Source organism: Coregonus clupeaformis, chromosome 31, assembly GCF_020615455.1.
Source record: "Coregonus clupeaformis isolate EN_2021a chromosome 31, ASM2061545v1, whole genome shotgun sequence".
Lineage (NCBI taxonomy): Eukaryota > Metazoa > Chordata > Actinopteri > Salmoniformes > Salmonidae > Coregonus > Coregonus clupeaformis.
Window position 1 is genome coordinate 19,748,826 of NC_059222.1, and position 64,728 is coordinate 19,813,553.

The 64,728-nt window shown below is 43.5% G+C and overlaps 3 protein-coding genes across 3 annotated transcripts; 1 reads left to right on the forward strand and 2 right to left on the reverse strand.

Annotated features, from left to right (window-relative positions):
- Positions 1-4,354: 4,354 nt before the first annotated feature.
- Positions 4,355-24,972, reverse strand: LOC121547199 (succinate--CoA ligase [ADP/GDP-forming] subunit alpha, mitochondrial). The gene is made up of 9 exons (XM_041858344.2): positions 24,883-24,972; positions 22,154-22,254; positions 20,147-20,263; positions 19,786-19,998; positions 19,561-19,618; positions 18,536-18,619; positions 17,334-17,485; positions 7,698-7,886; positions 4,355-4,767 (listed from the first exon to the last, which is right to left on the reverse strand). Exons 1-9 carry the CDS (start codon positions 24,914-24,916, stop codon positions 4,741-4,743), a joined length of 975 nt encoding a protein of 324 aa, XP_041714278.1. The 5' UTR covers positions 24,917-24,972; the 3' UTR covers positions 4,355-4,740.
- A 1,787-nt stretch (positions 24,973-26,759) lies between these two features.
- On the forward strand, positions 26,760-31,595 carry LOC121547200 (CDGSH iron-sulfur domain-containing protein 2A). The gene is made up of 3 exons (XM_041858345.2): positions 26,760-27,022; positions 29,728-29,942; positions 30,439-31,595. The coding sequence occupies exons 1-3, from the start codon at positions 26,920-26,922 to the stop codon at positions 30,526-30,528; spliced, it is 408 nt and encodes a 135-aa protein (XP_041714279.1). The 5' UTR covers positions 26,760-26,919; the 3' UTR covers positions 30,529-31,595.
- Positions 31,596-35,218: 3,623 nt separating this feature from the next.
- On the reverse strand, positions 35,219-54,238 carry LOC123482383 (sodium/hydrogen exchanger 9B2-like). Its single transcript, XM_045209799.1, has 12 exons — positions 53,962-54,238; positions 52,468-52,666; positions 51,574-51,744; positions 49,450-49,592; positions 48,962-49,089; positions 40,275-40,450; positions 39,626-39,732; positions 39,253-39,402; positions 37,067-37,175; positions 36,758-36,894; positions 36,118-36,301; positions 35,219-35,402 (listed from the first exon to the last, which is right to left on the reverse strand). The coding sequence occupies exons 1-12, from the start codon at positions 54,067-54,069 to the stop codon at positions 35,344-35,346; spliced, it is 1,671 nt and encodes a 556-aa protein (XP_045065734.1). The 5' UTR covers positions 54,070-54,238; the 3' UTR covers positions 35,219-35,343.
- Positions 54,239-64,728: the final 10,490 nt, after the last annotated feature.

The window sequence follows — 64,728 nt, forward strand, 5'->3', positions numbered from 1 at the left end:
CAACTTTTCCAAGCCAAAATCTACTTTTAGCCTCAGAGAAAGACATGCTAAGCCCTGCACTACCTCCACTTCAAACTCGGTCAGCCAATCTACCTCGGTGCCTGGTCGAGACCAGTCTGACATGCACTTCTTATACGGTGGAGTTTAATGGCGGTTGGCATTACCACCCCCAACTAAACTAGAGTATAAATCCGTTACACTTATACAAAATGGGAAAAATAAACAAACCCTACATTCATTAAAAACACAATACCCCATTCCACTACTTTGACCCTATCTGTTCCTGCACCATGCCATCGGCCTGGGAGAACGGGACACTACCACTCAACACACCCTGTAACTATTCTGAAGTCAAATCTTATATAGCCAAATACTTCTCTACAGCTGCCACCACAACATCTATTTTCTGTGATTTACATTCCATTTCTGCAGTTCAGTTGATAACCATTGCTAAGAAGCCAACCTTACTGAAGCATATATCATTCATTGGCCTATCCTTCTATGCTGGCAGAGATCTACTACTCACAGGATCCCTCACCCTTGACCCATCCTCCTCTACTTTCTTCACTGCCTCAGCATATGACACCTGCACTACTCTGACCACTTCAACCTGCCTCTCTCACACCGGACACTTCCGATCCCCAGCAACATGTGCACCCCTACAGTTGACACAACTTTAGCCACAGAAACTACACAATCCTCTATCCCATGCCCTCCTGCACACTTCCCACATCTTGGAATCTCCTTCCTACACACTGCTGCGACATGACCATAAACGTTGCACCTGAAACAGCGCAGCGGATTCGACACAAAATCTCTAACAGGATAACTGATCAATCCTAACATGACCTTGTCAGGTAAAGACTGACTCAAATCTCAAAAAGGACTGACAGTGACTGTTTCACCACGCTCACCACCGGATCTGCGTCACACCAAACTGCAGGCATCGCAAACACCAGGAATCTTCAACTTCAATTGCTCCAGCTCCACACTTAACGCTACCCCAGAAATCACTCCTTTCAATGGTGCCTGCTTCCTAAGAGCAAAGCAAGAAACAGATCTTGACCCAAGTTGTGTGACACGGAGTGCCTGCTTTGGTCAGAAGAAACACAAACAAATATCACAAGTCCACTACAGATTACCTTCACTGATTCAACTGCACCCAACTCCTTTCTCGCCCACCTAGACAATAAATGGATACACTTTCTCCAAAAATGTCACTCCTACTGGACCAGATTGTTATTTATCATGTCCATTGATGCCAGGCTCCAGTTCCGAGCTCTTCACCACACCTTCCTCCTCACTTAATGCACTTAATCGCCATCTTTCTCAAATTCAACCTCTGCTTTTCTCATTCTCTTCCTCCTCTTTGACCCCCTCCATTCCTCCTCAGAAATCCACCTTTCTGTGTCCCTGCCCCAATATTCCTCTTCTCCGGACTTTGATGTAACTCCATCTCTTAATCATCCTGCCCACCTCCGAAACATGTCTTCTCGGGCGCCGACATTTTGAGAGCATCTTCCCAATATGGCTACAGTCCTCTCCATTCGCTTTCCTTCTCATGTGACTGCAACACATGCACTGGGTTTCGGGCTGAATTGGCCACAGGTGGACGCCAATCAAGTTGTAGTGACATCTTAAGGATTATCAAAATAAATTGGTTGCACCTGTGCTCAATTTGAAGTGTCATAGCAAAGGGGTGTGAATACTTTTGTATATGACTAAAATGTAAATGACATATTTCTGTATTTAATTTTCAATACATTTGCAAAAGTTTCTAAAAACATGTTTTCACTTTGTCATCATGGGATATTGTATGTAGATGGGTGATTTAAAAAAAATATATTTAATCCATTTTGAATTCAGGCCGTAACACAAAATGTGGAATAAGTCAAGAGTTTTCTCTACAAAACTCGAGCGTGCCGTCTCTAGCCAACTCTCTTGCTATCTCTCTCAGAATGACCTTCTTGATCCAAACCAGTCAGGTTTCAAGACTGGTCATTCAACTGAGACTGCTCTTCTCGGTGTCATGGAGGCTCTCCGTACTGCTAAATCTAACTCTCTCTCCTCTGCTCTTATCCTTCTAGACCGATCCGCTGCCTTTGATACTGTGAACCATCAGAGCCTCCTCTCCACCCTCTCCGAGTTGGGCATCTCCGGCGCTGCTCACTCTTGGATTGCGTCCTACCTGACAGGTCGCTCCTACCAGGTGGCATGGCGAGAATCTGTCTCCGCACCACATGTTCTCACCACTGGTGTCCCCCAGGGCTCAGTTCTAGGCCCTCTCCTATTCTCTCTATACACCAAGTCACTTGGCTCTGTCATATCCTCACATGGTCTCTCCTATCATTGCTACGCAGACGACACACAATTCATTTTCTCCTTTCCCCCTTCTGATAACCAGGTGGCGAATCGCATCTCTGGCAGACATATCAGTGTGGATGTCAGATCACCACCTAAAGCTGAACCTCGGCAAGACGGAGCTGCTCTTCCTCCCGGGGAAGGACTGCCCGCTCTATGATCTCGCCATCACGGTTGACAACTCCCTTGTGTCCTCCTCCCAGAGTGCAAAGAACCTTGGCGTGACCCTGGACAATACACTGTCGTTCTCCGCTAACATCAAAGCGGTGACCGATCCTGCAGGTTCATGCTCTACAACATTCGCAGAGTACGACCCTACCTTACACAGAAAGCGGCACAGGTCCTAATCCAGGCACTTGTCATCTCCCGTCTGGATTACTGCAACTCGCTGTTGGCTGGGCTCCCTGCCTGTGCCATTAAACCCCTTCAACCTATCCAGAACGCTGCAGCCCGTCTGGTGTTCAACCTTCCAAAGTTCTCTCATGTCATCCCGCTCCTCCGCACACTCCACTGGCTTCCAGTTGAGGCTCGCATCTACTACAAGACCATGGTGCTTGCCTACGGAGCTGTGAGGGGAAAGGCACCTCCTTACCTTCAGGCTCTGATCAGACCCTACCCCCAAACGAGGGCACGTAGTTCATCCACCTCTGGCCTGCTAGCTCCCCTACCTCTACGGAAGCACAGTTCCCGCTCAGTCCAGTCAAAGCTATTCGCTGCTCTGGCACCCCAATGGTGGAACAAGCTCCCCCACGACAGCGGAGTCACTTACCACCTTCTGGAGACACTTGAAACCCTACCTCTTTAAGGAATACCTGGAATAGTATAAAGTAATCCTTCTTCCCCCACCCCCCATTATTTTTTAAATTTATTTTTTTAAAGGTGTTTGTCCCATAAGTTGAATGCACCAATTTGTAAGTTGCTCTGGAAAAGAGTGTATGCTAAATGATGTAAATGTATGAATACTTTCTGAAGGCACTGTATGCTCTCTACTAGCCTGGACAAGGTACACAATTATTTAATTAAATGTAGCCTACAAATTGGGCCAATTGACTGAGGCTGTGATGATCAAAATGTAAAGCCTGATTCACACTATGCTACTATGGCGAATGCTTAACCAGGCGAGATCAGTACCCTACAGCTCAGTTTGGGCCTATATTGTGAGTAAATGGTGACCGACTGTCTGATCTACAAATAATAATTAGTAGCTATGATGCAAGGGGATTTGTAGTTGGCAGTCACCTGCACTGTCAGCTGCAGTGTCGAACAAGCCCATAAACCCCTCCACTGATTGGTCGTTTGACCAATCACATCACATCTTTTTCAGAGCTGATCTGATTAGTCAAAAGACCAATTAGTGGGGGTGGAAAAAGATCAGAATTGTGCTGCTTCTGTAAACGCAGCATTAGTGTTCATCCCTTAAACCACAGCTTCAAGAGCAGTTATGAAAAGAGTAGTGTGAATTGAGAAGGAATTAGCATTTTCATCTGGTGTAGTTTCAACATGTGTCATTATGTAATGAAGCAATGCAATTATACTGTAGGACCAAGAAAAGCCCTCCTACACAGCTTCCCTTTCCAATGAGGTGAAGAGAGAATGAGTGTGTGCGTGCAAATGCAAATCCCATAATGGGTGACATGTTAGCTCTACTATAGCACCTGAAATCCCTGGATTGTATATACACTGCCTCCTAATTGGCCTCGCCAGGGAGTGACACTGCATGATGGGGGATTGTGATTGGATGAATTCAGTTCAGTGGAGACCTTTTCAAATTGGAACAAAAGAACACATCTTCCAAATAAAGTTTAGTATTACATACCATTTCCAAACAGACATTGTTTTTAATGCTACTACACTGTAAAGCTTAGCAGAACCATACCTCATATGTACCCAATAATACCACTGCGTGATTACACTTTCACACTGTCATGCCAACCTGTGTGTGTGCGCAAAAGAGAGAGCGAGAAACATAAAAATGAGCCTACAACCCAAAAAGTGTTTGAGAAATATTTTCTTATTCAGGTGTATAGCCAGTGAGAACAGACAGTTTGATGGAATACTTGGTTACAGTAGGAGAGTGAAGTAGTAGGAAGACAACACAGACACCAGATCACCTCAGTAACCATGGCATCCCTCTGTAGTCGAACTAAGCTAGACACGTCAGAAGCTACCATAACAGATGGCAATAACTGTCCTCTAAAATACACTTTTACTTAAGTCTATAACAAGCATGTTATCACTTATTTAAAAGAAACCATCAAGACATACTGATATAATTACTCTCTTGTGTAAAGGTATGAATTCATAGCTGAAATCAAAAACATCTTAAAAACACTGCGTAGTAGGGGGGGGTTGTTGTTGAGGGGTGTTTCCTTTCCCCATTTACAACATCTTCCTCTTCTCAAACTCCTGCGGAGAGATGGACAGAACAAACAGAGGAGGGTGAAAAAGGGGGAAGGAGAGGAGAGGGTGATTTATTCATGTGGATTCACACAGTTTGTTTACTGCTACAGGGGGTGGGGGATGGAGGGGTGTTAGTAGACCCTGACAAGGCACTTTCCTTTCTTCCTGGGGGGGGGGAATGTCATCGCCCCAAATGGCACCCCCATTCCCTACATAGTGCACTACTTTTGACCAGAGCCCTATGGCTGCCATTTGGGATGTAGACAATATATTTCTCTCAGAGATTATTGAAGAGTTTATAAAAGACAAATAACATTCAAAATCGTTATTTCGGATGCAAAGATAAATACCTTACAAACCGAATAAGGCTATGGAAGGCTCATATACAGTGTGGAATAGTCCAAACACAGAAAACATGTATATTCACACCAACGCATCAAGATCCATAGTCATATTATACGACAGTGAAAAAATAAGAAGCACATAACCAAAAGGATGACGGAGAACATTAAGCATCGGATGTCGCCATTTACATAGACCATTTACTAAATATCAGCAGAGGAAGGATGACAGAATAAATACTCTCCTTCCCTTCGTCCTAGAATTTCCCATTTCAGAGGAAAAAGCTTCCTTTATGCAAATGTCATTTATCAGGTCTGCAGCAACACACATGCATGATGTTGCCCATTGGAAAATGCCTTCCTTCCAAAATGCCTGGAAGTCTACTGCCTCCAAGTGGTTGAAAACAGCTACTTCGGCTCAACGCCACAACTTTGACAGTGCTAGAGCAACTCGGCGGGGTGTGTGTGTTATCTGTAATGTAATACTCAGGAGTGTTAAGGGAAGACGCCCTTCAGTCTCACACGGGGCAGATTAAGTGTATCTGTACGCGCCAATCAAGGTCGGGCCCTTGACTTTCTGAGAAAGGGACAGATAGAAAGAGAGAGAGAAGAGGGGGGGAGGAGAAAGAGACTGGGGGATGAGCGGGGCTGTGTTAGGGCTGACATGGTGGCCCCGAGGCTTCAGGCCCTCTCTGATGGATGAAAGGAGGGAGAAGGGTGGAAGGTGGCACAAGGTCCACTCAGAGTCCAAAGGGAGAATGCTAGAAACTGTTCTCTCTGCTACCGCACGGCAAGCAGTACCGATGCACCAAGTCTGGAACCAACAGGACCCTGATCAGCTTCTACCCCCAACCAATAAGACTGCTAAATAGTTAGTTAAATAGATTACCAATAGCTACCCGGACTATCTGTATTAACCTTTTTTGCACTAATGCTTTTGACTTATCACATACGCTGCTATTGTTTATTACCTATACTGTTGCCTAGTCACTTTATCCCTACCTATATGTACATATCTACCTCAATTACCTCGTACCCCTTCACATCGACTCGGTACTGGTACAGTACCTTGTGTATACAGCCAAGTTATCGTTACTCATTGTGTATTTATTCCTCGTGTTATAATTTTTATATTATTCTATCTATTTGAATGCATTGTTGGGAGGGGCCCGTAAGTAAGCATGTGACATAAAATGTGATTTGAAGAAGGAAAGACAGAGGAGAGAGGGGGAGAAATAGTGCTTGCTTGAGATATGTATTTAGGCAAAGGGGAAACTGTAAACGAAAGGTGTTGCAGAGTAAGAGGAACAGGAGAGAGAGAGAGAGAGAGAGAGAGAGAGAGAAGAGAGAGAGAGAGAGAGAGAGAGAGAAGCGAGAGGGATCGTCCTTGTGTGTGACAAACAGTCAGGAGGGAGAGTGTCAAAGGTGCTCAAGACAGAAAGAAGGGGAGAGGCAGAGCAAGATGAAGGAGAGGAGAGAGGGAGGGATGAAGAGTGCTGTGTGTGACATTTTGTGAAGGGAGGCCATGAGAAAGAGTGAGAAATGGAGAGCACAGCACACATGAATGGAGGTTTATGTGGGCCTGACAGTCTGCCTGGAATGCTAGGTGGGTGGAGTTTGCACCTTTGGGACTATTCTATCAGTGACAGGAAAGCTTAAATCTAGCGCAGTTACAATATTTGAAAGAAAACAAATACTTGAATCTAGGTGTGGACAGAAGGGGAGCTTCACTGACCAAGCAAAAACAAACACTAGAGGGTTAGGCATTGTACTGTACTGAGAGCAGAGCATGTTATACCAAACCAAACTACCCCCAGCGGGCACTACTTTGTTTGTTTGCTCTGGTGTGTATTATTACGCCAATTACAGCAGCCGCCAATGAGATTAACAGAGACGTATGAACACAATGGGCTGGGAAATTAACACGCCGGGAAAGAGTTTTATCATTACGCGCAATGATTATGAATTAAACCAAAACAGTGCCACCACCGCACAAATCCATATCTGTGTGTTGGGGTTTGCCACCCTGCGCTCGCTCGTAATGAAAGAATAAGATGATGAATGGGTGTAATACACGCTGTAACTTTTTATACGTCTTGTTAAAACAGGCTTCCTCCGGTGATAAATTGAAATAAAGAGGCAGCAGCAGCGTAGCTAAGTTACCCGCCCTGGCATCAACAGCCATGCTTATTAATTTCCCCCCTTCACCTTGCTGTTGCCTTTTGTTTATTGCATATTAAAAATTCAATCCCAAGTCCCACAACCTTGCTTGTTAACGAACCCAAACACTGAAAACAACAACATACACTCAAGTAGAAAAAACAAAAAAATTTACTCAACATACAGTCAACTTGATTTAGTTCATGGTTTTTTTTCTACTTTTGTATGTAGATTGTTTTTAGTATATCTGAGGGAAGAGCCAAGGTTGGGATGTGGGACTAAAGCGACTAAAGTAACCCTTTTGCCGTCCTCCCCCAGCTGCTTTGGGAGAATGGTACGGTCTGTCGCGCCACTGGTCTCACCCATAGAGTTGGCTAGAGGGCTCGAGCCATGGCAAAGATAGATGAGCTCTTTAATACATCTCTATAGTCTCACCTTGAACATGGTGCTGCCCAGTTGGGCGGGGGACATGCTGACCACAACGCCCGCCTGCTGTAGGGCGGCAATCTTCTCTTTGGCACCGCCCTTGCCCCCTGCGATGATGGCACCTGCGTGGCCCATCCTACGGCCCGGTGGGGCAGTGAGCCCGGCGATGAAGGACACCACGGGCTTGGCATTCGCTCCCTGGGGGGGGGGGGATTGAAGGGAAAGGGATTGAGGGGGAAAGAGAGCCTCAGTCACACCTGTATTCTCAAACAAATGACAGACTAGACATTCCAAAACAAAGACAACACGTTTTCCTATTAACAGCCCCTCTTAAAATAGGTCATCTTTAGACCCCTCTTATTTTATTATTAAAACAAAGATGGTAGCGTAGAGTAAATCTTGAGTAATTCTATAGTAATTATATTCACATTCATGCCAATATTATATTACATGCTCTGTCCAGATGTGTGTGAAAGAGTCAATGAGACCATTTAATTGCATGGGTATGAGCGTGGATGGGCAGATACACTCCCTCCTCACACACACAGCCCCCTCCCCTCCATTTCATATGATCTCATTCTCGCAGAAGAAGGTAATTAGTCACACGGACACTGATTAGCTCTGGCGCTGTCCGCTCAGCTCGTCCTGATGGATGGCTAAATTCAACAGCAGAAATAATCTTCCAGCGCTGGCGGGAGGGGAGAGAGAGCTAATATTTCACACTCAGGAATAACATTGTATTGGGGATGAAAGACGTAAGGGTGGGGCTTGTTCATTAGGGCACGCGAAGGAAATCATTTTGAAATAGATAGTGAAAATTAGTGTTTAATATTAGACTAGGTACTGTAGTATCTACCCACTTGTGTCCATTTGGTGCTAAATGAACACAACCCAGGCCTCTCTTCAGACGCTCCTTCTAGGGGACATGCCTTGTGATAAGGATCTTCCTCCCTCTCTCCCCATCTTTCTCTTGCTCTCTCTTTCTTTCCCTCTCTCCGATAACACACGTCTGAGGGAGAGGGTAACACAGTGTGTCGAACAAACTGTCCGACAAGCCAGGAAAGGTGGTCCTCCTGCTTATGGCTTTACTTCACTTCTACCATTTCAGCACAGGCTTTACAAATGGAGCCCTCCTGAAACTGGCAGGTATGTACAGCAAGACAACCGCTATTAATTTCAAGACACTGGATACTTGTTTAAGCAGATCAGCCAAGAAAATCAAGGGAAAAAATGTTTGAAAAAAACCTGGCTAACGATGTACAGTATTAACAAGAAATGGCTCTGAAAGCAAATGTTCACTGAACAGGGGAACATGACTGCAATCAAGGGGGAAAAAAAGGTACAGAAAGGATACTAATTAGTAGAGGTGAATGTTTCCGCTTGTAAGGTGGCCCAACATTTTTTCCTCTAAATGTATTAGAACGAGGGTGGCCATGCCTTTTCCTAAAGACCGACCCACCTGCAAGGCTTTTGTTCCACACCTGATTGTACTACTCAGCTGCTTTTCAGGACCTTGACTAGCTGAAGCAGGGCTGGCGCAAAAGCCTGAACACCCAGTAGCTCTCCAGGAGAAGGGATGGCCACCTCTGTTTCAGAATCTTTATTCACAAAGTGTCCCTGTCCATACAATCTTATTCATTATGATCAACAAGGAAAAACTGATACTGGATCAGCACTCCTACTTACTCTGAGACGCTTTATGAATACAGGCCCAAAGCCGTTTCTCTAGCTAGGCCCTAAAAACCCCAGTTCCAGCTCTCGCTAGTCCCATCCTAATGAATTCACAGCTTTGACAAACGAACCACCCCTGTGTGAATCAACTCTTAAATCTACCTAAACATGTAAGGCTGTAATTAGTCAATTAATCTTCATCTTCACTCGGAGAGAAATCGGTGGATAATAAGAGAAGTCGAATTAGCATTTGAATGTTCCCACCGCCTTTGTCCTCCATTGTTAACCGTGGAGATGTATTACTTTAATAATGGAACTAGAGAGAAGAGGAGGAGAAGAGGGTTGTTTCCACAAATCTTCTTCAGTTCCTTCCCCCACTGGAGGAGGGGTGGAGTAGGAGGCAGGGGTTGTTTCAAAAGGGGGAAGCCTTGTTGTATGCTCGAGAGTAGAGCCTCAATCTTGTCAGATTAAGACGACAGACAATTACAAATTGAGGAGGCCCCCTATTCACACACTAGATGTGAATGGAGTGTGCTACACACTCCACAACTATTTCTCAAATCCTTCCCCTGGCCTCCTAGACGACAACTGGTGTGTGTTAGTGAATTACAGGGGCTTTGCGTCATGCGTAAAGCGAAAGAGAGAGTGAACAAGTGAGCGAGAGCAGGGGCTAAGAGTCAGAGGATAAAATGAAAAAGGATTAAAGGATACGTTTAGTGTTCACGGTGGGTTAGCTGCCAAATACTCTACCTGTCTCATTGGAAAGCCTGGGCTCACCGGTGTTAGGTCTTATGTAGCCCTTTAGTTTTACAATGCATGGAGAGGCTGAAGAATACTAGGTGAGCCTCTGCTGCTTTCTCCCTCCCTCAGATGAGACTAATGCCGTGTTCAAAATATCAACTGACTCAAAATCAATTTCTAAGACCAAGAGCACCGCTGTCGGTCCTGTCCTCCGTAATGGAATCAATACGCGGCCGTCGTTAACAGTGCGTACGTCTCAAATGGCACCCTAGTCCCTATATAGTCCTATGGGCCATGGTCAAAAGTGGTGCACTATGTAGTGAATAGGGTGTCATTTGGGACGCGAGCCAGGGGAGGAACGGTCCTGTTGCCCGACATCTACTACATCTCTTCCATGAAGATAAAGTTCAATACATGTAATGTTGCCTGACCGTTCATTGATCATGTCCTCCGCATATTTCACACCAAACCCTCATTTGTAATCTGTCCAGTGCAATGAAATTCATTAGGGATCTGTCCCAAATGGCACTCTACTCCCTAGCACACTACTTTTGACCAGGGCCCGGGCTTTGGTCAGAAGTAGTACACTATATAGGAAATAGGGTACCATTTGGGACGCACACTAGGATGATGTGATGCGTCTGCTGTAACTAATAGATTGAAGGGTTTGAAGGTTTTTCATCTGTGGAGAAAGAGAGATCATTTTGAAATATCTAGCTATGCTGGTAAGGGCATACCAATAGAGCATACCAATGTGATATTGTATTGCACTTTTCGGTCCCAAATGGCACCCTATTTGCTGTAGTGTCATTGTATTATACTTTCATATACGATTCCATTAAGTGTCTGAAAATATGCCAAGCTGATCTTATAATGACGAATTAGAGTAAAATAAATGACAATACAGTTAGTATCTGTTAGGGTTGGGTGGTATCCAGATTTTCATACCGTCATACTACACTGCTCAAAAAAACAAAGGGAACATTAAAATAACACATCCTAGATCTGAATGAATGAAATAATCTTATTAAATACTTTTTTCTTTACATAGTTGAATGTGCTGACAACAAAATCACACAAAAATGATCAATGGAAATCAAATTTATCAACCCATGAAGGTCTGGATTTGGAGTCACCCTCAAAATTAAAGTGGAAAACCACACTACAGGCTGATCCAACTTTGATGTAATGTCCTTAAAACAAGTCAAAATTAGGCTCAGTAGTGTGTGTGGCCTCCACGTGCCTGTATGACCTCCCTACAACGCCTGGGCATGCTCCTGATGAGGTGGCGGATGGTCTCCTGAGGGATCTCCTCCCAGACCTGGACAGTCTGTGGTGCAACGTGGCGTTGGTGGATGGAGCGAGACATGATGTCCCAGATGTGCTCAATTGGATTCACGTCTGGGGAACGGGCGGCCCGTCCATAGCATCAATGCCATCCTCTTGCAGGAACTGCTGACACACTCCAGCCACATGAGGTCTAGCATTGTCTTGCATTAGGAGGAACCCAGGGCCAACCGCACCAGCATATGGTCTCACAAGGGGTCTGAGGATCTCATCTCGGTACCTAATGGCAGTCAGGCTACCTCTGGCGAGCACATGGAGGGCTGTGCGGCCCCCCAAAGAAATGCCACCCCACACCATGACTGACCCACCGCCAAACCGGTCATGCTGGAGGATGTTGCAGGCAGCAGAACGTTCTCCACGGCGTCTCCAAACTCTGTCACGTCTGTCACGTGCTCAGTGTGAACCTGCTTTCATCTGTGAAGAGCACAGGGCGCCAGTGGCGAATTTGCCAATCTTGGTGTTCTCTGGCAAATGCCAAACGTCCTGCACGGTGTTGGGCTGTAAGCTCAACCCCCACCTGTGGACGTCGGGCCCTCATACCAACCTCATGGAGTCTGTTTCTGACCGTTTGAGCAGACACATGCACATTTGTGGACTGCTGGAGGTCATTTTGCAGGGCTCTGGCAGTGCTCCTCCTGCTCCTCCTTGCACAAAGGCGGAGGTAGCAGTCCTGCTGCTGGGTTGTTGCCCTCCTACGGCCTCCTCCACATCTCCTGATGTACTGGCCTGTCTCCTGGTAGCGCCTCCATGCTCTGGACACTACGCTGACAGACACAGCAAACCTTCTTGCCACAGCTCGCATTGATGTGCCATCCTGGATGAGCTGCACTACCTGAGCCACTTGTGTGGTTTGTAGATTCCATCTCATGCTACCACTAGAGTGAAAGCACCGCCAGCATTCAAAAGTGACCAAAACATCAGCCAGGAAGCATAGGAACTGAGAAGTGGTCTGTGGTCACCACCTGCAAAACCAGTCCTTATTGGGGGTGTCTTGCTAATTGCCTATAATTTCCACCTGTTGTCTATTCCATTTGCACAACAGCATGTGACATTTATTGTCAATCAGTGTTGCTTCCTAAGTGGACAGTTTGATTTCACAGAAGTGTGATTGACTTGGAGTTACATTGTGTTGTTTAAGTGATCCCTTTATTTTTTTGAGCAGTGTATTTCTAAATAAATATATTTTGTATTTATTTTTGATGCACAAAATAATTGTAGGCAACATGGATCTTGATCCAGGAGGGGATTGATTGTCTCTGTAACCAAGAATCTTGATCTTGCCACTTAGCTAGCAAGTTACCAAATGCATAGCTTGAGCCCTGAGCTGGACATCATATATTTGGCACATCTTACATACAGTGAGGGAAAAAAGTATTTGATCCCCTGCTGATTTTGTACGTTTGCCCACTGACAAAGAAGTGATCAGTCTATAATTTTAATGGTAGGTTTATTTTAACAGTGAGAGACAGAAAAACAACAAAAAAATCCAGAAAAACGCATGTCAAAAATGTTATAAATGTATTTGCATTTTAATGAGGGAAATATGTATTTGACCCCCTCTTAAATCAGAAAGATTTCTGGCTCCCAGGTGTCTTTTATACAGGTAAAAAGCTGAGATTAGGAGCACACTCTTAAAGGGAGTGCTCCTAATCTCAGTTTGTTACCTGTATAAAAGACACCTGTCCACAGAAGCAATCAATCAATCAGATTCCAAACTCTCCACCATGGCCAAGACCAAAGAGCTCTCCAAGGATGTCAGGGACAAGATTATAGACCTACACAAGGCTGGAATGGGCTACAAGACCATCGCCAAGCAGCTTGGTGAGAAGGTGACAACAGTTGGTGCGATTATTCGCAAATGGAAGAAACACAAAATAACTGTCAATCTCCCTCTGCCTGGGGCTCCATGCAAGATCACACCTCGTGGAGTTGCAATGATCCTGAGAACGGTGAGGAATCAGCCCAGAACTACACGGGAGGATCTTGTCAATGATCTCAAGGCAGCTGGGACCATAGTCACCAAGAAAACAATTGGTAACACACTACGCAGTGAAGGACTGAAATCCTGCAGCGCCCGCAAGGTCCCCCTGCTCAAGAAAGCACATATACATGCCCGTCTGAAGTTTGCCAATGAACATCTGAATGATTCAGAGGAGAACTGGGTGAAAGTGTTGTGGTCAGATGAGACCAAAATGGAGCTCTTTGGCATCAACTCAACTCGCCGTGTTTGGAGGAGGAATGCTGCCTATGACCCCAAGAACACCATCCCCACCGTCAAACATGGAGGTGGAAACATTATGCTTTGGGGGTGTTTTTCTGCTAAGGGGACAGGACATGTACCGTCAAATGTTGGGTGAGATCCTCCTTCCCTCAGCCAGGGCATTGAAAATGGGTCGTGGATGGGTATTCCAGCATGACAATGACCCAAAACACACAGCCAAGGCAACTGCAAAGGAGTGGCTAAAGAAGAAGCACATTAAGGTCCTGGAGTGGCCTAGCCAGTCTCCAGACCTTAATCCCATAGAAAATCTGTGGAGGGAGCTGAAGGTTCGAGTTGCCAAACGTCAGCCTCAAAACCTTAATGACTTGGAGAAGATCTGCAAAGAGGAGTGGGACAAAATCCCTCCTGAGATGTGTGCAAACCTGGTGGCCAACTACAAGAAACGTCTGACCTCTGTGATTGCCAACAAGGGTTTTGCCAACAAGGGTTTTGCCACCAAGTACTAAGTCATGTTTTGCAGAGGGGTCAAATACTTATTTCCCTCAATAAAATGCAAATCAATTTATAACATTTTTGACATGCGTTTTTCTGGATTTTTTTGTTGTTATTCTGTCTCTCACTGTTCAAATAAACCTACCATTAAAATTATAGACTGATCATTTCTTTGTCAGTGGGCAAACGTACAAAATCAGCAGGGGATCAAATACTTTTTTCCCTCACTGTAGTTAACTTATAGTTTTCTGGAAAACCTGGGAATTTTGGGAACGCTACCGACATCTTGCAACCTTAGAAAATAAAAATGTTTGACGCATGGAATTGTTCAAGGAGTCAAACTAAAGAGAGCAACATCATTTTAGGGCTGGCTTTGCATTCAGCATTTTCATTTCTCAGCGTTGACAAAACAGCAGCTCAGGTTAAACAATTTCAGGCTTTGGTTAAACTGCTGCCTCTGGTGTTCAACGCTCAACACACAATCGACTTTCAGAGAACTACCCGCCACTTACACACTCAAATTGGCTTTTCATGCATGTTGGTGTCGCGAGCCATTGGTATCGGTTTGTCAACACTTTGGATGATTGGGTGAGCCGGTTTGTACATGAGGGAGGGGGGGAGAGAGAGAGGTTGCGTCCCAAATGGCACCCTATTCCCAATGTAGTGCACTACTTTTGACCTGGGCCCATAGGGCTCTGGTCAAAAGTTGAGCACTATTAGAAAATAGGGTGCCATTTTGAACTCATCCAAAGAGTTGTTCTCCCGAGACAGAGGGTGGGGAGAGAGATTTGCATGCATTAGGACAGCCGAAAGCACATCAAATTAATTTTCAGCTGCTGAACACCTGACAGACAGACAAACCGCATAGTGTGTGTACACACATACACCTCACAAAAATCTCTTTGCTCAATCAAAATTATGTGTCTTGACAAATCTGGAGAGGGCAAAACACCCACTTGGCAATAACTGTCGCTGAAAGACACTTAACCACTTTTCAAGCCTTGCATAATTCACCATCCATGCTCCAAAGAGCAGTCTCTCCAACGCCTGCCTGGAACGAGTGTGTCAAAGGTGTGTGCCGTATTCTGCACCATGAACCCTAACACTCTCTGGAAGGACATGCACTCTAGCTCACACCCTCAGCCTGTGCAGAACCCAAGATCCATTAGCAGGTGGGAACACACACACACTATACTTACTATACTTGAGGACCAACAATTGATTCCCATTCAAAATCCTATTTTCCCTAACTCTAAATCCTAAACCTAAAATAACCTTTTTACAAATGAGGACCAGGAACATTTACAAATTTATCAGAATTTTATAGTTACAATGGGGAGAACAAGTATTTGATACACTGCCAATTTTGCAGGTTTTCCTACTTACAAAGTGTGAGGTCTGTACTTTTATCATAGGTACACTTCAACTGTGAGAGACGGAATCTAAAACAAAAATCCAGAAAAACACATTGTATGATTTTAAAGTAATTAATATGCATTTTATTGCATGACATAAGTATTTGATCACCTACCAACCAGTAAGAATTCCGTCTCTCACCGACCTGTTAGTTTCTTTAAGAAGCCCTCCTGTTCTCCACTCATTACTGCACCTGTTTGAACTCATTACCTGTATAAAAGACACCTGTCCACACACTCAATCAAACAGACTCCAACCTCTCCACAATGGCCAAGACCAGAGACCTGTGTAAGGACATCAGGGATAAAATTGTAGACCTGCACAAGGCTGGGATGGGCTACAGGACAATAGGCAAGCAGCTTGGTGAGAAGGCACAACTGTTGGCGCAATTATTAGAAAATGACGGAGTTCAAGATGCCGGTCAATCACCCTCGGTCTGGGGCTCCATGAAGATCTCACCTCGTGGGGTATCAATGATCATGAGGAAGGTGAGGGATCAGCCCAGAACTACACGGGCAGGACCTGGTCAATGACCTGAAGAGAGCTGGGACCACAGTCTCAAAGAAAACCATTAGTATCACACTACGCTGTCATGGATTAAAGGTCCCCCTGCTCAAGCCAGCGCATGTCCAGGCCCGTCTGGGGAAGTTTGCAATGACCATCTGGATGATCCAGAGGAGGAATGGGAGAAGGTCATGTGGTCTGATGAGACAAAAATAGAGCTTTTGGTCAAACTCCAATATCGCCGTGTTTGGAGGAAGAAGAAGGATGAGTACAACCCCAAGAACACCATCCCAACCGTGAAGCATGGAGGTGGAAACATCATTCTTTGGGGATGCTTTTTCTGCAAAGGGGACAGGACGACTGCACCGTATTGAGGGGAGGATGGATGGGGCCATGTATCGCGAGATCTTGGCCAACAACCTCCTTCCCTCAGTAAGACTCGCATTGAAGATGAGTCGTGGCTGGCTCTTCCAGCATGACAACGACCTGAAACACACAGCCAGGGCAACTAAAGAGTGGCTCCGTAAGAAGCATCTCAAGGTCCTGGAGTGGCCTAGCCAGTCTCCAGACCTGAACCCAATAGAAAATCTTTGGAGGGAGCTGAAAGTCCGTATTGTGCCCAGCGACAGCCCCGAAAACCTGAAGGATCTGGAGAAGGTCTGTATGGAGGAGTGGGCCAAAAATCCCTGCTGCAGTGTGTGCAAACCTGGTCAAGACCTACAGGAAACATATGATCTCTGTAATTGCAAACAAAGGTTTCTGTACCAAATATTAAGTTCTTCTTTTCTGATGTATCAAATAGTTATGTCATGCAATAAAATGCAAATTAATTACTTAAAAATCATACAATGTGATTTTCTGGATTTTTGTTTTAGATTCCGTCTCTCACAGTTGAAGTGTACCTATGATAAAAATTACAGACCTCTACATGCTTTGTAAGTAGGAAAACCTGCAAAATCGGCAGTGTATCAAATACTTGTTCTCCCCACTGTAGTTTACCATTCTTGTGAGGACTTCTGGTACTCACAAGTATAGTAAAACGTGTCCACACACACGTTTTGGATGTGGGGGCTCTGAGTGTGCACTCCTAAGGGGGTCGTCGGAATCAAAGCGATGAAAGCGATGAAAGCGAGTACCTGACAGAACTACAAATCTTTCCAAAAGGGTCTGGATGATTCACAAAAGTAATGGTGGACCATTGACAAAGTGTTAACAGTCTGGTAGCATGTTAATGTGTGTGGGTCTCCTCTTACAGAGTTGTGCTGTTTGAGGTAATTGGCAGCGTTCTCCTCAGCGTTGCCTCCGATCTCTCCGATCAGGATGATACCCTCCGTCTTGGGGTCCTGTAGGAACACCTCCAGGCAGTCGATGAAGTCTGTCCCGTTGAAGGGGTCCCCGCCGATGCCTGAACAAAAACCACACAAACCATTAGAAAACACTGTTACGCTGCTTATATCCATAAGATGGATGTCAGATGTGACCGTATTTATTTTTAATTGGTTTTATATGTCACTAGGAAAGTGTTATGTATGCATTAAAAATAACTACACTGAGTGTACAAAACATTAGGAGCGCCTTCCTAATATAGAGTTGCACCCCCTTTCGCCCTCAGAACAGCCTCAATTCATCGGGCATGGACGCTACAAGGTGTTGAAAGCATTCCACAGGGATGCTGGCCCATGTTAACTCCAATGCTCCCACAGCTGTGTCAAGTTGGCTGGATGTCCTTTGGGTGGTGGACCATTCCTGATACATACGGGAAACTGTTGAGCGTGAAAAACCCAGCAGCGTTGCAGTTCTTGACACAAACCGGTGTGCATGGCACTTACTACCACACCCCATTCAAAGGCACTTCAATATTTTGTCTTGCCCATTCACCCTCTGAATAATACACATACACAATCCATGTCTCAATTGTCTCAAGGCTTAAAAATCCTTCCTTAACCTGTCTCATCCCCATCTACACTAATTGAAGTGGATTTATCAAGTGACATCAATAAGGGATCATAACTTTCACCTGGATTCACCTGTTCAGTCTATGTCATGGAAAGAGCAGGCATTCCTAATGCTTTGTACACTCCGTGTATATTGTCTATACCAGGGATGTGCAACTGGCGTCCCTTTTTGTAGGCCCGCAGAAAAATCTTCTCTCTGCCCCATGGCAAAGTGTAGAATTGCATGAAATTACTCTAAAACTTCAGATTGTTCTCTCTGCTGTCAAGAGGGGAGAAAACAACTTCAGTTAGTGAAATTGTTGTTGTTTGAAATTTTCCTTAGGGCCCTCAAAAGGCTAGGGCCGGCTCTGACTGCATGGGCGGGTACGCAGACCCGCAAGCCTCTGAGGCCCCTCATGATCAGTTCAGATGTTTTTGTGGCCCCCACCCCCATCAAAGTTGCCCATCCCTGGTCTATACATTTGCAGTATCTGTATATCATAACATTTAATCCCACGTACCGATGCAGAGAGACTGCCCCAGGCCAACTTGTGTAGTCTGGTGCACAGCTTCGTATGTGAGAGTTCCAGACCTAGAGACAATGCCTGAAAGATGGGGAAAAAAATACCTATATTTCACAACCATTGGCAACACAGTTCCCTTTCCTGTATGTAGATAAGGAGAGACTGAGGACAAGTTCCAATTCTCTTAACATGCATCCTTCCTTCTTGAGAGGTAAGGAGGAAGGATGCATTTTTAAGTATTGGAAAGGACCTGTATTTAAACTGTATGGGTGAGGCCAGAATTGCACCTTATTCCCTATATAGTGCAATACCTTTGACTGGAGCCCCAGGGACAATAGTGAATAGGGTGCCATTAGGGACGCACACTGTATGCCTTTGCAATGAGCAGCAAGTGGTCTAGGATGTCTGTGCAGCGATGCAGCTCCCCAGCAGTCCCTCCATCACTACACCAGTGGAGGCTGGTGGAAGGAGCTATAGGAGGACAGGCTCATTGTAATGACTGGAATAGAATAAAAGGAACAGAGTCAAAGTGGTTTCCATATGTTTGACACTGTTCCATTTATTCCATTCCAGACATTACAATGAGCCTGTCCTCCTATAGCTCCTCCTACCAGCCCCCACTGCACCTGGAGAAATATTTGCTATGGCTGTGTCTGCTGACTAGTGCCTACAGGGTTGCAGCACTGACATCTTATCAAACTGTCTGCCGCGAGACAGTGAAGAAAATAAACTGCTTGGTCGCTCGCTGAGCGACTATCATGGATCGCCACATGGGCAGAGGTCCTTTCTCCCTCTCACCTCTCTTTCTCCCTCTCGGACTCATTCTCACGATTCAACTACACACATGTCGTTTTGGAGACTGAAGCACGTATTGTGGGATCTCTAACCTACTGTTAACTTTCCATCAGACACAGAACAAGCTGTTGGTCTGTCAGCATTATGACACTGCTGCCAAGTAAAAGGGGATTTTATTCAATGATTCACTGAGATGAATGCAAGTGAGCCAGGGGAAAATATCTCACCAATCCTCCCTTTCTTGTGAATGTGGCCCGGCATGATCCCGATCTTGCATTCTCCCGGCTGCAAAATAGGAAAACACAAAGTTAATACCAAAAGAGTGTGTGTTCTAGCCTCTTACGTTGATCGCTCTAGAGCAGTTGCGGCCGATGAGGCGGGTAGTGACCTGGCGCATCTGCTTGTGTGTGTGTATACTAAATACCAGTGCGTGTGTGTATATGTATTCTTACATTAATAACTCCGGGGCAGTTGGGGCCGATGAGGCGGGTGGTGTTCTGGCGCAACAGCTTGTGTTTGACCTTGACCATGTCCTGCTGGGGGATGCCCTCTGTGATGCACACCACAAGGGGCATGCCGGCGTCGATGGCCTCGATGATGGCGGCACCCGCAAACGGAGGGGGCACGTAGATGACTGTGGCGTCGGCCCCGGTGCCCTCTCTAGCCTGGAGGCGTGGGACAGAGGGACATGGTGAATTTAGGGCTTTCTATTCATCAATGTATGTATTTACTTAACCATTTCTTAACCAGGCAAGTTAGATGAGAAACAGCTCTCGTTTAGGGCTGAATAAGAAATAGTGGAACACATTTAACCTCCTTGACAGAGTTGAAGACAGGCACGCCGAGATGTGTCCTCCCCCCCTTGCCGGGGGATACGCCACCGACTAGCCGGGAGCCATAGTCGATCGCCTGCTGACTGTGAAACGTCCCCTAGAGGGAGAAAGGAGGAAGAGTCAGCTAGCCCATTCCCAATTCACCCAGTCATTTCTCTTGACCTTAGCCCGCTTCAATGTTTGATTGCAGATCTGTAAGATGGAAGCAATGTCGTGGAGATCCTTCAGTTCAAAGGGTTAGGGCCAAGGGGAAGGGGTAGGGAGGTAGCGGCTGACAGTGTGTGATGGATGGAGCGGGGAGTTGTCCCGGTCACTCACGGCGCCAATCGCCAACCTTGAGATATCATTAAAGACAGGTAGTTGGGAATGAGGAGAACAGGCCTGCCATCCACCATTAATCAACTGGGCAGAATGGTGCCCGGTGCCCGCAGAGGGAGGGGGCATGGGAATCAAGCTGACATGGATGGGCACACAGACACCACCAGCATATTAAGACTAGGTACAACAGCAGGTAAATCAAGGACTATGTGAATGGGGGTCAGAGAGGAGACTTGGTAATGATTTTCAGGTATTTTACTGTGTCTAATTGTCACTTAGTCACGCATTTAGGTCAATGGGACACTAAGTGAAAATTCAACTTAAGTGTAAGTTAGGATTAGCCTGTAACTGAAATGGGGCTTAGGTTGGCATCACATACAATCAGTTTAAATCCAACCCAGGCACACTAAACGACCATAATCAATGGCATTATGTCTCTGTATTTCTTGAGGTCATCAATAGAAATCACTCATTGTCCCAACTTTACTTTTTCAGTGGGCACCCAGTCCAATAATGTGTCGTAATATTATTAATATTCAACCTGCCAAGTTCCAGCAGCCTTCTCGGTGAATAATTACAGAGGCTGTCTAGAAACGCTATAGATAAGTGGCTACAAGGGCCAACTACGAAACGTCCAATTCAATGACCCTAACGTTAAAACTATAATTACCAGCAGTAAAGAAAGATAAAGGAAAGACTGAGCCAGCACTTTTTTTCCTCCCAATGCAGATATCTTTAAATTTCAATATTTCTTCCCTGCACCAGACTCATCTTTTTTCTTCCTCTGTTCATTTTTAATGCAACATGCACTGTCTGCTCACTTTGCTCTTTTCGCCGGTGGTGGCGGTCCTAGCGATCATCCACTAATGATAGGACAATGAATTTGAAGTATGGTTTGCTTATCAAGCCATAGAGGAAAGTCAGTGCACAGTTCATCCCTTTCTAATTAGCATGAGTGTTCATTAGAATAACTATATTTAATAACCCTATATTGAAGAGTTGTTGCAGAGGAGGGGGGATGGGTATTAACCTACAAGGTGAAAGAGATGTTCGCTTGTTGGACAATGATGCCGATACTCTTCTTTCGACTGGGCCACTTTGACAGACAATTACAGAGGCCTTCCATCCTCATCTAAGACAATATCGGGGAACGAGGTTCTGCTGTCATTTAACTACCACTCACTGTCTGGGGATAAGGTGCTCAGTTGCAGATAGCTAGCTACTGTGTGTGTGTGTGTTGCTTTAATTTATATGTTAATCTTTTTTTTTTTACTCAATGTAACACATTGCAAATTCAAATCCTTAGCCAGTGGATAGATAGTTGGTTCTTTTTAAATCTCTAGGCCTACATACTCCTATGGCAACTTTGGCAATGAATATTTTGGGAAGATGATTGAGCTGTTTTGACTCTGCACAGGCTGATCGTCAACAATGCCTGTTGATAGTAAAACACAATAACCCAATCAGGGTTGTGTTCATTCGGCGCCAAACAGATGAAAGCGGACTGAGACAGGGAGGGACTACCTGGACTTGTCCAATAGGAAACAATAATGTTCGATAATTTCAGTTGCAAAAGTTTTAAAGATTTCCTTTGAGCGCCATAATGAACACAACCCAGTTGAATGAAGACAGCAGCCAGTGTCAGCCAGGTGTTGTGTAGCCTACATACCTGCTTCCCTGTGAAGCCTTGGCAAATGACCTTGGTGTCTTTGTCAATGTAGAGGTGCTTCCTTGAAGCAGTATAACAGTTCCTTACCCCATTTTGCTGCACTGCAAATGGAGACCGAAGGAGAGGAAAGTGAGACCACACACAATACCAAAAAAATACTTGTCAAAATGCACTTTCACATCATGATGGAAAGGGGAGAAGGATTGCCATCTAGGAGACATAGTCCAGCGTTGTTGCCTGAGCTGTTATGTCACATGATGTGCCTCTGATTGCTATAAATCCAATTAAAACAGACCTGAAGGTAGGCCCAGAGCCTATGTTCCAAAACCTACAGTACACAGTAGCAACTGTCAGTAGTCAAACACACATACACTATGTAGGCCACTATGCTTGGATAATGTATTTTTGCTGCCCATTGTGCTTTTTCTCTCATGATTGATTTTGAAAGGAAGATAAGTCTATGAATGGCATTAGTCTGTGCAGTTCTGTATGGCAGTCATGGTGAGATTATTATTTCACAAAAGGCAGGTTATAAATAAGGGAAATGAAACAAATGACCATGAATGTGTAATCTACAGAAATTTGTGAGATTCTGAAATTGCACACATTTGGAAATTCTGCTATTTGGCCATGAAGGCTTGCTTGAACAGAGGGCAACAACATGGTCGCATGTAACGTTAGTTTGCTCGCTAACGGTTAACACTTCATGTTGTCGTTTGTCCTCCATTTGTTTTGTTGTTGTTTTGTTGACTTTGAGCATTGAACTAAACTGCAGCAGAAAATCAATAAAATAACATTGATAGGCTACTGACTTGGCCTCCCGAGTGGCACAGGGGGCGGCGCACAATTCATCCACGGTAGGGGAGGGAATGGCCGGCAGGGATGTAGCTCAGTTGGTAGAGCATGGCGTTTGCAACGCCAGGGTTGTGGGTTCGATTCCCACAGGGGGCCAGTATGAAAAATAAATAAAAAAGAATGTATGCACTCACTAACTGTAAGTCGCTCTGGATAAGAGCGTCTGCTAAATGACTAAAATGTAAATGATTGATAAGGTTATCATCAGGCTTCTGCTCAGGGGCAGCTGGTCCACAGAATTGGCCAAGAACCCTATGAGCTTTTGACCTATGCTTTTTCAATGAGCTTGTCAATGTGTAGCTAGCAGATTGTAACAGGCTAACGTGATGCTACATTAGCCGTTACAGGATAGGTACTGTTTGGCGTAGCACAGAATTTGAAACCAACCTTAACGATACCATCTTCGTTCTCGATTCGGCCAAACATGTATCGCCAAGGTTGGTCGAAAATTCTGTGCTACGCCAAACATGAACTTACCTATTCTGTAACGGCTAATGGAGCATCACATTAGCCCGTTTCAATAGCCCATTGCTGGTGTAGAGCAATGGAATGCTAAAAACAATGGCGTAAAGAGAAGGGACAGAATGGATGGGTGACTTTAAAGTCATTTCATACCAACCAACCCGTGTTGGGGAGTAGTGAACTACATGTAGTTCAACTAGTAATTTAACTAAATGTGGCGGCAGTTGAACTACATTTACATTTTAGTCATTTAGCAGACGCTCTTATCCAGAGCGACTTACAGTTAGTGAATACATATATATTTTTTTTATACTGGCCCCTGTGGGAATCAAACCCACAACCCTGGCGTTGCAAACGCCATGCTCTATCAACTGAGCTACATTCCCTCCCCTACCCTGGACGACGCTGGGCCAATTGTGCGCCGCCCATGAGTCTCCCGGTCGCGGCCGGCTGCGACAGAGCCTGGATTCGAACCAGGATCTCTAGTGGCACAGTTAGCACTGCGATGCAGTGCCTTAGACCACTGCGCCACTCAGGAAACTAAATTCAAATCTAGGTAGTGTTGTCATTAGTTAATTACTTTTTGCCATGTGGCAGTGTAGCTAACTACTAGAACTTCAGTACTTTTTTTGCAAAACGAAAAGAAAATGGGTTAAGTAGGCAATCATTTCCTTTCTTTTTCGGCATCAGATCTACCCAATTCTCACTTTAAACATCGTTTGTGTTTAACTGGCTAAAACACATTCTGTTAACATATCATCCCAAAGTGATCTGTTCTTGCAATTTGTAGTTTGGATGTACTGTAGTGAACAACTTTTTCAATGTAACTTTAGTTAAGTAAACAATTTCTTAAGTTAAGGTACACTAGGTAGGCTTCTTTCAGTGTGAAGTAATTGGTAGCTTGGTAAACTCTTTTCAGAGTACTAGTAGTTTCCCCCAACACTGCAACCAACATAACAGCCTGTAGCTCCTTCCATATAAAGAGATAAAAATCACAAATTGAAAGCTTTACTTGTTGTTTGCAACCTAAAATACAATGGGGGAGTAACGTTAGGTAGCATTAGCTTACCAAGTGCCAGCTACCAAAACAACTAGCTACATGACAGTTACGTTATAGTATAGATAACTACATGTCCTAATCTCATTTATAGAATTGACATGCTAAATATACAGCCTAAAGGACAAGCACGGTCAAAGTTCAGTAGTTCGGACTGTGGCCTAGAAATTGATGCGCTATCAGCATGCTAAAAGAGTTAGCCAATATAGAGGCACGAGCGCTGCTTGTCATGGCTATCCTGTGAGCAAGAAACCCCAAATTCCGTGCAAAACGTGCTCCGTGAAGCGCTTAATTTAGCTGAAACTAAACAATTTAAAGAATGTTTAGGAAAACACATATATGTTGTTATACTTACAGAGCAGCCGGGCAAACAACCTACTATGCGACATCTTCGGTCATTCACCAATGACACGGGAGGCTATGGACCTAAACGTAAAAGGCAAAGGACTGACTATAAATATGCCCAACTAAAAAACATGTTGCAAACATGGCAAAAATGTTTGAACTTGTTCAACCGAGATACCAATTAAATATGTTGTTATTATACTAATTATTTAAGTCACTGACAAAAATAGTACAACTAATGAGACGGACATTTCTCCAGGCAAAGATTCAAGGTTGGCTTTAAACAGCAAAGAATTCTGGATAGTGGAGTTCAATCACTTTCATCAACAACTCGGATGAGGCCTGCATGCCTCAAACACTAGAGGGCGTGTTATGCCCATCATAGAAATCCCAAGGGTAAAACCTGCTATGGAAATGTGATTCTTACGCTGAACAAAAATATACATGTTTTTACTGAGCTACAGTTCATATAAGGAAATCAGTCAATTGAAATGAATTCATTAGGCACGAATCTATGGATTTCAAATAATATAATATAATATATTCCATTAAGCAGGCGCTTTTATCCAAAGCGAATTACAGTCATGAGTGCCTACATTTTAAGTATGGGTGGTCCCGGGAATCAAACCCACTATCCTGGTATAGCAAGCACCATGCTCTACCAACTGAGCTACGGAGGACCACATGACTGGGAATGGCCGGCAGGGATGTAGCTCAGTTGGTAGAGCATGGTGTTTGCAACGCCAGGGTTGTGGGTTCGATTCCCACGGGGGACCGGTATGAAAAAAAATAATAATGTATGCATTCACTAACTGTAAGTCGCTCTGGATAAGAGCGTCTGCTAAATGACTAAAATATAAATGTAATTCAGGGTGTTATTATGCCAAAGGTAAGCCTATCTTTATGCCCAGTGATTTTTGCATATTTATAAAAGAGGATACAGGGGTCTGTCTTAATCAATTGCTTTTCCTCTGTGGATCTGTGGATTGTCTTAACCAATTGCTTTTCTTCTGTGCATTTTAATGGTCCTTCCATTCATCAGGAGTGAGGTGAAATAACTTGACAGGCATAAGCAAATTCCCTGAACGCATCATCATCCACGTTGACTTCACCTCTCCTGTGTTTTCAGATTAGTGCAGATTGCAGACAAGCCATTCTGTACTATGGAGAGAGAAAAACCCATCTTTTAAATTTAAATAATTTCAGATTATTAACTATGTCTGAGACATAATTTGAGATTATGAACGATGCCTGAGACATAGATATATGATTTATGTAGCCCCTAAACTTTTAAGTGGATCCCATTTGTAGCCAACTACCCACATCACACACTCACACAGATAGAGAGAGAGAGAGAGAGAGAGAGAGAGAGAGAGAGAGAGAGAGAGAGAGAGAGAGAGAGAGAGAGAGAGAGAGAGAGAGAGAGAGAGAGAGAGAGAGAGAGAGAGAGAGAGAGAGAGTGTGTGTGTGTGGGTGACTGGATGACTATGCAAATAGATACATCCCAGCCTATTGGATTTCCTCTTGAAGTTCTACTCAAACTTTTAAAGTATTATTATATGGGTGAAATTATGAGTAAACAAACATTTACACGTTTGCTTAGGAAGGATGAATGAATGAATGAAGCCAATGCACAAATAAATAAATAACAAATAGAATACAATACAATAGCATACAATAGAATGGAATACAATGTACTTTTCCCCAGAAAACATCGGCAGTCTACTTTGTCATACAAACATCACATAGGCCTATGTATCAAACAAGGTTCATGAAATTACCTAGTTTCTCTTTATCCGACCCATTATAAACTGTCCAATCAGATTACACCAACTCTGCCAACGTTCATTGGCTACATGTTTTACCGTCATCTTCCGCAATTGCGTCTATTCACCAACACATCTACGCGTCTTCTCTATTTATTTCTATTGCACGGACAATTTGTACGCACCGGTCAAGACTTGAGCTTCAAATATAGCGTAATGACGCAAACGGACCTCAGGAAATATCCAGCTCAAACTAAAACCTGCCTATAGTTTCATTCAAGATGGTTTTAGAAACTATTTCAAGGATCATAAAAATCCAGCTTCCAGCCTACCTCAAAAAGCTCCCCCTTCCGGAGACGATCGGAGGATTTGCAAGGTTAACAGGTAAATGGTTACAATGTTGCAATGGTGAAAACAGGAAATACATAATAGCTTATCCCCATGCATGCACGCCTACAATACTAGCCACAGTAGTTTGCCAGTTTTAATGCGGTTTTCCCAAGTTTCTTATAGATTGTTTTCTGTGTGGCTGTTAAAGTGCTCATCCACTTCATATTGAATAAAGTTCCTTACTTGGGTCAGGTCAAGATGATTGAACATTGTAGGGTAGCTTAACAGTGCACTACTTTGAGAAGTGTTCTTGTATTGTTACAATGTATCAGACTCGGAGAGTGGAAACATTGTATCAAGTGTACTGTACCGTAGGTGTAGCCAAACAAGTGTTTCGTTTGTATGTAGCACATTTCCTCTCTTGGCTATTGAAGGGAACTAAACCATGTTATTCCATGCATGTGAAACATTAGGCTACAACAAAATAGATTAAAATCCAGGTTGAGGCTGCTTATACTTTGATACTTTGATCCTGTGTGCATAAGCAACAAACTCCAAGTTCAATTGATGGAGCTCATTGCTTGACATGAACAAAGTATATGCTATTAGCAGTGATGATTCTTGCTCTCAATGCAGGCCAGCACATTGAGACCAGTCAGTCAATAAAGCAAAAATAAAACCAACTATAGGCCTATTGTCGCTCTAAATGTTTATAAGGCAATAATAACACTTGATGAGAAGCTGCTTCAAGTAAACTGTTACCAACCAGTCACATGTAGGCTAATAAGACTCACTGGATGGCTTTATAAAAGTTCCTTATGAAACTGCTGCTGATATAATTTGGTGTCATTAAACAGTGCATCTTCAAACCTTTCCTTTGCCTTAGCCTCAAAACACTAAATACACTCTCATAGTATTCCCATAAAGCAGTGTAAATCTAGGACTGCATGCTTACTCAATGGAGAACAGATTCCTCTCAAACTACACCTGAACGAGGCTCACACACTAGCCTTTCTGAGTAGTTGTGAGAGGAAAAGGGTCTGACACAGTAGCTGTCATTGCACAACATTGGAAAAGTTATGCCTTGAATTTAAGTACTATGACAAACCCAATGTAAATATTGGCTTTACATGAGCTTTGACAACTTGAAGAAACGCTTACGCTTGACCTTTGGGATGAACGCTGAATGCATGACTATGGAAAGTGTCAGATTTGGGACCTAAAAATAGCCCTAAACTAGTGGCTGGGGTTCTGAGTTGGGTCTTCATAGCAGATATTGTTGAGTGTGGAGATGACATGCCCTTTGCTAAGGAAAGCAGCAGACCTGGGTTCAAGTACCTGGGTTGAGTGTTTTTCCAATTCTGTCTGGATTGCCAGATGGGATGGGTTTTCAGTTTTGGGACTATTCTATTTGTCCATTAAGCCAGGCAAGCTCAATCAAGCACAGAGTACAATATTTGAAATGAATTCAAATAGGATTTGAACCCAGGTCTGGAAAGCGGTGGTGGAAAATTATGGTTTCTCCCATTGCCCTGAGGTGCTCCATACTGAGGATCATTGACATTGTAAACATTGATTTAATAAGTCTTCGGTAGCAAATCTATAGGAGATGCATGAACATGAAGCGACTGGAATAATTGGCATGGCACTGGAAGCTCAATTATTGTTAATTTCATTGCCGTTCGGTGTAGCTTTGAAGTTATAACTTGCCTGCAGTCAGTAGCATAAGTACTGAGGTTTTTCCACCCCTATATTACATTTGTCTTTTAAATTTTTTCACTGTCAGGAAAATATGGGAGTCAAGTGAAATGTCCCTGCAGGCATCTAAAGACACTATGGCTGCGTTTAGACAGTCAAAATACCAATTAGTGGAAAAAAGATCAGAATTGGATGCCTGTGTAAACGATGCCTCCACACAGGGAAATACATTCTAGCAGCTTCAAATATGTGCGCGTCATTAAATTGTTTTGCTCTTTTGTCCGGATTTGATGGTGTTTTTACATTTGCCTTTTGAAGTCGAGATAAATCGTATAATGAGATTAACATTCTCCCATTAGGCACCCTTCTTTTTAATCAAAAGGCTTTTAATTTAATTGCCATGAGATTCAAAACACAGCCCTCAGCTGTCATAGTCAATGGTATAATTCATGGTCATTGGGGTGCACAGTGATCAGGTTTCCAGACAGTTGTATTCTGCTAAATGGAGACAGCCTATAGAGCCCCACAGTGGAGGTGTCATAATACCCATCAAACCTAGCGGTCAAACAGGGAAATGGTTCCAATCGTTTTCCACCATTCATTTTTCCCATAGGGAATTTTAGAACACTTAAAATAAGGGCTGTGTTTCGTGTGGACTTACCCTGGCGCGACGTTTTGATAACCATGTAAACCTCTCTCGGATAAGGTGACTTTCATCAATATATTCCGCTGTATTTACTCTGATTCTAAAATTTTAATTAGCATCAAAGTAGACATCATGCAAGCTACAAATCCCTGCAAGCTTCTGCACCTCATTTCTAGCCTACACCGTTGCTAACAGGTATTGTGTCAATTTAAAAATTGCACAAGACAGTTCACAGAATTGTCAATTGAAAGAAATGTAGCCAACATTAGATAGTTAATCCAGGGGCATGTAGCATCGGACACTGATACAGAACACCCCAGGCGGAATGTTATGGGAACCGCAGGGGTGGAACAATTGAGGAGATCCAACATCACTGTGTGTGTGTGCCTGATTTGTGTGTGTGTTTTCTTCCCAGTCTCTGAGTGGCTCCGGTTGCTGCCTCTCCTGGGAATCTTGGCCCTGCTGGGCTACCTCACCATCCGGCCCTTCCTGCCCAAGAAGAAGAAGCAGAAGGACAGCCTGATCAACCTGAAGATCCAGAAGGAGAACCCCAAAGTGGTCAACGAGATCGACATTGAGGACTTGAAGAGCACAAACGTCTGCTACTGCCGCTGCTGGCGCTCCAAAACGGTAAATTGGACTAGAGGGAGAGTTGGATGGTTATTGCTAACACTACACCTTCCTAGTAATTTCAGGGCCCATATTCACAAAGTCTCTCAGTAGGAGTGCTTAGGATCAATATTGCCTGATAGATCATAATGAATAAGATTATATGGACAGGGGGAACCTAATCTTAGATCTCATTCCTACTCTGAGACACTTGTTGAATACAGGCCCTGATCAGCCTTTATGGGGCCAAGGGAATGGGATAGTGGTTGGCTTGAGATTGGTTTTAGATCATGTTAGATGCAAAGACATAGCTATAGCAAGTGGTCTTCTAACCTTTGTGAAAATGTTATGCAGATGTCAGCAGTTTCTTTGTCCATTCTCACAGTCTTTTGAGGCCAAGGGGAAGCATATGACTGTTAATAAACTGTCAACTATGCGGGGGGCTCAAGCTATCCTATCTATAAGCAATGCCTCGTACTGTACGTATCAGCTAATATTAAGTTGTTTCCTGTTGCAGTTCCCTGTTTGTGACAAATCACACATAAAGCACAACGAGTTGACTGGAGACAACGTGGGTCCTCTCATACTCAAGAAGAAGATACTATAATCCATCTTTAACGCTGTGAGGGAGCCGACATCTTTACTCCCTTCTCTAACGGTCTTTAGTTCTTTTTAAAAATGTGTTTTTGTCTGTATTTTAGGGCATGGCCTTTTGTACTCTGCCAAATTGTCTTACTTTTGTTTTGGTAAAAAAAAAATGATATGGCGCATACTTTGCTTTTGGTAGTGATATGCTGCAGAAATGTTGGTGGCGAGTTAACTCCTCAAAGATTTTACCATCAACACATCTTATTTATTTCAACTTGCCAATAATGGGCAATAACTGAGATAGTTTGAAAGGCTATACCACGGAGTAGTGTAAAACCTATCACCACTCCCTCTTATTGTCTCCTTCAGAAAACTTTTTGTATAGTGGCCATTTTCCAGTCTGGCTATCTCTCACTTATAGGTCTCGTTAGAAAACAAGTTAACCTAGGGCTCCTTGGTAGCGACGCTCGGTTCCAAACTATTGGGACCACATTGAGGGGAATTTGGACTTGAATCACGATTGCAACTAGGGTAGCAACTTGCTATTTAGGGTAGTAGTATATTTTGTTAGGTTGAAAGAAAACAACTTTACTTAGCATTTTCAGTCTCCGAACTGCTGTAAGCTTGAAGTCTTTCACTTGCATACAAACACACTTACAGGATTTGTTTTCTCTGCCATTTCTCTTTGTTCATAACCTTATAAAACATGCCTTAATTCTGTGTTCATACTATATTGTGTGTCCTTGTATTGAAAACTGAAGATCTTAAGACATTTCAGAACATCTTAATTACACAAAACTGCTCCCCTCAAGAAACAATGAACCCATGTTTTTCTACACCAAAATATTTAAGCAATTCATTTTTTTGCCTTTATAGTATCAAACATGTCAGTTGTCGGATTGACTTGCATTCAGACTGAATGTGTTGCAAGTACTTCTTCAACATGAGATTTGGAGAAGGAATCTGATCCTTTGGTTACTGATCCTTATGTTAAATACCAATTACAGTACATAGATCTGTATTTTCATAATGTTTTACTGGGATTTAGGCCGTGGGACTTTTGTAAAATAAAAAAAGTTCACCTGAGTTTACTTTGTTTCACAAAATGATTTTTGTCAAATGGCAAGAAGACAGACAGGCCTTGAAGTTTTGGGAACTGATTGGACAACTGATTTACAATCATTTGACACATTATATATATTTTACATTTTCAATGAGTTTGTCTGCACAAAAATGTTCACAACTATTGTGTGGTGTTTTCACATTCCAACATATAACCTAAGGACGTCAGCAGCACCAGTTACTATTTGCATCTGCTTTCCATTCCAAAACATTGACACTAGGACCCGACCTGTGCTTTCTGAAGGTGATAGGAAAATCTCACCCCTTATAATAAGATATTATCACCACATTAAAGATAAGAACTTTGCTTACCTCTAACACAAAACTAAAACATGACTACTACAATACATGTAGTAACTACATCTACGCTGAGTGTTCAAAACATGAAGGACACCTGCTCTTTCCATGACAGACTGACCAGGTGAATGCTATGATCCTTTATTGATGTCACTTGTTGAATCCACTTCAATCAATCAGTGTACTGTAGATAAAGGGGAGGTGGCAGATTAAAGGGGTTTTTAAGCCTTGAGACATGTGCATTCAGACCCCTTGACTTTTTCCACATTTTGTTACGTTACAGCCTTATTCTAAAATTGGTTAGATAATTATTTTCCCTCATCAATCTACACACAATACCCCATAATGACAAAGCAAAAACCGTTTTTTGTAATTTTTTCCCCAGTATTATTCCAAATAAAAAAACGGAACTATCACATTTACATAAGTATTCAGACCCTTTACTCAGTACTTTGTTGAAGCACCTTTGGCAGCGATTACAGCCTCGAGTCTTCTTGGGTATGACGCTACAAGCTTAGCAAACCTGTATTTGAGGAGTTTCTCCCATTCTTCTCTGCAGATCCTCTCAAGCCTTGTCAGGTTGGATGAGGAGCGTGTCGCTGCACAGCTATTTTCAGGTCCCTCCAGAGATGTTCGATAGGGTTCAAGTCCAGGCTCTGGCTGGGCCACTAAATGTCATTCAAAGACTTGTCCCGAAGTCACTCCTGCGTTGTTTTGCCTGTGTGCTTAGGGTAGTTGTCCTGTTGGAAGGTGAACCTTCGCCCCAGTCTGAGGTCCTGAGCACTCTGGAGCAGGTTTTCATCAAGGATCTCGCTGTACTTTGCTCCGTTCATCTTTCCCTCGATCCTGACTAGTCTCCCAGTCCCTGCCGCTGAAAAACATCCCCGCAGCATGATGCTGCCACCACCATGCTTCACCGTAGGGATGGTGCTAGGTTTCCTCCAGATGTGACGCTTGGCATTCAGGCCAGACTTCAATCTTGGTTTCATCAGACCAGAGAATCTTGTTTCTCATGGTCTGAGAGTTCTTTAGGTGTCTTTTGGCAAACTCCGAGCGGGCTGTCATATGCCTTTTACTAAGGAGTGGCTTCTGTCTGGCCAATCTACCATAAAGGTCTGATTGATGGAGTGCTGCAGAGATTGTTGTCGTTCTGGAAGGTTCTCCCATCTACACAGAGGAACTCTGCAGCTCTGTCAGAGTGACCACCGGGTTCTTGGTCACCTCCCTGACCAAGGCCCTTCTCCTCCAATTGTTCAGTTTGGCCGGGCGGCCAGCTCTAGGAAGTCTTGGTGGTTCCAAACTTCTTCCATTTAAGTATGATGGAGGCCACTGTGTTCTTGGGGATTTTCAATGCTGCAAACATTTTTGGTACCCTTCCCCAGATCTGTGCCTCGACACAATCCTGTCTCAGAGCTCTACGGACTATTCCTTCGACCTCATGGCTTGGTTTTTGCTCTGACATGCACTGTCAACTGTGGGACCTTTATAGACAGGTGTGTGCCTTTCCAAATCATGTCCAATCAATTGAATTTACCACAGGTGGACTCCAATCAAGTTGTAGAAACATCTCAAGGATGATCAATGGAAACAGGATGCACCTGAGCTCAATTTTGAGTCTAATAACAATGGGTCTGAATATTTATGTAAATACATTTTTAATACATTTGCAAACATTTCTAAAAACCTGTTTTCGCTTTTGTCATTACAGGCTACTGTGTGTAGATTGATGAGGAACATTTTTTATTTAATCAGTTTTAGAATAAGGCTGTAACATAACAAAATGTGGAAAAGTCAAGGGGTCTGAATACTTTCCCGAATGGACTGTATGTGCCATTCAGAGGGTGAATGGGCAAGACAAAATATTTAAGTGCCTTTGAAAAGGGTATGGCACTGGTTTGTGTCAAGAACTGCAATGCTGATAGATTTTTCATGCAGAACAGTTTCCCTGTGTGTATCAAGAATGATCCACCACCCAAAGGACATCCAGCCAACTTGACACAACTGTAGGAAGCATTGGAGTCAACATGGGCCATCATCCCTGTGGAACGCTTTCGACACCTTTTAGAGTCCATGCACAGACAAATTGAGGCTGTTCTGAGGGCAAAAGTAAGGGATGCAACTCAATATTAGGAAGGTGTCCTTAATGTTTTCTTACACTGAGTGTCAAAAGACTACCACCTTTGTTAAAGGGCCAGTGCAGACGTTTTTATCTCAATATCAAATCATTTCCGGGTATAATATTCTGGTTGAGCTATACAGGACTCTTACATGGTATGATATACCACAAATTACTACTGAAAAACCCAAGGGACTCTTTCAAGAGTCCATACAAACGTAACAAAGAAATCTCTAAATCAACTGCACAATAAATAATGAATAATATTAAGAATAATAAAAACATGATAAAATGAATAGAACAAAAACTGTTTTGGCAGTCTTTTCTTAAACATTGATTTTACAGTATATTGCTCGGAATGTGACTCGATTATCTGAGCCACACCGATTCTGCCTGAAAGACCCGTCTTAAATAGATCTTAGCTAGGGGCCCATATTATTCATGTTTTTTTGTGACATAATTTGGTCACATTTAGTGCACACTGCACAACATTATCTGAATATTGCTTAAAATGGAAACGTACAATAAATAAAATCATCTTGCCTTTGTCCTGAGTCTAGCTAGCACGCTAGCAACAACCGTCCATCGCTAAAAATAATATTTTCTCTGTATCAAACTGCATAACAAACTAGTACAACACTTCTCATAAATACATTACATGCACACAGAATACAACATCAGCAGCTGGTAAATAATTGATGCGTAAGGCCTAAGGACAAAAAATAAATGTTGTGAGGGCGTACATACAGTGAATGACAGTATGATAATGAACACACAACATGCCTGATGGTCAATGTCACAATTCTAGTGGCTCTGCTCATAGAACCACTTTTAATGATAGGGTATCATTTTAGTAGTAGCATTACTGAATTTTCAGTCGTTGTATCGTAACATTACAGTATAGTGTAGAATGCTTGGATATAGTGGCTTGTTGGTTGAGTGGCAGGTGTAGCTCGAGTCTGGAAACTACCCTTGGGGGAGATATAAATAAACGCTGCAGGATGTCAAACACACCAAGGACAGATACACGGATAGACAGATGAGAGAGGTGGCAAAGCCCCTCTGAAAACCCCCTGTCTGAAAGGCAATATCCTGGGTGTCACCTGAGTCTAAAATAGGAACCCTATTCTCTATACAGTACCACACTTTAAAGGGAATATGGTGCAATTTTTTACACTAGAATAGGATGCCATTTTAGATGCACCCTTGAAGTGCCCCCATTTCCCTATGATCCATCCATGTAATTTTCTCCTTGGTGAAGTGTACTTCCTGGTTCCCGCCACTGAGGTTGGTTTGTTATCAGAGGGTACTCTCGTAGGTGATTGGGGTGTCAGTTATAGTTCCGCTTTGCTCCCGCTCTGCATATCCAAGGAAAAAGGGTAGAAAATCATTATTAAAAAAATGGCTTTTATCGTGTGTGTGTGCTTGCGTGTGTGCGAGAGCGAGAGAAACTGAAGTGCCTTCATGTGAGTATAAACAAAATAAGACTAGAGGCCAAATGGTTCATATGGAAAATGTCTCAGCGAGTGTAGAGTCTGAGACACAGTGATTGGCAGGTAACACATTTTACCAGGACACACAGTGTAGTCAAATAAAAAATCTCCCTCCAAACCTGAAGAGCAAAACAAGCCACCATTGTGTGGTGACAGGGCTGAGACGAAGCATAATGCAGGAAACAAAAACTACCTGAAGCCACGATACAATTCATTCTCCCATCCACAGCTTCTCTTTATTAGCCTGAGATCCTGGCTGATGCGCTCTGTTTCACCATTGTCAACCATGTTGAAACAAAGCATATCTGTTTGGATTCCAGGCTTTTTCTAATAAAGATAATCTCTGTCATAAAGGGACACTGCTTTTCATAAACACGCTTCCTTCCCAATGCTGTGTGGACAAAGCTATGACAAGCTGTCACTCAAGCAAGTTTAGTAGTAGGTGTGGGGTTTTGTGTGTTTGTTTCTATATTAAAACACTCAGATGGTGAGGCAGTCCTTCCTGTTGCTGTGTGTGTGTGCTTCTGTCTTTGCATTTATGCAGACAGTGTGTTTGCACATTCTGTGTGTGTGTACTCACCCCAGGCAGGGTTCTTTGGTTTCTGCAGCAGGCGAGGTCCTGTGAGTCCTATGACAAGGGCCCCTATGGGGGCGGTGAGCAGGATGGAGAGCACGGCCACTGTCAGCACGTCCATGCCGTACTTCTCCAGCTCCTTATCCTCCTTGGTGCGGGCCATGTCCAGCGCTGTGGAGCCGATGGCCGCCTGGGGAGAGAAGATCGACACTTTGGCCTCATGTTACCCACAACATTGTGAGAGCTGGAACACTCAGTCATAAACTTAAAATGACACCAACATTGGTAATAATACGACAGATTTTCCCTAACCCCTTCCCCGGCTCCACGAGCAGCACCAGACTCTGCAAAAACATTATTTTTACTCACAATACTAATATTGTTATGAGTTTAAGTAAACAGAAAACAAACGTGTTGCATGTGGCGCAATCACTAGTCACAATATTCAAATGATATGGTTATTTTGCTTGTTGAGAAGCCTTTTTGTGTGAGGCAAATTTCACCCTTAGATAGTCTTTTGTATGCTTATTGGATAGCGAGAGATGGAGAGGAGAGAGAATGCTGAAAGAGCAGTAAGCTGGATTCGAGCCCAGAGGCAGTGGCTTAGACCGCTAGACCACCTTAGTTTCTGTTTACCATTAAGTACCTGTACGGTGGCTTTGGGTAGCCAGGCCAGAGCAATAAAGAGCTTCTCTTTGAAGTTGAAGCCGGCACACAGCACACAGACGAAGGTGAAGAGAACACGCACCAGCAGACCAATGGCCAGACAGCCTATGCCCAGGCCTGGTAGGACAGAGAAGTTAAGGGGGGGGGGGGTAGAATGACAGAAACACTTTATTCAAGTTACATTTGGAAAACGCCCCTAATAGATGATCTCCAAAGAGCGAGGTATAAATGTATATTATGTGGTGTGTGTTCTTACTGACTGTGTGTTTATGCATGTGTGTGTTCTCACCGACGGTGTTTTTGTCCAGCTCTGAGATTTGGATCTCGGCCCCGATCAGGCCGAACAGCAGTGGCTGGAACACCTCCCAGGCAATACCCACTATGTCCTCCACAGGGACCTGCACACACACCCGCCGAGTCAGACAGACACGTACACACACGCATAAAGTATTCAGACCCCTTCCCTCTAAAATTGATTTAAAAAAAAAAAAATAATAATCAATCTACACACAATACCCCATAATGACAAAGCAAAAACTGATTCTTTAGACATTTTTGTACATTTATTAAAAATAAAAATACATTATTTACATTAGTATTCAGACCCATTGTTATGAGACTCTAAATTGAGCTCAGGTGCATCCTGTTTCCATTGATCATCCTTGAGAGTCCACCTGTGGTCAATTCAATTGATTGGACATGATTTGGAAAGGCACACACCTGTCTATATAAGGTCCCACAGTTGACAGTGCATGTCAGAGCAGAAACCAAGCCATGAGGCCGAAGGAATTGTCCATAAAGCTCAAAGACAGGATTGTGTCAAGGCACAGATCTGGGGAAGGGTTCCAAAAATATCTGCAGCATTGAAGGTCCCCAAGAACACAGTGCCCTCCATCATTGTTAAATGGAAGAAGTTTGGAACCACCAAGACTCTTCCTAGAGCTGGTCGCCCGGCCAAACTGAGCAATCGGGGGAAGTCAGGGAAGTGACCAAGAACCCGATGGTCACTGACAGAGCTCCAGAGTTCCTCTGTAGAGATGGGAGAACCTTCCAGAAGGACAACCATCTCTGCAGCACTCCACAAATCAGGCCTTTATGGTAGAGTGGCCAGACGGAAGCCACTCCTCAGTAAAAGGCACATGACAGCCCGCTTGGAGTTTGCCAAAAGGCACCCAAAGGACTCTCAGACAATAAGAAACAACATTCTCTGGTCTAATGAAAACAAGATTGAACTCTTTGGCCGGAATGCCAAGCGTCACGTCTGGAGGAAACCTGGCACCATCCCTACGGTGAAGCATGGTGGTGGGGGCATCATGCTGTGGGGATGTTTTTCAGCGGCAGGGACTGGGAGACTAGTCAGGATCGACGGAAAGATGAACAGAGCAAAGTACAGAGAGATCCTTGATGAAAACCTGCTCCAGAGCGCTCAGGACCTCAGACTGGGGCAAAGGTTCACCTTCCAACAGGACAATGCACACAGCCAAGACAACGCAGGAGTGGCTTCGGGACAAGTCTCTGAATGTCCTTGAGTGTCTCAGCCAGAGCCCAGACTTGAACCTGATCGAACATCTCTGGAGAGACCTGAAAAAAGCTGTGCAGCAACGCTCCCCATCCAACCTGACAGAGCTTGAGAGGATCTGTAGAGAAGAATGGGAGAAACTCCCCAAATACAGGTGTGCCAAGCTTGTAGGGTCATACCCAAGAAGACTCGCAGCTGTAATTGCTGCCAAAGGTGCTTCAACAAAGTACTGAGTAAAGGGACTGAATACTTATTTAAATGTGATATCAGTAAATTTTTTATACATTTGCAAAAATGTCAAAAAACATGTTTTTGCTTTGTCATTATGGGGTATTGTGTGTAGATTGATGAGGGAAAAAATATATTTAATCCGTTTTAGAATAAGGCTGTAACGTAACAAAATGTGGAAAAAGTCAAGGGGTCTGAATACTTTCCGAATGCACTGTGCACGCACACACACGGACACCCAAGTGTTACGGTTTCTCAAATTACTGACATTTTCAACATGTTTTCAAAAACAAATTGTGAAAGTAGAGCAAATGGAGGGGTTCGAGAGGTGCTATTAAAACAAGTGAAAACAAAAACATTAAAAACCACCTACCAGACACAAACCAGACTACAGAGAGAGTTCAGCAAACACCAAGACTTCACAACTGTTTCTCTACTGGAGAATCTGCCTCCCATAGAGACAATACCAGATGGGACTCTGTGACTGTATATTTGGGATTGGGCCTCTGTATACTGACTGGAAGGGTCCCACTGTGTCCCAAAACAACAGTTTGTGTTGCACTGGAACGTTCAAGCTGTCCAGCTGCTATCCAATGCTTTAGGGGGGCATTTGGGGGTTGGGTGAGAGAGTAAATGTCTAGCTAGAAGATGCAGTGTACGGGGGTTGAGTGAGGGGTTGGCACGGGATGGGGTCGTTGTGTGTGTGTGTGTGTGTGTGGTTGACTGACCTTTGACCTTCTCCAGCCCAGGCCGGCCAGGAAGGCGAGGACCAGGGTGCAGAGGCCCCCCGAGCCGGGGAAACCGGCCACGTTGCTGCCGAACACGGCAAACACCGACAGGCCCAGCAGCAGGAATGAGCGCTTCATCACAACGTTGTCCTACAGGAGAGAGAGCGAGAGAGTGAAAGAAGAAGGAAGGAAGGATGCATTACTAAAGTTTTCCAAACAAGGACTATGTCCCTGGAGTAACATTATTGAAAAAGGGAAAGGCTACTGAGAAAACTGAGCTTCGTTATAGGTCAACTCTACAGGCCAGTTTCCTAGAGCTGTATTAAGCCTACTCCTAGACTAAAAGCTAAGTGCTTTTAATAGAGATTCGTACCTGGTCTTTGCTGGGAAAGTAGCGCAGCAGGAATCCCAGCAGTACCCCAGCTACCATTCCCCCTCCCACCTCCAGTATACCCCTCAGCAAGTTGTACCACATGGAGCCTGCAGAGGGAGACACAGCACAACAAAACATATACAGTTATATCAAAAGATGATGGATGCGTCCCAAATGGCACCCTGTTCCTTATATAGTGCACTACTTTTGACCAGAGTCCTATGTGGGCCCTGGTTAAAAGTAGTTCACTATATATAGAATGGGATGCCATTTAGGTTGCATTATGCAGTAGGAAGTCAATAATAAAACGCATGCAATACAGATGAAGACACTGTAATAGCAGAACCCATGCAGTTAGCTCATACTAAATGGTCCTGTGTGACTCAGTTGGTAGAGCATGGCGCTTGCAACAACAGAGTTCGTAGGTTCGATTCCCGAAGTGTGAGGGCGCCATCTATTGGATCCAGGACGGATTGCAGGAAGATTTCTATGAATGTTTTGACAAAAACAGATCAAAAAGGTATATTCTTTTTCTAGTGGTCTCCTCTCATCATTGGCTCAGAGCAGAGGCACAGATCAACAACCTTTCTCCTGATTGGGTCAGAGCAGAAGTACAGATCAACATGCTCCCTCCTGAGTGGATCCCTACCGGTGGCGAAGGCCATGCCCATGCAGGTGGTGAAGCCGGTGATGGCCAGGATGTCATCGAAGCTGCCGGCGGCCATGAGGAGGGTAGGGATACCCTGCTCCAAGCCGTAGCCATCCTTCTGCAGCAGCAGCATGGAGGGAACCACCACAGCCGGGGACACGGCTCCCAGCACAAACCTACAAGAGATGGGAGAGCCAAAGTGAGAGTTAATCATCATAATATCATATTCATCATGTTTGGGTTGCCAGAATGGGTGAGTTTGGGTTGCCAGGCTTAAGAGCGACCTCCGAAGTAACAACCTGTAATACAGTGCATTCGGAAAGTATTCAGACCCCTTGACTTTTTCCACATTTTGTTACGTTACAGACTTATTTTAAAATTGATTACATTTTTTCCCTCATCAATCTACACACAATACCCCATAATGACAAAGCAAAAACAGAAATATCACATTCACATACAGTACCAGTCAAAAGTTTGGACACACCTACTCATTGAAGGGTTTTTCTTTATTTGTAATATTTTCTACATTGTAGAATAATAGTAAAGACATCAAAACTATGAAATAACACATATGGAATCATGTAGTAACCATAAAAGTGTTAAACAAATCAAAATATATTTAAGATTTTTCAAAGTAGGCACCCTTTGCCTTGATGACAGCTTTGCACACGCTTGGCATTCTCTCAACCAGCTTCACCTGGAATGTTCCCACATATGCTGAGCACTTGTTGGCTGCTTTTCCTTCACTCTACGGTCCAACTCATCCCAAACCATCTCAATTGGGTTGAGGTCGGGTGATTGTGGAGGCCAGATCATCTGATGCAATACTCCATCACTCTCCTTCTTGGTCAAATAGCCCTTACACAGCCTGGAGGTGTGCTTCGTCATTGTCCTGTTGAAAAACAAATGATAGTCCCACTAAGCGCTAACCAGATGGGATGGCGTATCGCTGCAGAATGCTGTAGTAGCCATGCTGGTTAAGTGTGCCTTGAATTCTAAATTAATCACAGACAGTGTCACCAGCAAAGCACCCCCACACCATCACACCTCCATGCTTCACGGTGGGAACTACACATGCAGAGATCATCCGTTCACATACTCTGAGTCTCACAAAGACACGGCGGTTGGAACTAAAAATCTCAATTTTGGACTCATCAAACCAAAGGACAGATTTCCACCGGTCTAATGTCCATTGCTCGTGTTTCTTGGCCCAAGCAAGTCTCTTCTTCTTATTGGTGTCCTTTAGTAGTGGTTTCTTTGCAGCAATTCTACCATGAAGGCCTGATTCACGCAGTCTCCTCTGATCAGTTGATGTTGAGATGTGTCTGTTACTTGAACTCTGTGAAGCATTTATTTGGGTTGCAATTTCTGAGGCTGGTAACTCTAATGAACTTATCCTCTGCAGCAGAGGTAACTCTGGGTCTTCCTTTCCTGTGGCAGTCCTCATGAGAGCAGGTTTCATCATAGCGCTTGATGTTTTTTGCGACTGCACTTGAAGAAACTTTCATAGTTCTTGACATTTTCCGGATTGACTGACCTTCATGTCTTAAAGTAATGATGTACTGTCATTTCTCTTTGCTTATTTGAGCTGTTCTTGCCATAATATGGACTTGGTCTTTTACCAAATAGGGCTATCTTCAATATACCACCCCTACCTTGTCACAACACAACTGATTGGCTCAAACGCATTAAGAAGGAAAGAAATTCCACAAATTAACTTTTTAACAAGGCACACCTGTTAACTGAAATGCATTCCATGTGCGTACCTCATGAAGCTGGTTGAGAAAATGCCAAGAGTGAGCAAAGCTGTCATCAAGGCAAAGGGTGGCTACTTTGAAGAATCTCAAATATATTTTGATTTGTTTAACACTTGTTTGGTTACTACATCATTCCATATGTGTTATTTCATAGTTTTGATGTCTTCACTATTATTCTACAAAATAGTACAAATAAAGAAAAACTCTGGAATGAGTAGGTGTGTTCAAACTTTTGACTGGTACTGTAAGTATTCAGACCCTTTACTCTGTACTTTGTTGAAGCACCTTTGGCAGCGATTACAACCTCAAATCTTCTTGGGTATGACACTACAAGCTTGGCACACCTGTATTTGGGGAGTTTCTCCCATTCTTCTTTGCAGATCCTCTCAAGCTCTGTCAGGTTGGATGGGGAGCGTCGCTGCACAGCTATTTTCAGGTCTCTTCAGAGATGTTTGATCTGGTTCAAGTCCTGGCTCAGGCTGGGCCACTCAAGGACATTCAGAGACTTGTCCCGATGCCACTCATGCGTTGTCTTGGCTGTGTGCTTAGGGTCATTGTCCTGTTGGAAGACGAACCTTCACCCCAGTCGGAGGTCCTGAGCGCTCTGGAGCAGGTTTTCATCAAGGATCTCACTGTACATTGCTCCATTCATCTTTCCCTCAATCCTGACTATTCTCCAAGTCCCTGCCGCTGAAAAACATCCTTACAGCATGATGCTGCCACCACCATGCTTCACCGTAGGGATGGTGCCAGGTTTCCTCCAGGCATGACGGTTGGCATTCAGGACAAAAGAGTTCAATCTTGTTTCAAATAGTCAGAGTCTTTAGGTGCATTTTGGCAAACTCCAAGCGGGCTGTCATTTGCCTTTTACTGAGGAGTGGCTTTTGTCTGGCCACTCTACCATAAAGGTCTGATTGGTGGAGTGCTGCGGAGATGGTTGTCCTTCTGGAAGGTTCTCCCATCTCCACAGAGGAACTCTGGAGCTCTGTCAGACTGACCATTGGGTTCTTGGTCACCTCCCTGACCAAGGCCCTTCTCCCCGATTGCTCAGTTTGGCCAAGTGACAAGCTCTAGGAAGAGTCTTGGTGGTTCCAAACTTCTTCCATTTAAGAATGGAGGCCAATGTGTTCTTGGAGACCATCAATGCTGCAGACATTTTTTGGTACCCTTCCCCAAATCTGTGCCTCGACACAATCCTGTCTCGGAGCTCTACGGACAATTCCTTCGACCTCATGGCTTGGTTTTTTGCTCTGACATGCATTGTCAACTGTGGGACCTTATATAGACAGGTGTATGCCTTTCCAAATTATGTCCAGTCAATTGAATTGACCACAGGTGGACTCCAATGAAGTTGTAGAAACATCTCAAGGATGATCAATGGAAACAGGATGCACCTGAGCTCAATTTCGAGTCTCATAGCAAAGGGTCTGAATATTGATGTAAATAAGGTATTTAAGTTTTTATTTTTATAAATGTGCAATCTAAAACCCTTTTTTCACTTTGTCATGATGGGGTACTGTGTTGATGAGGAAAAACCTTCATTTTAGAATAAGGATGTAACGTAACAAAATGTGGAAAAATACTTTCCAAATGCACTATATGAATACTGATCATAATACACTGCTCAAAAAAATAAAGGGAACACTAAAATAACACATCCTAGATCTGAATGAATGAAGTCATCTTATTAAATACTTTTTTCTTTACATAGTTGAATGTGCTGACAACAAAATCACACAAAAATGTAAAATGGAAATCAAATGTATCAACCCATGGAGGTCTGGATTTGGAGTCACCCTCAAAATTAAAGTGGAAAACCACACTACAGGCTGATCCAACTTTGATGTACAGTGGGGGAAAAAAGTATTTAGTCAGCCACCAATTGTGCAAGTTCTCCCACTTAAAAAGATGAGAGAGGCCTGTAATTTTCATCATAGGTACACGTCAACTATGACAGACAAATTGAGAAATTTTTTTCCAGAAAATCACATTGTAGGATTTAATGAATTTATTAGCAAATTATGGTGGAAAATAAGTATTTGGTCACCTACAAACAAGTAAGATTTCTGGCTCTCACAGACCTGTAACTTCTTCTTTAAGAGGCTCCTCTGTCCTCCACTCGTTACCTGTATTAATGGCACCTGTTTGAACTTGTTATCAGTGTAAAAGACACCTGTCCACAACCTCAAACAGTCACACTCCAAACTCCACTATGGCCAAGACCAAAGAGCTGTCAAAGGACACCAGAAACAAAATTGTAGACCTGCACCAGGCTGGGAAGACTGAATCTGCAATAGGTAAGCAGCTTGGTTTGAAGAAATCAACTGTGGGAGCAATTATTAGGAAATGGAAGACATACAAGACCACTGATAATCTCCCTCGATCTGGGGCTCCACGCAAGATCTCACCCCGTGGGGTCAAAATGATCACAAGATCCCAGAACCACACGGGGGGACCTAGTGAATGACCTGCAGAGAGCTGGGACCAAAGTAACAAAGCCTATCATCAGTAACACACTACGCCGCCAGGGACTCAAATCCTGCAGTGCCAGACGTGTCCCCCTGCTTAAGCCAGTACATGTCCAGGCCCGTCTGAAGTTTACTAGAGTGCATTTGGATGATCCAGAAGAGGATTGGGAGAATGTCATATGGTCAGATGAAACCAAAATAGAACTTTTTGGTAAAAACTCAACTCGTCGTGTTTGGAGGACAAAGAATGCTGAGTTGCATCCAAAGAACACCATTCCTACTGTGAAGCATGGGGGTGGAAACATCATGCTTTGGGGCTGTTTTTCTGCAAAGGGACCAGGACGACTGATCTGTGTAAAGGAAAGAATGAATGGGGCCATGTATCGTGAGATTTTGAGTGAAAACCTCCTTCCATCAGCAAGGGCATTGAAGATGAAACGTGGCTGGGTCTTTCAGCATGACAATGATCCCAAACACACCGCCCGGGCAACGAAGGAGTGGCTTCGTAAGAAGCATTTCAAGGTCCTGGAGTGGCCTAGCCAGTCTCCAGATCTCAACCCCATAGAAAATCTTTGGAGGGAGTTGAAAGTCCGTGTTGCCCAGCGACAGCCCCCAAAACATCACTGCTCTAGAGGAGATCTGCATGGAGGAATGGGCCAAAATACCAGCAACAGTGTGTGAAAACCTTGTGAAGACTTACAGAAAACATTTGACCTGTGTCATTGCCAACAAAGGGTATATAACAAAGTATTGAGAAACTTTTGTTATTGACCAAATACTTATTTTCCACCATAATTTGCAAATAAATTCATTAAAAATCCTACACTGTGATTTTCTGGATTTTCTTTCTCATTTTGTCTGTCATAGTTGACGTGTACCTGTGATGAAAATTACAGGCCTCTCTCATCTTTTTAAGTGGGAGAACTTGCACAATTGGTGGCTGACTAAATACATTTTTTCCCCACTGTAATGTCCTTAAAACAAGTCAAAATGAGGCTCAGTAGTGTGTGTGGCCTCCATGTGCCTGTATGACCTCCCTACAACGCCTGGGCATGCTCCTGATGAGGTGGCGGATGGTCTCCTGAGGGATCTCCTCCCAGACCTGGACTAAAGCATCCGCCAACTCCTGGACAGTCTGTGGTGCAACGTGGCGTTGGTGGATGGAGCGACATGATGTCCCAGATGTGCTCAATTGGATTCAGGTCTGGGGAACGGGCGGGCCAGTCCATAGCATCAATGCCTTCCTCTTGCAGGAACTGCTGACACACTCCAGCCACATGAGGTCTAGCATTGTCTTGCATTAGGAGGAACCCAGGGCCAACCGCACCAGCATATGGTCTCACAAGGGGTCTGAGGATCTCATCTCGGTACCTAATGGCAGTCAGGCTACCTCTGGCGAGCACATGGAGGGCTGTGCGGCCCCCCCCAAAGAAATGCCACCCCACACCATGACCCACCACCAAACCGGTCATGCTGGAGGATGTTGCAGGCAGCAGAACGTTCTCCACGGCGTCTCCAGACTCTGTCATGTCTGTCACATGCTCAGTGTGAACCTGCTTTCATCTGTGAAGAGCACAGGGCGCCAGTGGCGAATTTGCCAATCTTGGTGTTCTCTGGCAAATGCCGAACGTCCTGCCCAGTGTTGGGCTGTAAGCACAACCCCCCACCTGTGGACGTCGGGCCCTCATACCACCCTCATGGAGTCTGTTTCTGACCGTTTGAGCAGACACATGCACATTTGTGGCCTGCTGGAGGTTATTTTGCAGGGCTCTGGCAGTGCTCCTCCTGCTCCTCCTTGCACAAAGGCGGAGGTAGCAGTCCTGCTGCTGGGTTGTTGCCCTCCTACGGCCTCCTCCACGTCTCCTGATGTACTGGCCTGTCTCCTGGTAGCGCCTCCATGCTCTGGACACTACGCTGACAGACACAGCAAACCTTCTTGCCACAGCTCGCATTGATGTGCCATCCTGGATGAGCTGCACTACCTGAGCCACTTGTGTGGGTTGTAGACTCCGTCTCATGCTACCACTAGAGTGAAAGCACCGCCAGCATTCAAAAGTGACCAAAACATCAACCAGGAAGCATAGGAACTGAGAAGTGGTCTGTGGTCACCACCTGCAAAACCAGTCCTTTATTGGGGGTGTCTTGCTAATTGCCTATAATTTCCACCTGTTGTCTATTCCATTTGCACAACAGCATGTGAAATGTATTGTCAATCAGTGTTGTTTCCTAAGTGGACAGTTTGATTTCACAGAAGTGTGATTGACTTGGAGTTACATTGTGTTGTTTAAGTGTTCCCTTTATTTTTTGAGCAGTGTATTATATGAACATTTAGCAGATGGCCAGTACAAACCTACAAGAGAGGAGACATACTATGAGGGTTCATCATATAATATGGCCCTGTAGAAGATGCTTTCAAAGGCCAGGTTATTGTAAAAGCACTTTGTGTCAACTGCTGATGTAAAAAGGGCTTTACATAAACATAATGCATTTGATTGATTTGAAGACATCACAAACCTAAAAGAGATAGGGGAGGGGAGATGGGGGATAATACAATGAGTCTAGACAAAGTGTTTAATGATGCAGCTTTACTAATAGGGATTAGTTTGAGATATACACTATATATAAAAAAGTATGTGGACACCCCTTCAAATGAGTGGATTTGGCTATTTCAGCCGCACCCGTTGCTGATATAGGTGTATAAAATCGAGCACACAGCCATGGAATCTCCATAGACAAACATTGGCAGTTGAATGGCGTTACTCAAGAGCTGTGACTGTTAACGTGGAACCGTCATAGGATGCCACCTTTCCAACAAGTCAGTTCGTCAAATTTCTGCCCTGCTAGAGCTGCCCCGGTCAACTGTAAGTGCTGTTATTGTGACATGGAAACGTCTAGGCTCAGCCGTGAATGGTAGGCCACACAAGCTCACAGAACAGGGCCGCCGAGTGCTGAAAAATCATCTGTCCTCGATTGCAACACTCACTACCGAGTTCCAAACTGCCTCTGGAAGCAACGTCAGCACAAGAACTGTTCATCGGGAGCTTCATGAAATGGGTTTCCATGGCCGAGCAGCCGCAAACAAGCCTAAGATCACCATGCGCAATGCCAAGCGTTGGCTGGAGTGGTGTAAATCTCGTCGCCATTGGACTCTGGAGCAGTGGAAACGTATTCTCTGGAGTGATGAATTACGCTTCACCATCTGGCAGTCCGACGGACGAATCTGGGTTTGGAGGAAGCCAGGAGAACGCTACCTGGCCGAATAAATAGTGCTAACTGTAAAGTTTGGTGGAGGAGGAATAATGGTCAGGCACTGGTTTTCATGGTTTGGGCTAGGCCCCTTAGTTCCAGTAAAGGGAAATCTTAACGCTATAGCATACAATGATATTCTAGACGATTCTATGCTTTCCTGTTTCAGAATGACAATGCCCCCGTGCACAAAGCGAGGTCATACAGAAATTGTTTGTCGAGATCGGTGTGGAAGAACTTGACTGACCTGCACAGAGCCCTGACCTCAACACCATCAAACACCTTTAGGATGAATTGGAACACTGACTCCGAGCCAGGCCTAATCGCCCAACCTCACTAATGCTCCTGTGGCTGAATGGAAGCAAGTTCCCGTAGCAATGTTCCAACATCTAGTTGAAAGCCTTCCCAGAAGAGTGGAGGCTGTTATAGCAGCAAAGGGGAGACCAACTCCATATTAATGCCCATGATTTTGGAATGAGATATTCGACGAGCAGGTGTCCACATACTTTTGATCATGTAGTGTATTTAGAGGGATGGATGAATAGAACGATGGACAGATCAGAGTGAGAGACAGCAAGAGTGGAGAGGACGAGAGAGCAAGAGTGGAGAGGACGAGAGAGAGAGCAAGAGGAGGAGAGAAATAGAGAAGACAGAGATAGAAAGCAAAAGACAGGGATAGAGCAAGAAAGAGAGAGGAGAGAGAGAGAGAAAGACAGAGAGAGCAAGGGGCTAAGAATCATAGGATGAAATTAAAATGTATAAAGGCAGGGTCTCCAAACCTGTTCCTGGAGGGCTACCCTCCTGTAGGATTTCGTTCCAACCCCAGTTGTAACTAACCTGGTTCAGCTTATCAACCAGCTAATTATTAGAATCAGGTGCGCTAGATTAAGGTTTGAGTGCAAACCTTATAGTACGGTAGCTCTCCAGGAACAGGGTTGGAGAGCCCTGATATAAAGGATACTTCAAGTGTTCACGGGGAGTTACAGTAGCTGCCAAATACTCTACACCTGTCTTATTGGAATGCAAGCGGTGTTAGGTAGCCCTTTAGTTTTACAAATGCATCGGGAGGCTGCAGAATACTGTCTCTCTAAGTGGGATTTAGAAGTAGAAGTCTCAGAGAGGACGACAGAGAGACAGAGAGCGAGAGAGACAGAGAGAGACAACGAGAGAGGGAGAAGAGAGAGACAACGAGACAGAGAGAAAGAGAGTTTACCCTAGGATGAATCCCCATATCCAGGGCAGGCCCATGAGGAAGTGGGAGACGATGGCGATGGTGCATGCCTCGATGATGCAGGGTCCCATTCCCACACGTATACACACCATACTAAGCTTCTTCAGAGCCTGGGAACACATACATGTACACACACACACATTAAAAGGAAAAATCATTAGTCAAGTTTTGAAGATAAAGGACTTTCAGAAGCAAAGTGTCACTTGCTACATCATCATGTTGATGAGTTTTGCATCATGATGATGTGGCAAGTGACACTTTGCTTCTTGAAAGTTCTGAAAACTTGACTGCTGAAATGCAAAACATTTTGGGACTGTATCAACAGTGGACTAATTTAAAAAACATACACATATTGTTTTAGTGAATTTTTCCTTTAACACAGGTTATCACAGGAACATAAATAATAAAGACAAGTACTAAACACTAAAAGCATTGGCCTATGGAGAGAGATTAGTGTTTGATTGACATACTGAGCCATCCAATCCCAGGCCTGCTCGGGCCAGGATGACAGCGAGGGCAATGTTCCTCAGGGCGGCGGACCATCGGAAGTCGATGTACACGGCGTCCGTTACCACGGGGATATTACGCAGCAGGAAGCCCGTCAATAGCATACCTGTAGAGAATGACAGAGAACAATGATACTTTATCATACTATTATATTAAAGTTAATACTTTTATAAACAACCATGGTGTTATTCTTTGGACTTTCTCTCACAGCAAGAGGGGCAAAAAAACGATGTATTGCTGTATTGTTCTGAAGACAATCTTGTATTTATAAAAAGGAGAGTTAAAACAGAGAACTTGAGGCTAAGATATCATTCCCATCTTCACATTGGTTAAATGCCAAGAAATACACTTTTTCCGACACATTCTTTGTTCTGATAGTCTGGGAACTGCGTATCAATTGGTTTAAGATATCAAAGGCGTCTAGGCATAGGATCCTTTTGAGAGTAAAGAAAAAACCTTTCCAAGTAGGAATAGTGCAAACTGAAGAGAGACATGCATACAGTGGAGTCTTTAATCTACTGTATGAAATTGAATTGCCTTTGAAGTTCAGAAAGATCAATGTAGTCCTGTGTGGTTTAGTTGGTAAGAGAGTGGCATTAGCCAACGCCAGGGTTGTGGATTTGATTCCCGCTGGTGGTATACTAAACCGTATGCACTCACAGTCACTGTGCTGTAAGCCGCTTTGGATATAAGTGTCTGCTTAATAGCATATTATCAATAAAGTACACAACAATTGCATCCCATCTGGGACGCAAGCAATGAATACTGTCTGAGCAGGGAGGAACTAGTTAACAGGCATAAGAATATGGGACCGACTGTCTGTTAGCCTAAATACCTTTAAGGCTGTAACAAAGCTTGGCCAAAATGAAATTCCTGCTTTGTTCCGTTTTAATCCTGCGTCCCCAGGCAACGCAGGCCAAAGAAGTCTGTTCAGTTCAAACAACGAAACGGGGACTTTGAACTGGGAAACAGAGTTCCTCTGGGTTTTAAAAAAGGAAAACAGGGGTTGGAGAGACATGAACTATCCAAAGTTTTGAAATCAAAGATCTACATCCAACAATCAGTTTTTGGTTCAGACTTTACTTCTGACCTATGGAGTGGGATCTATCGGATAGACACTACGCTAACGATCAAAGTTTCGAAATCAAAGACCCACCAAAACACTTTTTTATTATCTACAATCTCCTTTCTGGACTGTTGAAAGTGAGGAGTAGGTTGTGAATCTGAACGTCTGACTTCTATCTTTTTGTGGGCTGAGTGAGTGGCCACTGTCTTATTATATGGGTCTGTGCAAACTATAGGTCTTGTCATGTGGTTACCAGCATCAAGAGAGACTTTGGTTAAAGGTGCGCCGTATCTCAACCAAGTCTCTATTGTATGGTGAGAAATGCAAATACTCCCTATCAGTCTAAGTCAACAAGGGTGTTCATTTGGTTAGAAATGGTAGAGCATGGCGCTTGCAACGCCAGGGTTGTGGGTTCGTTTCCCACGGGGGGCCAGTATGAAAAATGTATGCAATCACTAACTGTAAGTCGCTCTGGATAAGAGCGTCTGCTAAATGACTAAAATGTAAATGTAAATACTACACGTGAAGTAGCAATGTTGGCAAAGCCAGCCAGAATAATAATTGACTGTTTGTCCATCCATGTTACATGCAGGTGAAACAGTCACATTTTACATGTATAGTAAAGAGTAGTAGTGAGGGGACAAGCAAGTGCATGCATGCTAAATCTAGTGAGTGGGTGTGTTTAATCTGAATGTGTGCTTATTATAGTAAGTAGGTGTGTGTGTGTGTGTTCTATCTACTATATCAGCAGATATAGTACCAGCAGCCAGCCACCACTTCCATATCAAAGACAAAGAAAAGGATGGTGTCTCTCTGACTGTTACCAAGGAACATATAGGGCATGTAACACCCTGAAGATGCCATTTTGTCTCACTCTCAACAAGTCAAATGAGGTACAGGTTACCGAAAATAACCTGTTATATGCTGCACATACATATGCCATCACAGACCCCATCACCTACAACACATACACGCAAACACATATACACCCACACACGCTCTCTCTATTCGCATGACCTACCCAGGAGCGGGGGAAAGGGAGGCAGTTTGGGCAGCCGTATGAGGCCCACCAGTTTGCCCCCGGTGACGGAGCAGATGAAGAGCACGGTGATGCCAAACAGGTTCCCCCTCGGCAGACACTCCTCCTCTGTGATGGACCAGACCACGCCAAACAGCACTAATGCAATGACGACTGGGAGGAAGGAGAGGTCAGAGGTTAGAAGTCAGTACATGGCCAGTTAGCAGTTTGTCTTTTACCTGCCAAATAAAATACAAATTTGATCAAAAAGATTGCATGTGCTGTACTAGATTTGGTTTGCAAGGTACAGTGGTCTCAAAAGTCTACTACTAAGCCTAAATGTTAACTTGTACATTTCAGTATATCAGGGACACTGGGTAGGGCTTTAGTCCATCTGTATATCTTCTCCATTTGTGCTATATAAATGCCTCTGGGTACAACTGTGGCACTGTTCAACAGCGTGCGCTGGATAAAGAGAAGCAATTCTAGAGTACCTTTGTTCCCTTTATTGAGACACACACACACACTGGTTCTACAAACTCAATCCTAACATATTACTCCACTCTCTCTCTCTCTCTCTCTCTCTCTCTCTCCATTTTCCACTCGCCCAAGCACAAAACGCTACAAGATGCCAATCCGTGATCCCATAGCAATGTCACCAAGGTAACATCACTACGGTAGCATTAGCCCCCCTGGTGCCCGGAATTAAATAAAACACAGACCACAATGGCATTATCAGCGCATTGTAGCATTATGAGGTTCATGACATTAGGCCACTCTAGTATTAGGCCTATATTGTATCTCTATTCTGGTGTCGATAGAAGTATAATTCAATTTCTATGGGCACCAGCATAGAGACACAATACTAGAGTGGCCTATTTCTATGCTGGTGCCCACCCTTGGTGATGAGGGAGGCCAGGAGGCCTCGGGGCGGGCAGGGGCATGCCCGGCGGAGCCTGCCACAGCAGATGACCGGGGGGTCGGTGTTGGTGCCCGCATCCACCACCGGGTTACGGGGGATAAAGTAGGTCTCCTCCGTGACCTGGGGGGTGGAGCTCCGTCTCACCACCACCTGAATCTGGTTCACACCCAGGAACTACCGGGGGGAAGACATAGAGGAAAGGGGTTTTAGTTCAATATGAAAATGTGTTAGTAGCCATACTTTTTAATTAAACTTTCTTACTACATAAATGCCATTTCAATACAAGCTTCTGAAAAAGTTTTTTTGACTTGACAAAGGGACACTTCGATGTTTTTGTACACTTGCTTTCAAAAAGCATCCTCTCGACTCCATCGTACTCTAACCCCAGTTAAAAGGTGCAATACGCAGAAATTGCTCCGCCATTTCCTGGTTGCTAAAGTTTGAATAATTCAGCTTAATTTCAGTTTATGTAACAAAACAAGCAATGTATAGTGTAGAGAATCATTGTACCATTTAAAACTGCTGTGAAATATATTTTTAATAACCAAAAATATATTGTATTTTCAGATGTTTGAAGCTAGTGTACAAAACCAAAAGTAAAAGAGGCAACAAAAAAAACTTTACGGAAGCATAGAAATAGTGCACATAGAACAGATCTTGCTTTCAATGAGAATGACTGATCTATAACTCACATTTCTATGTGAATTTGGACAGGTCGCCCAAAAAGTTGCATATTGTAGCTTTAACTTCTTGAGTTGAAATGATAGCAATCTTTCAAGAGAGACTGATTGTGGTGTCAGGAACTTGTTTTGGGTAGCCTAGCCTAACACTTGAAAGTTGATAAGAATGGTACTGGAGCCAATGCCAATGCTACTGGCTTTTTTACCTCAATTTCTTTGTCACACCTATGTTAAGTGGTTGTCATTGTTGACAGAGAAGTTAGTCATGCTAACAAGACACTACTGTGTTCCAACTAAGTAATAGTTCTCATGCTTATCATAAAAGAGTAGATATGGACTTTTACTACAAAGAGTGTGCCACAATGAGAACAGTCAGTGTCATGAAAAAGGCTGTTGTTCCAACTTACAGAAATACCACTCTCTGTGGAAAAAGAGGCTGGCAAAAATCATGAGCAAATCTCCTGGTAGGGTACATCTCAAGGTATGTTTCAAATGACCTAACAAAACTAAATGTCAGCATGATGATTTTACTTTTGTTTTTTCCGTAAATAATTTACCCCATAAATGCATAGTGCCAAATAAGAGTGCACAGTACACTGCCAATACGAAATGTAAACTAATGCCTTCAAAACTGATTCCAGATCAATATGTGTGGAATCATTCAACCAAAATGACTATTATGCCGAAGCTTCCGGTCAGCCATTTCTCATAGCTTCAGCAATTCAGTACCATTAAATTATGTAAAGGCTATCTATTAGCATTTTGGCTAAACCACTAGATATACTATACCTCTGCATGGTTTGTTACTGGCGAGGCTCCGGGACTGTGTTCTAGGTCCAGCAAGGGAGAAGGTGAAGGTGTAGGCGGCTTCAACTTGGGCTGGTCGTCCTCCATCATGGCATTTAGTACAGTTCACTTTCTCCTCCTCACTTTTTCTCTAACCTCACAGCAAACCCCGTGGAGGGGTGGGGTTGGCCATCGGTGCACTGCTGCTCTGCTCTTCTCCTGTTGTATCCCAAGGTCTGACTCTGTCCAGCACTAGCTCCCATTCAGTGGGTCGTCACCTGTTTATCAGTCAAAGGTAGTGAGAGTGAGTGTTTGCTTGGTGGAACTGGCCAGAGAGGCATTTGAGGCAAACATGGCTGTAGAGATATGAGGTGAAAACCAACCAAGTGCAGAAGCAATCAAAGGTGAAGGTAAACAGTACTATAAAAGAGATTATAAAGAAAGACAGAGGTTTTCAATGTTCAGCATTCTGCTACCAGTATGGAATGAGACTGGGAGTAAGGGAATCAATGCATGAATGCAGAATCTCGTCATTAACTTCATATAGAAATCATACTATGTTATTAGCTACATTGTCACCACTCTCCTTCTCCTATGATAAAGCCATGAAATATAATGGCATTTCACTTACAGTAGTGTCCATTATATCTGAGACAAGCTGAAGTTGGATTGCTTTCCATCCACAGTTTTTATGCGAGTAAAGTCATACTGTATAAAAAATAAATTGTGACAGCTGTGATGGAAATAGGAAGTGTTATAAATGCCGACAGATCCTTTGTTCGTTCAACATGGTCGAAATGGCGGTGGAAACGCCTTTATGCACAAATATTGATACAGTATAATAACCATCATATCGAAGTAAACTTGGGAGTCGTGATGATATGGTGTGTGGTCCTCCCACTACAACTCGGGAAACCATGCAGTTTATTAGGCTACAGATTAAACAAGTTATGATGAACTTCACAGGGTGGTGACAGTGCACGGTGATGAGCTTCATGCTGCTTTCAATAAATATCTAGGGTCTTATTCTGGTGACATGATGATCGGTGCTTGACTGCCGTTTGACAAATACTCACTGTTCAATAATAACTTCATCATGTAGACTAGCCTACCCGCGCGCAATATTTCCTTTCATAGGATAGCCAGAGCCAAAGTCATTATTATCCATCGGTGATTGGTTGAGCCTTATTTGAAGGCGTGACATCACTTCGAGCCCTGACCAAAACAATGGTGGACAATCTCTCTCCCATCGGATCTAAAACTTGGTAACAAGTGACAACCTTAAAACCAGTAGTAACGACCAACTTCAATGACAGTTATCTTAAAATTAAAAAGACATATCTAATATTCCTGCACCCCAATAACATTGTCGCCGAGGAGGGCTTGTTAGCTAGCTACAGGGTTTGAGTCACCTCAGCCATTTTATTATAAAACAGCTCAGCTAACAACGCTAGCTAGCCTATGTCTAGACTGAGGAGCTCATGAGCATATACTAGACATGTCACATAGGCTTCAGGAGCCAGCTGGTTAGATATGATTCCACCATGGGCAACAACAACTGGCTACTAGTTAGTTTTCACCAAAATATGTTCAACTCATAACTAGTTTATCCAGTGACCACCGCATTTAGAAGGACAGCTACTGACTGAAATGTAGCATGCTGGCTCACACTGGCCAGGCAGAAGCCATCTCGCTAGTTAACAGTTAGCTAATCGTGGACGTCAAACGAAGACGCTAGCTAGACTCTGAAACTCACGGGCTACAATAGCTAACTGGTTAGACATGATAACAACATGGGCAACAACTCATAGTTAGTTTAGCCACTTACAACTGCATTTAGGAGGCTAACTAAATTACTGAAATGTAGCTAGCTCACTGGCCAGGCAGTAGCCATTACTAGCCAACTAATAGATTTCCTATAGATGGGTTAAGCCAGGTGGACACTACACGACTTTCAAAATCCTAACATCGCTAAGCTTTTCACATTAAACTAGCATCTTTCCTGTAGTTTATTTTATTTTAGTGTTACCAACATAGTGATGCACACACTGAATGATGTGGCACAGACGGTGGTCACACACTACAAGATTCTTCACTTGGTTGTGAGGATTCTCGATACCACGCTGTCTTGTGAAAACAATGATGTGATTAGATTTAACATACGAGCTGTGGCTCAAAGCAGCATCATAAACGTTCAGTCAGACATTCACGCTGCCATAGAGTTGAACTATCTAGCCAACATTTTGAATTGAATAACATTGCTTGTGAACTTCAGATCTGTAACGATTTGCTTTGGTAAAGGCAAGTACAAACGCATACTTGTAGTAGTCATTGCTCCTGCACGAGATGCGTCATCATCTCACTGGCTTCTTCTCTGGCGAGCTCTCATTGGCTATTGCTGATCACCGTTCTCAAAACTTGTCGTTGCACATCTCACAGTACAAGAGCATTGCAGATTTTGTGCCGATAAAATCAAACATGTTTGAAAATATCAGGACGTCTGGGACTGCTCAAAGATGAGATCGGTAGCCCTCAGATTGCGTCTCTGACCCGCTCACATTAAATGAGCGTCGTAACGACATGGGGATTTTGTCTCTGATCTCCAAATCGTGTGGTGCACTCCCGGATTCAGCTGACAACGTCACGAAAATGATGTGCACGCTTCCTTGGGGCAGAAGTCAACCTGTTGTTGTGGTTCTGGATAGCAAGAATGACCAGAAACTGCCATGTGGGGAATCACAAGTGGCTTGTTTCATCTTGTTATTGATACCATGTCTTGTTTTTAGGTGTTTTGACTGACTTCATGTCAATGCTAATATGGCTGAAATTCAAATAGCTAGCTAACCAACAACTTTAACGATGTATTTGAGAGACAAGTGCTCATTGTGCAAATGTATTTATTTTCAAAAAACATTGGAGATGAAATATAGCTTACATGTTGTCAACAATCTAAGCCAACCCTGTCTGTTTTGCCCAATAGTTGCGCACACCTCGGTTTTGTTGCAAAAACCAACAACCCATCTATTCTTTGATGAGTTTGTGGAAAGGTAAAAGCGCATCTGTGTAACATCACACACAAAAGAAGGCTCAACCAATCACTACGCAACTCAAGGATATTGACTTCTCCTCCAGCTATCCTACAAAAGGAAATTTCGCTACCCGCACTGTATCTGCGAACGTTGGCTAGAGCGCATGTGCCAAGACCAGAGTGGGCACATTTGCTATTTAGGCCTAATGCAACAGTTTGTGACAAAACTATTGGTAGAGTTTAAAATGCGATGGAAACACATTGAACTTTAGATTTTTAATCGGTACATGAAGACTTAAGTGAAAAAGTATACTGAACAAAAATACACACGCAACATGCAACTATTTCAATGATTTTACTGAGTTACAGTTCATATAAGTAAATAAGTCAATTGAAATAAATAAATTAGGCCCTAATCTATGGATTTCACATGACTGGGAATACAGATATGCATCTGTTGGTCGCAGATACCTTTAAAAAAAGGGCGTGGATCAGAAAACCAGTCAGCATCTGGTATGACCACCATTTGCCTCATGCAGCGCGACACATCTCCTTCGCATAAAGCTGATCAGGCTGTTCACTGTGGCCTGTGGAATATTGTCCCACTCCTTTTCAATGGCTGTGTAAAGTTGCTGGATATTGGCGGGAATTGGAACACGCTGTCGTACACATCGATCCAGAGCATCCCAAACATGCTCAATGGGTGACATGTCTGGTGAGTATGCAGGCCATGGAAGAACTGGGACATTTTCAGCTTCCAGGAATTGTGTACAAATCCCTTGCGACATGGGGCAGTGCATTATCATGCTGAAACATGAGGTGATGGCGGCAGAGGAATGGCACAACAATGGGCCTCAGGATCTCATCACGGTATCTCTGTGCATTCAAATTGCCATCGATAAAATGCAATTGTGTTTGTTGTCCGTAGCTTATGCCTGCCCACACGGAGCACTCTGTTTACAATGTTAACATCAGCAAACCACTCGCCCACACGACCCCATACACGTCTGCGGTTGTGAGGCCAGTTTGACGTACTGCCAAATTGTCTAAAACGACGTTGGAGGCAGTTTACGGTAGAGAAATTAACATTTAATTATCTGGCAACAGTTCTGGTGGACACTCTTGCAGTCAGCATGCCAACTGTGCACTCCCTCAAAACTTGAGACATCTGTGGCATTGTGTTGTGACAAAACTGCACATTTTAGAGTGGCCTTTTATTGTCCCCAGCACAAGATGCACCTGTGTAATGATCATGCTGTTAAATCGTCTTCTTGATATGCCACACCTGTCAGGTGGATGGATTATCTTGGCAAAGGAGAAATGCTCACTAACAGGGATATAAACAAATTAGTGCTCAAGATTTTAGATAAATAATCTTTCCGTGCTTATGGAACATTTCTGGGATCTTTTATTTCAACTCATGAAACAAGGGACCAACACTTTACATGTTGTGTTTATATTTTTGTTCAGATTCTATAACGTTAGCTTATGTGAGTTACTTTGCCTGACCTCACTGAGTACGGTTACATGCACACAATAATATGATTATTGTGGATCGTCAGATTAATATAATAGTTTGTTTAAAACGTTTACATGCTTTGCAAGAAGAATGACTTCCCTAATAATAATTTTACATGGACACATTTGATGGGACTGAAATAAATGCAGAAAATCGCAAATCAAAATAAACGTTCTACCAAAGCGATCATGTTATTTTTGCGAAGTCTATTTGATTTCGGACATATAAAATGCGTTATGTGACAAAACATTTAAATGCATACTTTCAGATTTTCCTAACTCACTTCACTCTCCCATACAAGCTGAGATTTGCACTTGTACATTTACATGAACACTAATAATGAGATATTCAACAGATTATGGCATTAGTCATGTAAACACCTTACTTTACTTATCTTAAATCGGCATAACGTCAAAATCGAAGTAAGCATACATCGATTAAATCACCGGGTTTTCTGAGCTAACTTTGGAATGATTAGGACATGTAAATAACTTCATCGGTGTTCCAGCACTGTATTTGATCTGTGCATGTGCCAGCACCGGTAGCTCAAGTGTCCCTCTTACGTGCTACCCAGACCGCGCATGCGTCCGTGTGCACCATCACGCACAAGTTGATTTTGTCCACCCACACCAGACATGATCAGGACACGCAGGTTGAAATATCAAAACAAACTCTGAACCAATTATATTAATTTGGGGACAGGTCGAAAAGCATTAAAAACATTTATGGCAATTTAGCTAGCTAGCTTGCTGTTGCTAATTAATTTGTCCTGGGATATAAACATTGGGTTGTTATTTTACCTGAAATGCAGAAGGTCCTCTACTCCGACAATTAATCCAGAGATAAAACGGTAAAAGTTTGTTTTCTAGTAATCTCTCTCCTCCTTCAGGCTTCTTCTTCTTCTCTGACTTTATATGGCGGTTGGCAACCAACTTTATGGTGTATTAACACAACCAACTGGACTGGAGCGTAGTCCTCAGTTCATCTTTCGATCACCCACGTGGGTAGATGCTCCTAAAAACCAATGCAGGACTTGCGGCGCGTTGAGCATCACAAATAGAACCGAGTTCTATTTTAGCGCCTGGCCACGCAGACACTCGTTGACGCATGCGAGCAGTGTGGGTGCAATGATTGAATAACATGTATGTGTACATTTATTTTGCAACGCTCAGCGCAGCGACGCGTGCGGTGTGGTCAGCATGTTATGCCTGAGTGAAGTGAGTTCGGAAAAACTTAAAGTATGCATCTTAGAAATCGATTCACATACAAACTTTATATGCCTGAACTCAGAATCACAAATGTTTGGCAAAACTAACATGGTCACTGTGGTAGAACGTTTATTTTGATTGCCGATTTTCTGCATTTATTTAAGTCCCATCAGGTAGCCTGATTTCAGATGTGTCGATGTACACTGCTCAAAAAAATAAAGGGAACACTAAAATAACACATCCTAGATCTGAATGAATGAAATAATCTTATTCAATACTTTTTTCTTAACATAGTTGAATGTGCTGACAACAAAATCACACAAAAATTATCAATGGAAATCAAATTTATCAACCTATGGAGGTCTGGATTTGGAGTCACCCTCAAAATTAAAGTGGAAAACCACACTACAGGCTGATCCAACTTTGATGTAATGTCCTTAAAACAAGTCAAAATGAGGCTCAGTAGTGTGTGCTGGCCTCCACGTGCCTGTATGACCTCCCTACAACGCCTGGGCATGCTCCTGATGAGGTGGCGGATGGTCTCCTGAGGGATCTCCTCCCAGACCTGGATTAAAGCATCCGCCAACTCCTGGACAGTCTGTGGTGCAACGTGGCGTTGGTGGATGGAGCGAGACATGATGTCCCAGATGTGCTCAATTGGATTCAGGTCTGGGGAACGGGCGGGCCAGTCCATAGCATCAATGCCTTCCTCTTGCAGGAACTGCTGACACACTCCAGCCACATGAGGTCTAGCATTGTCTTGCATTAGGAGGAACCCAGGGCCAACCGCACCAGCATATGGTCTCACAAGGGGTCTGAGGATCTCATCTCGGTACCTAATGGCAGTCAGGCTACCTCTGGCGGAAGCACATGGAGGGCTGTGCGGCCCCCCAAAGAAATGCCACCCCACACCATGACTGACCCACTGCCAAACCGGTCATGCTGGAGGATGTTGCAGGCAGCAGAACGTTCTCCACGGGCGTCTCCAGACTCTGTCACGTCTGTCACGTGCTCAGTGTGAACCTGCTTTCATCTGTGAAGAGCACAGGGCGCCAGTGGCAAATTTGCCAATCTTGGTGTTCTCTGGCAAATGCCAAACGTCCTGCACGGTGTTGGGCTGTAAGCACAACCCCACCTGTGGACGTCGGGCCCTCATACCACCCTCATGGAGTCTGTTTCTGACCGTTTGAGCAGACACATGCACATTTGTGTCCTGCTGGAGGTCATTTTGCAGGGCTCTGGCAGTGCTCCTCCTGCTCCTCCTTGCACAAAGGCGGAGGTAGCAGTCCTGCTGCTGGGTTGTTGCCCTCCCTACGGCCTCCTCCACGTCTCCTGATGTACTGGCCTGTCTCCTAGTAGCGCCTCCATGCTCTGGACACTACGCTGACAGACACAGCAAACCTTCTTGCCACAGCTCGCATTGATGTGCCATCCTGGATGAGCTGCACTACCTGAGCCACTTGTGTGGGTTGCAGACTCCGTCTCATGCTACCACTAGAGTGAAAGCACCGCCAGCATTCAAAAGTGACCAAAACATTAGCCAGGAAGCATAGGAACTGAGAAGTGGTCTGTGGTCACCACCTGCAAAACCAGTCCTTTATTGGGGGGTGTCTTGCTAATTGCCTATAATTTCCACCTGTTGTCTATTCCATTTGCACAACAGCATGTGAAATGTATTGTCAATCAGTGTTGCTTCCTAAGTGGACAGTTTGATTTCACAGAAGTGTGATTGACTTGGAGTTACATTGTGTTGTTTAAGTGTTCCCTTTATTTTTTTGAGCAGTGTATTATATTGGGGATAACTTAGTGAGATCTGACCTGCCCCCTGAGCCCACTCAGACACTCTTGACACCCATTCCAAATGGGAACTACAAATGTGGATCATGCGCACAGTGCAACAGCACTACAAAAACATCCTTCTTCAGACACCCACATACAGGTCGAAAAATCCATTAGGGGTATCATCTCTTGCAAGACAAAGGGAGTCAAATCAGGTGTAGGAACACTGACTATCCAGTAGCAGCTCACTTTGTTGAAGCCATCCATTCCATCTCCTCCCTCAAATACACTGGCATTGAGCATGTTGCTCACCAAGGAGAGGAGGTAACATCGAGATCCTCCTACTACAGAGGGAGGCCTACTAGATATCCTATTTAAAAACATTGACCCCTAGTGGTCTGAATATTGACTTTGATCTCAGGTCTTCTTATGAACAATTATATTTTCTATGAACAAGTCTTCCTAAATGAATATATTATTTCTACAACTTATCCGCATACACACAATATGTTCCCCCTGTTGATGATGCTTATTATGCATTATGGTTGAACTAAAAGATTACATTTAACAAAAAAAATTATTAAATTGAAACATTAAAATATATATGTGAAATCAAATTAAACAATAATGTATGTTGATACTAATCTTATGCTAATGCTAACAATAGCCTTATATATTCAATGCTGTAAACTATTGTCTTAACAGTTTCACTCAATTCATTCTAATCAACCTAATAATTATGACACACCCCTCACTATTGTCATTGGTTGCACTAATTGCAGTTTTGTCTACATAACCTGGTTCAAGCGTTCATGACATTACCCTGAAGAAGGCACATTGATGGTTTACTCAATAAATTACTGAGAGTTTATACATAGTGTGCGACTCTCTTTGTTTTTATAGATAATTAGGGAAGTCATTCTTCTAGAAAAGCATGTCAACGTTTTAAACGAACTATTATATTATCTGACTATCCACAATAATCATGTGTGCATTTAACCGTGCTCAAGTCTCGCACGTCAAAGCTGCGAAGTTACCACACAAACTCATTGCAAAGCAGCCATCAGGCTAGTGAAAATGATAACCAGTGCCGCCACAAATACGACCAGCAACGTTGTTTATGCCAGTAAGCAACGCTGACCGACGTTAGTTAATCCAATTTTGAAGAGGCAAACACTAATGAATGCTAGGTTTAGCGCAAGACCATATGGCACCTTTTGGAACCTAGGCGACTTTAGCTAGCTAACGTTATTCGCAAACCTGTGGCATACGGTCTCGCGCATCTTAACAAAAGCTAGCTAGTTGGCTTCATTATCGTATCTTTACATTCACATTATTCATATCGACGGCTTTAAAAATGTATTTATTCCCGTAGAATCTTAAACATAGCTAACTAACACTATGGCTAGCTAACTATTATTATGCCCCAGCTGTCTAAAAAACGAACTGAATTACCGCGCGCAAACCTTTAGAAAAATTGCTACCAACTGACTTAGAAGTTGTTTTATAAATCACACCATAAAGTAGTCTCGACAATGACTGTTGTTACTCACCTCAAAAACGCAATAACTGCCATGCCCACTTATGAACTGTCTGTGTGCCTGCTAGTGGATTCCACAGATGGAAACAAGTGGGAATCAGGAGGATTAGTGATGTCCACTCTGCACGGAGTTGCTACAGTACATGATGATGATGATGGACAGGATCGATGACAAGACCATCCACATGAGATCAGTGTGCATTATTACAGTAGCACACAGGTTTTAATTCTGGACTTTGACTACTACAGGCTACAAGGCTAAGCAAGAAAATAAAAAAATTACATCATTTTCAAAAAAGAAACATACATAGCAATAGTAGTTAGGCCTATTGATCGGATCCGTGTACTGTTTGTTCAATCAATATCCGAATTTAAACAACGAAAACGGATAATAATTTCCACTGCATGAAATCATTTTTCTAACCTCATCCACAAAATTGTATTCAGGAACAGAGATGCATGGAGAGCAGCAGTGCAACAGGATAGATACACGTTGAGGCGTGGCTTAACATGACCACGCCTCCGAGGATGGACAACTGTACGACAAATGATTTGCATGATACTTATTCTGCCACTCTGTGGTACCCGACCTGCTAACACTGAAGTAGTAAAACTATTCTTGAATGGTTGTGTATAAAATCTCCAGAATTACCTATGTTTACCTTTGATGATGTTAAATGGCATTATGCTTATCCTTGTAATTCCGATCATAACTATTTTATTAACATTATTATTCTCTTGGCCAAATATTATATTCACAAATGTAAATGGGGTGAAACAATTCCTTATTTTGTAGTTACAATTGTATAAATCCATCAAACTTGTGAAACTAAAAAAGTTGAGGAAATTATTAGAAGTCATGTCTCTGAATGTCTATTAATGTCTCATTGCCTTGTCACATATAAATAGTGTCCTGAATTCTTCTTATTTTTTTGTGAAGGGGGGGGGGTCACCTGGTGTTTTATTATTTTATTTTTTCATTGTATTCACAGGAATGTCCCTGTATTGATGTGTAATATTGTTATTATTGTTGCAATAAAAAATAAATAAAAGTAGCTAGTAAAACTGTCGCATTATATTTACGTCACTGTTTGTTTACCCCTGAAATTAGTTAGCTGGCTAGCGAGATAAATTAATATCGATCTAATTCGCTAGTCTTAGATATGGTGCGTAACAAACAAGTGTTAGCTAGCGACTTACTGTGAATGAAGTGTTTCGAACAGAAATGCATCAAGTTCTCTTCAGATGAGAAGGGATCACTCCCAAAGATTGATACCCTGGTCAATGTGGATCCAACATCTTCCCTATACATGTCTGCCTGTACTGTGGCGCAAGGCACCATCTCCTCCCCAATCTTTTTTGGGCATCTTCATCCATACTCTGCCAAGTGATTGGGTATTCCTTTGCCTGCAAAAATAATAAGATGCTACACCAAAAAATAAGCAATGTTAAGATAACTATTTAAAGTCAGCAAGTTTAAAATATAAAGTATATCCAGCACATCACTAACACCTCATTTAACTAATTGTGGTTTAAATTGTAGGCCAAGAATAGTTAAACATAGTGTTTGTCCAGGGCAGCAATAAAAATGTGCACAGAGTGTAGTACCCTGGGACAGAAATCACCCACGTCTGTATTTTAGAATGAGCTTCATATGTTACAATGAGCTGACAATTCTGCGTGATAGAGAATAACA

Coding starts and splice junctions, on each gene's coding strand:
- LOC121547200 (XM_041858345.2), top strand. CDS start 26,920: ATGGTTTTAGAAACTATTTCAAGGATCATAAAAATCCAGCTTCCAGCC. Junction 27,023..29,727: donor AGGATTTGCAAGGTTAACAG/GTAAATGGTTAC, acceptor TTTTCTTCCCAG/TCTCTGAGTGGCTCCGGTTG. Junction 29,943..30,438: donor GCTGCTGGCGCTCCAAAACG/GTAAATTGGACT, acceptor TTCCTGTTGCAG/TTCCCTGTTTGTGACAAATC.
- LOC123482383 (XM_045209799.1), bottom strand. CDS start 54,069: ATGATGGAGGACGACCAGCCCAAGTTGAAGCCGCCTACACCTTCACCT. Junction 51,745..52,467: donor GGCCTCCCTCATCACCAAGG/GTGGGCACCAGC, acceptor CCTTCCTCCCAG/TCGTCATTGCATTAGTGCTG. Junction 36,895..37,066: donor GCTGGACAAAAACACCGTCG/GTGAGAACACAC, acceptor CTGTCCTACCAG/GCCTGGGCATAGGCTGTCTG.
- LOC121547199 (XM_041858344.2), bottom strand. CDS start 24,916: ATGTCGCATAGTAGGTTGTTTGCCCGGCTGCTCT. Junction 20,264..22,153: donor AAGGCTTCACAGGGAAGCAG/GTATGTAGGCTA, acceptor TTCTCCCTCTAG/GGGACGTTTCACAGTCAGCA. Junction 19,619..19,785: donor ACTGCCCCGGAGTTATTAAT/GTAAGAATACAT, acceptor CCTATTTTGCAG/CCGGGAGAATGCAAGATCGG.